The 60948-nt window shown below is 38.5% G+C and overlaps 3 protein-coding genes across 7 annotated transcripts; 1 reads left to right on the top strand and 2 right to left on the bottom strand.

Moving 5' to 3' along the window:
- Positions 1-2752: 2752 nt before the first annotated feature.
- Positions 2753-13840, bottom strand: LOC114362865 (farnesyl diphosphate synthase 2-like). The gene is made up of 8 exons (XM_028318429.1): positions 13673-13840; positions 10844-10985; positions 8417-8557; positions 7742-7945; positions 6851-7072; positions 6164-6499; positions 5590-5730; positions 2753-4050 (listed from the first exon to the last, which is right to left on the bottom strand). The coding sequence occupies exons 1-8, from the start codon at positions 13714-13716 to the stop codon at positions 3706-3708; spliced, it is 1575 nt and encodes a 524-aa protein (XP_028174230.1). The 5' UTR covers positions 13717-13840; the 3' UTR covers positions 2753-3705.
- A 904-nt stretch (positions 13841-14744) lies between these two features.
- Positions 14745-53033, top strand: LOC114362870 (angiogenic factor with G patch and FHA domains 1). Of its 3 annotated transcripts, none has more exons than XM_028318435.1 (11): positions 14745-15064; positions 15229-15537; positions 15697-15855; positions 16170-16220; positions 16305-16644; positions 17188-17354; positions 18323-18451; positions 18676-18781; positions 18978-19185; positions 29047-29146; positions 52611-53033. In XM_028318435.1, exons 1-11 carry the CDS (start codon positions 14882-14884, stop codon positions 52785-52787), a joined length of 1929 nt encoding a protein of 642 aa, XP_028174236.1. In that variant the 5' UTR covers positions 14745-14881; the 3' UTR covers positions 52788-53033. The 3 variants fall into 3 exon arrangements, with proteins under 3 accessions (XP_028174236.1, XP_028174235.1, XP_028174237.1); XM_028318434.1 differs by having other exon boundaries at positions 16305-16650; XM_028318436.1 differs by lacking the exon at positions 16305-16644 and having other exon boundaries at positions 16170-16248.
- On the bottom strand, positions 19460-27854 carry LOC114362872 (alpha-amylase 2-like). 3 transcript variants are annotated; one of them, XM_028318440.1, is made up of 9 exons: positions 27835-27854; positions 27476-27649; positions 23004-23155; positions 22419-22599; positions 22151-22266; positions 20812-21319; positions 20383-20583; positions 19754-19915; positions 19460-19542 (listed from the first exon to the last, which is right to left on the bottom strand). In XM_028318440.1, exons 1-9 carry the CDS (start codon positions 27835-27837, stop codon positions 19531-19533), a joined length of 1509 nt encoding a protein of 502 aa, XP_028174241.1. In that variant the 5' UTR covers positions 27838-27854; the 3' UTR covers positions 19460-19530. The 3 variants fall into 3 exon arrangements, with proteins under 3 accessions (XP_028174241.1, XP_028174239.1, XP_028174238.1); XM_028318438.1 differs by lacking the exon at positions 27476-27649 and adding an exon at positions 25372-25545 and having other exon boundaries at positions 27835-27843; XM_028318437.1 differs by lacking the exons at positions 27476-27649; positions 27835-27854 and adding exons at positions 25372-25545; positions 25727-25769.
- Positions 53034-60948: the final 7915 nt, after the last annotated feature.

Raw genomic sequence — 60948 nt, 5'->3', positions numbered from 1 at the left:
TAGGCCAGTGCCTAGGGGCCCACTATGACCAGGGGCCCAGCACTCCCGATTAAAAAATGAAAAAAAAAAAGTCAACGATTATTTTTATGCAACAAAACTCAAACTCTAAACTTCGTCTTATTTTGGTTTACACATTCAATCGTCATATTTCGATATTGTGAAACCTAAATCATTTTCGTAACGTTGGCATTACTGCTTTGGTTTACATGACAGGTGGACAGTCGACGCAATTCTGAGGCTAAAAAGCCTCACTGCGGTGGCTAGGGAGAGGGGTGAGGGTGTGTCATTCGATATAGCCAACGCTTTCAATACCATCCCTCATTCCAACATGGAATCCACCACTCTAGGCACTTCAACATCACAGAGTGCCTCAGTACTTTCGAGCGCTGATGGCCGATTACTTACGGGACGGCAAGACTTAGAGACGGCAAGCTCAAACGGCGCGGCGTAGCCAGCGGGGTTCCGCAGGGTTCGGTGCTCGGTCCACTCTTGTGGAACCTTGGCTACAACTGGCTCTTCCGGGGCGTCCTTCTCGCGGGCATGAGTGTCATATGCTATGCGGATGACGCTCTGGTCACTGCCCGGGGGAAGACATTTGGGGCCGAAGCACGGCTGGCGTCGGCGGGCGGCACATTAGTCGCTCGCAGAATACGACAACTCGGCCTGAAAGTCGCGCTGGAGAAAACTTAGGCCCTCTTCTTTCCAGGGCCTCGCCAGCGCGCCCCTCCCGACGCCCACATTGTGGTTGAGGACGTTAGGATCGACGTCAAAGGCCAGATGAAATATCTGGGCCTCACGCTTGACGGGAGGTAGCATTTTAGCCCGCACTTCAGCGGGCTAGCGCTACGCCTCCTCAAGGCAGCCGGCGCACTAAGTTGGCTCCTCCCGAATTTGGGAGGGTCACAACACAAACGAGGTGTCGTCGACTTTATGCCGGCGTTCTGAGGAGCATGGCGCTGTATGGCGCCCCAATCTGGGCGGACGCACTCCACAAGAGGGAGAATGCTGCCCTTCTGCGCAGGCCCCAGCGGGCAATAGCGCAGAGGGTCACAAAGACCTACCGCACGGTAGGGCACGCTGCGGCGGCGTGTCTCCTCGCTGGTACTCCTCCTTGGGAGCTAGAAGTTGGGATCTTGTCTGTCATCTATCACTGGATGGCAGACCAGAAGGCGCGTGGAATGCGCCCGGCCCCGTAGCGGCGCGGTGCCGTCAGGCTGGAAGAGCACGAGATCATGATCGAGAAGACATGACCTGTTCTGGACCAATGGTTGGAACGATCGCACGGGTTCCTCACGTTCTGTCTGGCGCAGGTGCTGACCGGGCATGGCTACCTGCATAGAATTGGGCAAGTGGAATCCCCGCTGTGCCACAAATGCGGCGTGGCGGATGACACGGTGCAGCACACCCTCGCGGTTTGCACAGGCTGGGAGGAGCAGCGCCGTGTCCTCACTGCGGTCGAGGGCCAGGATCTTACGCTTCCGAGCCTGGTCCACGCCATGCTGGGAAGTGAAGGTTGCTGGAAGGCGGTCGCCTCCTTTTGCGAAGAGGCGGTTGTACGACCGTTCTACTCTGCCCCCAGGTGGCGGTCAGGAGGCCGGAGGTGCGGGGGCACCCTTGTCACCTCCGTCTGACGGGAACGGCTTGGCGTTTCGGGCCATTCCCGTCGGACCCCCACAAAGGGGGCGTGTAGGGACCGCCGTGTAGGCGAGCTGTCGCCGGTGGTATCGCGGAAGTCTAAGGCTACGGCCGGATACTCGCGACACCCCCACTTGGGCGATCACGGAACGCCGCGGAGGTACTTTTAGTGGTTTTTCAGCGTCCATGCTGTCTCTTTTTGGTAAATAGTAGGTACTGGATTAACGATTAACGGACTTAGGATAATTTAACGGAAGTTAACGAGTCCGTTAACATTTTTTAAAGTTAACTTAAAAGTTAATCCGTTAATAGAAATGTTAACTTCGTTAATTAACGATTAACGGATTAACGAGTTAATGCCCAGCTATGGGNTCTACATTATACTCATTTAGAGTTTTGCATTTATAGATCTTTTTAGCGTTATTGATATACATTGATATAAAGTTGTTATCATTTTGTCTTTCCTTGAGTTCTGTCATATAATGTACTTAAATATAATGTCCACAGAAAACCGTACCATTTTCATCGTTTTACAAAACGAGTCCATCATTATAATTTGCGGTATTTTTGTTTAAAACACATTTCATTAAAAACGCACATTACATAATTTATGTAATTAATGAGCTTTTTATTTTTAAATAAATAAATGGTCTAGTGAAATCGAACAGTTTTATTAATACATTAAAATCCCCCTTTTGTTTTCATTTTATTAAGTTAAGTGTCACCTAATAAAAAAACATTTGTGTAAAATTACAATTTCATATCGATACCACAGATTATTATTATTAACCACTAAGTTACCATTACCTATTGGCACCACCGATGAGTTAGTCCTATCACCTGCCAGTGGCGCCACTGATTTTGATTGGTTTGGTAAAAACATAGCTGGGCACCGTTAATCAAATAGTTAACTTCGTTAATCGTTAAACCGTTAATAAAAAAATTAACTTCGTTAAACGTTAAAACGTTATATTTCGCAAGATTTAACGCAAGTTAACGTTAATCGTTAATCCGTTAACACTAAGGCTTGNTAAAAACCACCACCACCATCTGTGTGGCTTGTTTAGAAACCTGTCCTTTATTTTTAGTCTACCCGCATATCTTGAATCATCTGGAACAGGTCTAGTATTAGTACCGGTGGCAGTAGTTTATTTTATCGGTTGCAGCACGTTCTTCATCATGATAGAGCTGAAGTAACGTAAGTTGCTCGTATAGAGTGCGCACGCGGCATGCGCTGGCTACGTCAGCGAGGTAATTATTAATCTACCCGCATCACTTGAATCATTTGGAACAGTTTTAGCTATGGTTCTAGTATTACGGGCGGCAATTTGTTATCACTAGGCAGCGCTTTTATGCGGTCGAGAATTCTGTTAATCATAGCGCGTTCTTCGTCACGGTAGAGCTCCGGTAACTTAATTTCCTCGTATAGCGTGCGCACGCGGCGTTCGCTAGCGGCGTCGGCGAAAACTTAATTATTAATCTACTCGCATATCTTGAATCATTTGGAACATTTCTAGTATCAGCATTGGAGGCAATTTGTTATCGTTGGGTAACGCTTTAATGCGGTCGAGAATTCTGTTGGTCATAACGCGTTCTTCATCCCGATAGAGCTCCGGTAACCTAAGCTCCTCGTATAGCGTGCGCACGCGGCGTTGGCGAAAACGTAATTTTTAATCTACTCGCATATCTTGAATCATTTGGAACATTTCTAGTATCAGCACTGGTGACAATTTGTTATCGTTGGGTAACGCTTTAATGCGGTCGAGAATTCTGTTGGTCATAGCGCGTTCTTCGACACGGTAGAGCTCCGGTAATCTAAGCTCCTCGTATAGCGTGCGCACGCGGCATGCGCTGGCTACGTCAGCGATCTACCCGTATCTCTTGAATCATTTGGAACAGTTCTAGCTATGGTTCTAGTATTAGTACGGGCGGCAATTTGTTATCACTAGGCAGCGCTTTTATGCGGTCGATAATTTTGTTAGTCATAGCGCGTTCTTCGTCACGGTAGAGCTCTGGTTACCTAAGCTCCTCGTTGAGCGTGCACACGCGGCGTTGGCGAAAACGTAATTTTTAATCTACTCGCATATCTTGAATCATTTGGAACATTTCTAGTATCAGCATTGGAGGCAATTTGTTATCGTAGGGTAACGCTTTAATGCGGGCGAGAATTCTGTTAGTCATAGCGCGTTCTTCGTCACGGTAGAGCTCCGGTAACCTAAGCTCCTCGTATAGCGTGCGCACGCGGCATTCGCTGGCGGCGTCAGCGCGGCCGTAGCACGCCTCGAGCTGCGCGCGCGCCGCGTCCCCGCCGCGCGCCAGCGCCTGCACCGCCAGCCACGTGCACTTGCCCTCCTGGATGTCCGTGCCCGACTTACCATTTTCTTTTTCATCCCCGAAGCAATCGATGTAATCGTTCTGCGAAAGAAGATAAAGGTGAAAGAAATAGCCAGTTTCTCTGTGGTAAAACATTTCTGCCTGATCACACATTCCATCAGGGGAGAAGCATGTCAAGAGCTTTCTTCTTGCGTTTAAAAAAACTGTGTTGTTGTTTGCGCCGTAGCGTTGTCATGCTGTCGTCATGCTGTGTGTCGTCAGTCTGTTACTCTGTACTACTTGTCATGCTGTCGTCACGATGATGACACAGAGGTAGGGCCTCAAACGTTCCTCAAAGATGATATTTTCCTGTTCGTGGTTTGTGGTCAGCAAATCAGGGCAAACTTGTTTCTATGTAAGCATTGTTTAAAATAAATATTTCAAGTGACTTTTCCTCTCACCTGCATAGATAAAAGTAATCCCATTTCTTCAAAAATTTCTTCCACGCTGTCAAAGACATTCTTGTCTGCTTTGTTAGCCAACAATAAGCTAGTGTAGATCGGTAGTTTAAATGTGTAGTAACATCTCCTGTAGATTGAATACCTGTTGAATTGCTGTATTGTAAATTGGCTGAAATCGTTTGGAGACGGGTCATACTGGCCAAAACACAAATGTCTGAGAGTCTGAAAAAACAATTGCAAGTAAATAAAACCCTTCAATATTAACAACTACCCGATGGAACTCACTGCGCACCTTGCTGGAATGCGAATCTCCTTCGCACTTACCCGAACGGGGCGAACGCGGGGAGGTAAGTACCTAGTTACCTACCTCCTCGCGTTCGCGTATAGATAAATTAAATTATGTATGACTATTGACTAGAGCGTCTATGTGGCATAGACGTCTATGGTTCACGGCCATCGGATACGCAGTTAACTCGAACGGGTTGTGATCTCAATTGTTTAATTTTTTGTTACCTACCTCATTGAACGTGTTTAACATGTCAGGATAACAGCTTCTGTCGCCAAAGTTTTCTTTCAACATATCGAAGATTATGGTTAGTATGAGCAGCGAGTCATTGATGGCCAAATCGCCAACGTCGGGTAAACGGTACCAGCAGAGGGCACCTCGCCGAGTCGTGGATTTGTCAGCCATATCGTCCAGGATTAACAAACTTGTCTGAAACTGAAAACAGTATCTACTAGCGTGTGGTCTATGAGAAATGTCTAATAATTTAAACTTCTTTTTGTGTTGTATAGTTTAGGTAGGCTTTAACCAGTAGTTCCTGAGATTAGCGCGTTCAAAAAAACAAACAATTTACTGTAGACTTAGATTAATTATTTTAAGCCTATAGCATGACATAGGTAGCCATCAGATGCAGACAACAATAGCAGTTGTCCTTAATTACAATACAATGATGAAGTATTACGTTAATAATTTCCTTATTAGTAAGATATCATTAGCTTACAATTTCGTAGTCGACTTGAGCTGAATCGGCTTAAAACGGAAAATCCGTTACACGTGAAGTTATTCCGTTGTTTTGACTTGTTTTGCTCAAATCCTAGTTGCCGGTTATATGTATAACCGACTTTTTGGGATGGGTCCAGAAAAGTTTGTTTTGTTGTGTTTACCAGTGTCGCTTACCAGTTCCACACACCAGCCCAGAATGCGCGCTAACCTCATGGTCTCGTCGGTGATTTTGTCCGGACTCTCCAACCTTTGGTAGGCGCGCACCGTCATTAGACCGCGGGCTTTGCTGCCACCGGCTGAATTGTACTCTATCATCTGGAGCAAATGTCACAGCACAATGGAGAAGTTTAGTGACGTTGAAAACATTAGATTTCACCGAATGGGATTAAAATATAGACCAAAACTAAAAAGCCGGTGAAGTTATTTTTGAATTCCATCAAGAAATGGCTGGCAAATTAATTGTTTAAATTACCTACATATTTTCAAGTGGAACTTATACATAGGCGGTGCCGTGACGTCAGGCCACCTGTTCAAGTTTCATTGTGATTGAAACTGCAGTGTCAAATTATTCCATTGAGATTCAATTACGATTCAATTGAGCCATTTGTAAATTAGCGGACTTGGGGTCCTGGGGTGATTGCCTGTTTGTAGGTACTCCAAATGAATGGCGTGAAGTCACCGTTCAAATGGCGCGACCGTCGCATCGGTCGGTACCTACTTATCATTTGTTTTNGTAATATTAATCTACTCGCATATCTTGAATCATTTGGAACATTTCTAGTATCAGCATTGGAGGCAATTTGTTATCGTTTGGTAACGCTTTAATGCGGTCGAGAATTCTGTTGGTCATAGCGCGTTCTTCATCCCGATAGAGCTCCGGTAACCTAAGCTCCTCGTAGAGCGTGCGCACGCGGCATTCGCTGGCGGCGTCGGAGCGGCCGTAGCACGCCTCGAGCTGCGCGCGCGCCGCGTCTCCGCCGCGCGCCAGCGCCTGCACCGCCAGCCACGTGCACTTGCCCTCCTGGATGTCTGTGCCTGCCTTACCTTCTACTTTTTCATCCCCGAAGCAATCGTTGTAATCGTTCTGCGAAAGAAGATAAATGTGAAAGATATAGCCAGTTTCTCTGTGGTAAAACATTTCTGCCTGATCACACATTCCATCAGGGGAGAAGCATGTCAAGAGTTGTTGCGTTTAAAAAAACTGTGTTGTTGTTTGCGCCGTAGCGTTGTCGTCATCATGCTGTGTGTCGTCAGTCTGTTACTCTGTACCTACTTGTCATGCTGTCGTCACGATGATGACACAGAGGTAGGGCCTCAAACGTTCCTCAAAGGTGGTATTTTCCTGTTCGTGGTTTGTGGTCAGCAAATCAGGGCAAACTTGCTTCTATGTAAGCATTGTTTAAATAAAATAAATATTTTAAGTGACTTCTCTCACCTGCATAGATAAAAGTAATCCCATTTCTTCAAAAATTTCTTCCACGGTGTTAAAGACATTCTTGTCTGCTTTGTTAGCCAACAATAAGCTAATGTAGATCGGTAGTTTAAATGTGTAGTAACTTCTCCTGTCAATTGAATACCTGTTGAATTGCTCTATTGTAAATTGGCTGAAATCTTTTGGAGGCGGGTCATACTGGCCAAAACACAAATGTCTGAGAGTCTGAAAAAACAATTGCAAGTAAGTAAAGTCCTTAAATATTAACAACTAAGTACCCGATGGAACTGACTGCGCACCCCGCTGGAATATAGAAAATTTTACACAAAGAAAACATTCTTTTATTTTTGAAAAGAAATAGAACTGCATTCAAAGGTTTTCGATTTTTTTTTCGAAAATTTACTACCATACGAGGACCATAACATTTTCTGAAACATATGATATTAATTAAAATAATTTAAGATTTCATGGTTTTCATTATTTCATTTCCTTTCATTTGATTTATCAAGTATGTTAGAGAGATTTCATTCTTATACTTAACACTAACCATCGATGTAATAAAAAATACAGGGTGTAATTTTTAACAGATTTTAGTTGGTTCGATTCCCGGGTGTGTCAAGCAAATTTTTGGAAATCTTTGAATGCAGTTCTATTTCTTTTCAAAAATAAAGGAATGTTTTCTTTGGGTAAAATGTTCTGTCTACAGTATTAAGAGAACTTTCCCTCGAGATGGCATTACAACATTCCACCTTGTACTTAGATAAATTAATATGTATGAGTAGATAACTATGTAATAGAGCGCCGACGTGGCGCTATGGTTCACGGCCATCAGGTACCTACGCAGTAAACTCGACCGGGTTGTGATCTCAATTGTTTAATTTTTTTGTTACCTACCTCATTGAACGTGTATAAGATGTCAGGATAACAGCTTCTGTCGCCAAAGTTTTCTTTCAACATGTCGAAGATTATGGTTAGTATGAGCAGCGAGTCATTGATGGCCAAATCGCCAACGTCGGGTAAACGGAACCAGCAGACTGCACCTCGCCGGGTCGTGGATTTGTCAGCCATATCGTCCAGGATTAACAAACTTGTCTGAAACTGAAAACAGTATCTATTAGCGTGTGGTCTATGAGAAATGTCTAATAATTTAAACTTCTTTTTGTGTTGTATAGTTTAGGTAGGCTTTAACCAGTAGTTCCTGAGATTAGCGCGTTCAAAAAAACAATCAATTTACTGTAGACTTAGATTAATTATTTTAAGCCTATAGCATGACATAGGTAGCCATCAGTTGCAGACAACAATAGCAGTTGTCCTTAATTACAATACAATGATGAAGTATTACGTTAATAATTTCCTTATTAGTAAGATATCATTAGCTTACAATTTCGTAGTCGACTTGAGCTGAATCGCCTTAAAACGGAAAATCCGTTACATGTGAAGTTATTCCGTTGTGAGGCCGGCATTTTGACTTGTTTTGCTCAAGTCCTAGTTGCCGGTTATATGTTTATATAACCGACTTTTTGGGATGGGTCCAGAAAAGTTTGTTTTGTGTTTACCAGTGTCGCTTACCAGTTCCACACACCAGCCCAGAATGCGCGCTAACCGCATGGTCTCGTCGGTGATTTTGTCCGGACTCTCCAGCCTTTGGTAGGCGCGCACCGTCATAAGACCGCGGGCTTTGCTGCCACCGGCTGAATTGTACTCCATCATCTGGTAATAAATGTCACACCACAATGGAGAAGTTTCGTGATGTTGAAAACATTAGATTTCACTGAATGGGACTAAAATATAGACCAAAACTAAAACATAGGCGGTGCCGTGACGTCAGGCCACCTGTTCAAGTTTCAATCACAATGCAGTGTCAAATTATTCCATTGAAATTCAATTACGATTCAATTGAGCCATTTGTAAATTAGCGGACTTGGGGTCCTGGGGTGATTGCCTGTTTGTAGGTACTCCAAATGAATGGCGTGAAGTCACCGTTCAAATGGCGCGACCGTCGCATCGGTCGGTACCTACTTATCATTTGTTTTAACAGATCAAACTTAAACTTTTCCCTGGGGGTTTATGATCAAAGCACCACACTGGCTGGAGTTTGAGTAGGTACCTAAAATTACTAAAATACATAAAAGAAATACCAAATCGAAACGGCACGATTTAGGCGCTCTTATCATCAGGAAGCGATTACTACCTACTACATAGTATTACGATTACGATGTCGTATGAGGATTATACATAGGATACCGGGCAACATGGAAAGCATTGGGGGAGGCCTATGTTCAGCAGTGGACGAGATGATGATGATGATGAGGATTAACGGGCTTGTCGTAAACCGTCTTATTCGCATTCCATTATGAATGAAAAAAAAATTAAAAATGCTTTCATTCGCATTGTAGTCCAGTCAATAAAGCATTATAGATGGAAAACTGTAGAACACAATTTCTGACTACAGGACTTTATTTAGACTAGTTAGGAGGTGAACATAGCAAAAGTCCCCGCCCTTAGCCCTTGAGCCGACGGGGAGAGGGGGGTTTAAAGGTGCCACTTTTCGGTTTTTCGCTTAATCCTCGGAAACTATGCGTCCTAGTGACATGACTACTTTGAACCAAAAAAAGCATATTCAATTTGCTACAGATGAGATACTCAACTTTTTTGATAAATTGTATAGTTTTCGCGGCATCTGCTCTAGAAGGTCTGTAATATTGGAAATTTTATTTTTGTCTTACATGTTCCCATCAGGAGAAAATCGACTAAATCAACATTGAGCAATCATTCTAGACATGCGAGAGCATGTTAAGCCTAGTCCCAGCGAGGGGACTACACCGTGCGTATATTTAGACGAATCACTTTGAGCCACTTTTGAATCCTCATCACTCAAAAACTACTGTGCATTAACACTTCAAATTTGGCTCATGTGTTGAGACTTGCAAGATATACATCAGTTTCAAATTTCATAAATATGCCTCAAACGGTTCTTTAGATATTGACGTCCAAAAATCTACATGTCTGACCTATAGACCAAATTCTAACCACTTCCAGATGACCTCGAAGGTTCAAATTTGGCATCCAGAAAGGTAGTTATGTAAATACAAAGGAACAAATAAAAAACCAGTAAATTTTAACATTTCACATGTGATAGATAGATAGTAGTGCTCTAAATATCGATTTTTGAACGTCAATACCTAAATAACCGTTTGAGGTATATTTATGAAATTTGAAGCTGATGTACATCTTGCAAGTCTCAATACATGAGCCAAATTTGAAGTGTTAATGCACAGTAGTTTTTGAATGATGAGGAGTCAAAAGTGGCTCTAATTGGTTCGTCTAAATATACGCACGGTGCAGTCCCCTCCATGGAACTAGGCTTAACATGCTCCCGCATGTCTATAGTGTTTGCTCAATGTTGATTTAGTCGATTTTCTCCTGAAAGGAACATGTAAGACAACAATAAAATTTCCAATTTTACAGACCTTCTAGAGCAGATGCCGCAAAAACTATACAAGATATAGAAAAACTTGACGGTCTCACCTGTAGCAAATTGAATAAGCTTTTTTTGGTTCATAGTAGTCATGTCACTAGGACGCATAGTTTCCGAGGATTAAGCGAAAAACCGAAAAGTGGTACCTTTAAACCCCCCTCTCCCCGCCGGCTCAAGGGCTAAGGGCGGGGACTTTTGCTATGTTCACCTCCTAACTAGGCTAAATAAAGTCCCGAGGTCAGAAATTGTGTTCCAAGGATTTCTCTCTACACCGTCGTTAAGGCATTCATTGACTGGACTATTGAACGTCCTTGCTTTTTATCACTTCATACCTATAGATGACCCACGCTGAACTGTTCCACCAAACTCAATGACAGGGGGGCGCTACCATCGTTCAACTATATGGTTTCCAACATGGCAAAAATCGGAACCAGCGATCCGGTATTGACGGTGGCGCCCCACTGTCAATGTCATCGATAGGACAGTCCCATTGGAACTATACTTATGTACCTATTTACCTTTTTGACTCGACTGGCGATGTCAGGCACACGTGCAAACTTGTTCACCATGGCAGCTACAATTTCTGGGAAAAGCGCTAAGAATTTAGCCTTTTCCTCGTTTTCATCAAAAGAAACATTATTGATGTTTTTGTTGGAGTTTCTGTAAAGATAGGTTACGAACTGATGAATGCATGTTTCATTCATGAATTTATTTATTATTAGTGTAGCAACTAGTTATCTACTTGCCTAATATTTTTTTGGTAATTACGTTATTATTCTGCGCGTAAATACTAGTTGACGTGGTTAAAAGTACCTACTTAATCTATACAAATGCAAAACTTTTTTTTGCACCTCTAGGTAAATTATGTAGTCTGTCGAGGAACACTATTATGTGGTCGCGATTCTTCATCAGTGAGGGACCGAATAAGAAGAAGAAGGTAAATACTTAATAAACTGGTACATTTGAAACTTGAGAATAATAGGTAATAAAACATGACAAATGGGGAAAAGGGTTCCGTTTTTAGGGTTCCGTAGTCCTGACAAGGAACCCTTATAGTTTCGATACGTCTGTCTGTCCGAGGTTTTGCTTGGAAACTATTGGCACTATAGAGAGCTGTAATTTTGTGGAGGTAGTTATGTAGGTATGACAAAACGGTAAAATAAAATGTAAAGTGGGGATGAATTTTTTTTTCATCTTCTACCCCATCGTGTGGGGTACCGTTGGATAGATCTTTTAAAATGGTTTTGCGATTTCTCAGACTATTTTTCCATTAGGGATCTGTTTGCAAATTATTAAAGTTTAAAGTGCCAATTATTGTTCGAATTGGGCTCCCCCCCCCCTGAAAATTAAACTGTTGGCCTGAAAAATCTGGAAAAATTCGTGATAATACTGCTTTTCATTAACTTTCAAGGAAAACTAGTTATAACGGTTAAGATACATCAGTTAGTTTAAGCACAGAATAATAATAAGTAACTACGGTTTAAGGCTGAGTTGCACCACCTAACTTTGACCGTTACTATAACGATAACCGGTGTTTTTTGTATGGATTTTGACAGATTTTTGACGTTTGTCAAAGTTAAAGTAAGATGGTGCAACCCAGCCTACGAGGTGCTAAGAGTAAGGCGGTTATCACACTGCGCCGCGCTCCGCCGCGGAGCGCGGGGCGACAGATTTAATAATTGAATGCAAGTAGGTACCTCAGTTTGTATAGAAAACACGCGCGGCACTTCACACTGATAACGCGTCCGCGCGCATGATTTTTTATATGAAAATCACGCGCTCCGCGGAGGAGCACGGCGCAGTGTGATAACCGCCTAAGGCCTCAGCCTCGAGTTTAGCGGGCAGCGGGGCGGGAGCGGAGGCGGCGCGGGAGCGGCAGGATCTTATGCGTAAAATCAAATAGACCGGTTCTCGAAAACAGCGGCGCGGGAGCGGGCAACGAGCGGGCAGCGCTCTCCTTCTTTTGCCCACAATAAATCGAGCGTTAGGATTAAATTTGAATTGAAACAAAATTGTCGCCGTTATTCAGACATTTCGTTTGCGAATAAAAACAAATATCTCGACAACACAACCCCGAACACAACACTTCGCCGCTAAAGCGCCGCGCGAGCTGCCCGCTTGTTTCGAGAACGGGTCTTCGTTGCCCGCCCCGCTCCCGCGCCGCCCCCGCTCCCGCGCCGCTGCCCGCTAAATTCGAGGCTGAGGCCTTAGTATAGGCCTCGGTTTTTTCGAGAACCGGTCTATTTGATTTTACGCATAAGATCCTGCCGCTACCGCTGCCGCCCCGCTGCACCGTCATTTGACTCATGCATGAAACAATTTCTTAAACAGTAAAAATTCCTTAGAAGAAAGTATATGAAAAGTGACTTTAGATGAAGTAATTGCTTGCTTCTGAAATATATTGTGGTAACGACGGACAACTACGGAACCACTTGTTTTCCATCTGGCTACGGAACCCTAAAAATCGACTAAGTGTGTAATCGGACTCGCGCACGAAGGGTCCAGACACTTTTATTATTGTATGGAAACCTCGCTTCAAATTTATTTTATTTTAATTTAATTTCAACAATATTCTGTGAATATTTTATGTCAAGCCTCTAACTTGTTGAATGGGAGCCCCCCTCGCCTATTTATTTTAACCAGGTATTCTGTTTTTAGTTTTTGTTGTTAAAGCAGCAACAGAAATACATATATCATTCTGTGAATATTTCAACTTTCTAGCTATCACGGTTCATGAGATGCAGCCTGGTGACAGAAAGAAAGCGAAGTCTTAGACTATTAGGCGCAGACCACCGATGTTTAGTTGGCCCGTTGGCCGATAGGGCCCGATTTTAATTTGTATGAAGAATCGGCCAAATGAAATCGGTGTAATGTGCGTCCGTCCATACATGCCCATACTGATTAACCTATCCAAGCCCAACTAAACTATCGGCCGACGAAAAATCGACGGTCTGCGCCTAGGCTTAGTAATAGGGCTCCGTTTTTACCCTTTGGGTCACGGAACCCTAAAAAGCCAGGTTAGGGCTTGGATCTTTTATTTTAAAAATTAAATAAAGCTTACAGCTGCTGATCAGTAACTCGGTAGTTTTAAATTTTTGCAGATTTTTTAGTTTAGTAGAACCTAGGACTTATCGTCTCGTAAAACAAAAATTTCTATTGAGCTACGTTAGTACATAATGTGTAGTAAAAACCATTAAATATGATTTCACTACTTATTTTTCAACAGATTAAAGTAAAANTAAAAACCATGATTTCACTACTTATTTTTCAACAGATTAAAGTAATATTAAATATATTTCATCGAATTTTTAATAAAATATAGAGGAATAAATCTAGTAAAAACTTACTTCAACTTCCTTTTCAATTCAATATCCTCAACAACTGACTCCATTTGAAGAATAGATGCAATTAATTTTTAAATGTCTCTTATATCGATTCTGGTTGTTTATTGGTATTTATTACTTGTTCTATTTTTTTGTCTTCTAGGGCACGTCTTTTTGAAAGAATGTCTGTTATGAACTGAACAGACAATGGCGATTGCTTTAGCTTTTATAAGTTCGACGATGGATTCCATGTAGCAATCTGCGTCATTGTATTGAATATTAACTTACTGAGTAAGTTACGTCACACAGCACTGCTCCACATTACATAGACCGGTAAGTAGGTACCTAACCGTTCTCCTACTAGATAGATATTTTAAGGAAATTATTTGTATTTTGGATAGTATAGGTACGTAATATTTAAGCAAGAACTTCTATACTTTTAATAGGTATTATAAAGAGGAAAGATTTGTATTTTTGTTTTTGTTGCCGCCCCGTTACTACAACTGCAATAATTTACCCAGTTAGCAATTAATTGATAGCGATTGAGTATAGCAATTATGTAAAGAAAACAATAATCCAATTTAACGTGACCAAGTAGTAATTTACCTCACATTAGTTTTCTGTGCAAAAACAAACTTAAAATAGATGACTTTTCTCTAGCTAGACTACTTAGTATACCTACCTTATTGACCCAGAGTAATAATGAATACTAAAAGGAATGAATAGAGCCTTTGAAAAATTTCAGTCATAGATCGTTGTTTTGTGGTTTATTTATTGTCCTGAAGCAGTGATAGGGTTCATACCGGGATTGGGACATGTGCTTTTTTAAAAATCTACTTGCAAAGATAAATTAATGAGTTTTAAGTGCTTTTTTTTGTTTTTTAGTATTATTGAGTTTTCTTGCACTTTTAATTAGCATTAGCTAAATAAAAGAAAAATAGTGAAAATTAGGCTGTATAGAGCAAACCCATAAGCCGTTTTAAACAAACTAAAAAAATTATAGATATTAATTTGACACTGACAGTGACTGTGACAGTGACAGTCTGTTGTTGACAGAACAGAACAGCTGATTTGGGTTTCCTATGTATTACTTTTCTCTATGGATTTGGGAACCATTTTGGGAACTGGGAAGCAAATAAGCAAAAAAGTGGATAGTTCTTTGAATTTAGTTGAAATAAGTATTAATTTATTACCCTTTTTGTGTTATTGTTCGTCAAATAAAAGCTATTAAAAATGACTAGTGAAGCAGAAAAAGTTCTACCTCATGTAAAAAAGAACAATCAAATGAATTTGAAAAATCTCCGCGTATCTTTGAGGTATAGGCCGAAACTTGTAAAACTTATCTTAAAAATGAGGCATTGCATCAGGAAAAAGAACCTCTTACTTATGAAATTAAAGGAACGATTAAAGGTTTTGGTAAGTTAATAAACATAACCTCTAAATCTAATTGGCTAGCATTATTTTGGCAGTATTTTTTTAGATCAAGTAGGCAATGACTATTTTAGACTATTTTAGGGAACATGTAATAATAATAGTGAATTATACTTATGGATTTATTTTTACATTATATGGTTTTGCAGGATAAAGCATCTCTGCAGAAAACAGATTCATATTGCCAAACTGAGAGTGAATCTTTGAGTTCCACTATAGATACCAATACAGTAGGTTCGAAATCGAACGATTCATTCAAATCTTTACTTAAGACAGAAGAGTCTTCTGACGTAAAAGAAGAGTCCGGTTGGGATGTAAACAAAGATGGAGAGAAAGCTATGAGTATAGCTGATCAAGTGAAGGAGATTGCCCAAAGTGCATTGCAGCAGTCGGGAATGGTTTACGTTGAGTCTGCGGGCATGTACTATGACTATAAGACTGGTTACTATTATAATTCTGTAAGTGGTTTGTCAATAAACTGGAAGTTAATAAGAGTTGTCTAACTGTTTGGCCAAATATTACAGTTGTTAAATATTTTTACAACTTGTCATAAATATCAGACATATTAAGACATTATGACATTGATAACAGGGATGAATTTGAATGTAATGTTCCAGGAATTGGGTCTGTACTATCATACAGACACAGGGTGCTACTACTATTACTGTGAAGAGAAGAAAAACTTTGTATTCCACTCATACCCCGACCGCAGTGCTGTGGCAGCAAATGCTGCTTTACTTGCTCATGAAAAAAGGAAAGCTAAAAAGCATAAAAAGGTACCAGTTTTTAGTTAATACTGATGTATGAAATGTTTACTGATTAATTAATTAATGATGAGATCTGATGATTATATCAATCTCTGGTTAAACTAGGCAATTCAAATTTCATATGTTTTTTCCCAATGAGGATGTTCGCGATTGAAAAATCCGCCAGATACCGCCGTCTACGTATTGCCATCTGGCGGATTTTTCAATCGCGAAAACCCTCATTGGCAAAAAGTAATAGCAGAGTTTATTTTAAATAAGCTTAAAGTTAAACTAAGCTAAAGCAAGTAAATATTATTAAAAGTACTTTTTCAATCTTTTTTCAGGATTGGAAGAAAGAAGATGACATTGATAACCTGACGAAAAACTTAGCTCAGGTTTCACTTCGAGTCACAACCGCCTTAGGTAAATGAAATGCCCAAGTTGCCACCCAATACCAAAGTGAATATTATATATTTCAGGGCAGAGAAGACGATGCAAGCCAGCAAGAAAGTCAGCCCAAAAGACGGAAGACAGACAAGAAGAAGAAACGCAAAAGCAAAGAATCTGCTGCTGTCAAAAAACAGTTAGAAAACGATGAAAAGCAGAAGACAGATGCTAGTGAAGAAAATAAAGAAAAAGTAGACGAGATATTTGAAGCAAAAAATAAAGAAAAAGACGAAAACACAGATACTAAGGATACAAAGGCTGAAAAATCAGATGAAGATCTAGAAGATGGAGAATGCAGTGAATCAGGCAGTGATGGATCAGACACTGAAGAGAGCTCGGCACGAAGTACTTCAACTGCCAGTGATGATGACGATGACGGTAAATGAAATGTAATGTAAAAAGAAGGGGTGTTAATTGCTGTAATATCTGCGCTTTTTATAGTTAGGGCCTGCGCTAAAACGCGTGGCCGTTCGAGTCCGCGCGAGTTTGAGCGGAGGCCCTTATGGATCAAATGTATTTTATATTCAACTCATGTTAAAACCTATAGCATAAATAACGTTTTAAATAAGTTTGTGTCTAGCCTGTTGGGATATTTTAAGATTCAACATTTTTATTGTTCCAAAAATACGCGTAAATGGCATAGAAGAATTTTCTCTAATAATTTTTATTGACGGGATTGCTACCATGTACGCATGTACTTACCATGTCAATAATAATTATTATGTTAGTGACCATGAAAGTTTAAAACAATATAATTGTCTCTAACTTGTGCATTAATAATAAATTATACATCCACACTATATCAATCAAAAAACTGTGGCATCCAATGGTAGGTGTTATTTTGCAACAAAAGTGTAGTGTAATGTACTGTCTGTACACAGTACACAATGTATAACTAAGTAATATCTATTCCAGACGCAGTAGCGAAGCACCATCCGCCGTGCATGCGGGTGATCGTCAAGGAGACGAGTCTAGCCAAGCTGAAGGTGGGCAGTCTGTACCTCGTGACCAAAGATGGCGGCACCGTCGGCCGCGAGGGTGACCACCACGCTATAGTTTTGAGAGACGCCAACGTGTCTAGAGTACGTTTAGTTGTGTCATTTTTGTGTTAAAATCAAAATTTTCTTTATTTGTTTAGACTAATTAAATTAGTTCTTGCAAATCGTTAAATGCTCTTTAGAAATTACAGGTAGTAAGTAATGTTATTAAGTAAATGAGCAGTGTTGCCACCTCGGATTTTATTAAAGCGCTATCAAAAACAAAATTCAGCCAGATTTCAGAAACAAAGACTAGAAAAAAACCACCAAATTACGCCAAATTAATGAAAACATACCACCAGGAGCCTTAAAAAAGTGCGAGTTCTGATGGTAAACCCACCAAGGTGGCAACACTGTAATGAGGTGGGCTATCTTGTACCTCTAATACCTCGTGACCAAAGATGGCGGCACCGTCGGCCGCGAGGGTGACCACCACGCTATAGTGTTGAAAGACGCTAACGTGTCCAGGGTACGAAAGTGTTGGTACTTTATAAAGGGTTGTAATGAGGGCTACCATATTTGCGCTTACCAGTTGGCGCCACCGTAGAGTCATTCGTTGGCACCACCGTAGAGTCATTCGTTGGCACAATGGCGTCAACTGGTGAGAGCTCAAGTTGTAGGAGAACTCTCACATTTCCTTTAATTAGGTTGGCGCTACTGTTGAATAAGGTCCACCAAGTGAGAGCAAATGTGGGACATTTAATTAGAATAAGTTAATTATACTGCCCTGTTAAAATATACGAGAGCGAGTGAATTAATTATAATAATCAGAGCTGACTGTGCGAATTTATATGTAGTAGTTGTCTGTCTGGTAACCTTACCACCTACAATATTTTTTTTAATTTGATGCTAGATAGCACTTTATCAAAGCATACATAAAATATTTATGAATATTATTCAACTTATCCTTAGTCCATATTACTTTCTACAAGCTCTTGGATCAAGAGACAACGTCGTGTAAGTAAGTGCTAGACAATGACTTTTCAAACTATAATAATTATTTAATATTTCAGAATCACTTGGACATCAGATACGATTTGGCAAGCAGGACTTATATGGCCATGGACTTGGGTTCCAAGAATGGCACCATACTAAACGGCATGCGCATGAGTGAAAGCCAAGTTGTCAGCAAACCTATAGAGGTAAGACTTATAATTCCATCCCTCTCACGCAAAACGGTATTCTAGCATCAGCGACAGTGCCAGATATATCCAAAACTACGTAAACTTTGCTGTTTTTTTGTTTTTTATAAGTAAAAGATACAGGACAAGAGCTTCCTCGTTGTGGATAAAAAAAAAGGTTTGAGTGTATTAGAAGTTATGATATTATTATTTGTGTTTACTAATCACCGTACAATATGTTACAGATAATTCATGGCAGTATCCTACAGCTAGGTGAAACCAAATTGCTATGTCACATACATCCAGGGAAGGACACGTGTGGACACTGTGAACCAGGCCTTTTGTTGGAAAGTAAGATATTTTTATAAAAAATACTAAATTAGAATCAGCCCTTACTTACCTGGTAGTAACAAAATTTTTGCTATCATATTTTGAACTTTATTGAGATTAATGTAAGGTTAATAAAAATATTTTTCTCTAAACCAGTTCAAAAATTGAATATTTTTAGTGTTTCCAAAATATTAAAGTGAACTCTTATACTCCTCAGCTGAAGAAAAAGAAAAGAAAGCTGCCTACACTCGAACGTGTAGCGTGCAGAAACAGCACCAACTAGAGTTGGCTCGCCTCAAGAACAAATACGCGCCTCAACCGAAGGCGATCGAAGAGACCGCGTATAACGACCGGGCGCAGGCGAGGCGAACTAAAGTCGGGTCTTCGCACCACGCTGAGAAGACTCAGTCTGCTGATATTGACTCGTGAGTAACCGTCATATTTAGGTTCAATCTGACTAAAGAACTCAGGTCCTCAACCGAAAAAAATCGAGGAAACTATAGGTATAACGACCAGGCAGAGGCCAGGCGAAATACTGTTGGGTCTTTGTACCACGCCGAGATGACTCAGTAAGTACCTAGTATCTTTTGAGATATTGTTGATATTATCCGCCTCAACCTAAAGTAATCAATGAGACCGCCTATACCGACCGTGATTAAATAATTTCAGGGATTTGATCCGTAAATAAAATTAGGTTAATCGGTTGCAAATGTGTTTATTTAGCGGGATCATTGGTTGGTTATTTTTGTCATACAAATTCGTTGAGCATTTTATAACCGGCTCTGAAACAAAAGAAAAAAATGTTTGTTGAATAAAACGTTGATAATATTAAGATGCCGTGTAAAGCTGCGTTTCGTCGCCTCGGTAAATGAAGCGATTCTATTGGTTCTTTACAAACACATCCCTCGCTACGCACTCTCGCATATCTGGTGGAAACGCACCCTAAAAGATAGATAAAAGTGTAAACTGTAATTTTCCTATCTCGCGTCTCACCTCGGGACCAATATGTATAGCTAGCATCATGTCAAAGTCGTTAGCTCCCACTTGTATCTGTGCGCGGCCGTTCCCGTCAACCGTAACAGTTCTCCCGCGGCACGACGAGCCGTCCTTGTCGCCTGATATCACGTCGCAGTACTGGCCTGCGGGAAGACATGTCTGGAACAAAACGATTAACGATCATAGTTGACAGCCCCAATACGAACTGCCAAAATCTACTTCCCCCTGAAAAATATATCCTCCGTGGTTGAGGGTTCCGGGTGAAGCTCGCTTCCACCTTCGGCCTGATCATCACTTCACCATCAGGTGAGATACATGCCAAGAGCTTCCTCGTTATAAAAAAAATCATAGCAAAAGAAGGCTATGTTTTTCGCCATTTCAACTGACTATTTTTTTAATGCAACTAAAATCTAAAATTTTGTAGTTCAAACTAGCCAGAAAAACAATCAACTATCCCCCTTATTACTTGTTTTGCTTTATGTCAGACAGATAGCATAATCTTGATAGAAAGGTCTCAATTGAAATCTTAATCACCGACTAAAGTGATTGCGATAGAAGTTGAACGTAGATAAAACTGCTTGTTGGTACATTCAACTCTACACTACTCATATTTTGAAGTTCCGTACCTGTAGGCTCTGGTTAAGGTCCCAGCTGTCATTGTTGAAAGCGATAAACGCGTTGCCCCCACGGCAGAATGCGATCTGGTTGCTACCGTTGTCCCACCAGTCGTTGACGCCAGTGCTACCAGCAGCGTTCCTGAATCCCACCATGGCATAGACCTGCCTCCAGCGGTGCTGGCAAACCCAGCCATTGCCGCACGTATTATCCTAGAAACATTTAACAAAGCTGTATTTTTGAACAACTTTAGATAGGTATTCAGATAAGTGCGTAGGTGAGATCACAAATCTGAAAACAATAACAGATATAATCGCAATGCATTTTATCAATTAAGCACTTTAAATTGATCCGATACCATCAAAATAACAATTACATGCTTAAGATTTGACATGAGATTAGTATTCGTTGGGTAGCATAGATAACAATAGGAAAATTACCGAATTGATCGCTGGTGAAATGATATTGCCTTCCCTGTCCATTGGGGGGCCAACTTCGGAATCCCAGAAGTCGAAACTGCTCATGATCTGCGGTTCTCCGTACGGGTGGGCTAGTAGAAAAGCCATGGCTGCCCTGTAGGGTTTTCCCTGTTTGTAAGTTAGGACTCCACCACCGCCTCCGTGCCCTCTCTCATTGTCGTGGTTATCGATGAAGGTAAAGGAGTCGCTATGGGCTAATAACCCCCATTGAGGCCCCCAGGAAGACAGCCATCTCAGCTGGTTATTTCCTCTGAAAGCGTTGCTCAGTTCCATTCCCACTTTGAACTCTGTCACTGCTCCAATGGGAGTGTATTCATCTCGGCTGATAGCTTCGCCTCCGTAGTCGATAACTTCTTGATAAATGTATGGACGTGCATTTTCAGGGAACCCGTGATCTGTGTTCAGATTCTTTAAACGATTGTAGATGATTTCAAGGTCTTGTGGCCACATGTGTTTAGCTGCATCGATTCTGTTGAAACAATTTTTAACATCATGTATAGCCTGACCAGGAACATAAAAACCCTGGCATAGAGGCGCTTCAATTGCATTTGATAGTGCAACACTGGGTACAGTCGTACCTGTATTAAATTAATAGGCTAACTTTATGTATCAGGATTCAGGATTATAGGCTTATTTAATATTTTCATAAATTAACAAAAACGTATTATATTATAGGTAAACTGGTTTAAATAAATTAAATGAAACCATCAATCGAGCAAGTAGGATTTTATTATTATTCATCAATAATCAAATTCTGAACTTGAATATTCAACTACAATGTCTGCTCATGAACGCTTCAAGCTCGGTACTTCTTTCCCAATTCCATAAAATTCAATACTTACAAAGTGACAAAAACTTTAAAATAGGTAGTTGAAACAAACCACAGCTAATTTTCATAGTTGACTGTACTATACGATAAACATGTCAGTCAATTTGACAACCTTTGTCGGAAACATTATTCAATGAAAATATTGTCCGAACCCTTAGTATTTCTCTTCGACAAATACTTTAACACATTGTGAACCACTTTTCTTTCACGACTATAAAAAGATTTTAGCAATTTATTCACAAAATCAATTGCGCACATTTAAAATAAAGTTTGTTTACACTATGACAGCAATAAACTGACATGCAAGGTGACATTATAATGAAGTTTTCAGTTACTGTTGCCATTAAAAGAAATTAGTACCATTAGTTTTCCGCAACATGGCGAGGGTTTTTATGTTCCTGGTCAGGCTATATTAATATTTAAATGGGGACTAATTTATAATTATGTGAAAAGGTAATTTTTTATGCTCACCTAAATCCAGCGACACCATAGTCGATCAGCTCGTTCATAAAGTCTACTATCATGTTGCGCACGTGTTCGTCTGCTTGATTCAAGTCCTTTAAGCCGACCAGCTCACAGTTGCGGACCTGAAAGTTTATGTTATTTAGGAACTTTTCCCAAAAAGTATAGTGAAAAAAAAAAATATTTTGCTTGTGCCTTCTCTTCTGCCAGTCTCTCTAACTAGGCCTTAGTTCACATGCATTTATTCCGCCCAAAAAAGGCTTGTTTTTCTACTCACTCTCCAAGCATTGTTGACGTAATCCATGCCGTCGATGACGCAATGCGGCCAGTTGAAATGCTCGCTCCTGAAGGGCACCGCAGGGTAGTCCCACTCCCTGAAGACGGCTGTGCTGCCGGCCGTGCCTACGTTCTCTGGAGGCTCGCCTGTCATGTGGTTGATTACTGCGTCCACGTAGATTCTGTGGGAGGCAATCTTTATATTTTACTACTTGATTAAAGATTTGAGAGTTGGACCTTCAAAATCAAACTAGTCACAGCGGCCCTGTAGTCGGTATATCTTTACATTTCACGTCTGGACCTTTGATCTTCCGAATTAGTGACCAGTTGATATTATATAGGCTGGTTCCTACCAGGGCTTTTTACATTCATTGCAGTAGGTTCTTGTTATGTGCCAAGATCTAATAAACCTCACCTGACTCCAGCTGCGGACCAACCCAGTGAACTGCCTTTTGTTTCCCTTTATGTTGTGAACAGTTGATACTAAGATACAAAGACCCTAATGGAGTGGCCATTATGGTATTTTGTACGTCCATCCCTTGGCAAGCGTTATTGTAATGTGGAGATAAAACCCAATAAATCTCACCTGACTCCAGCTGTATTGCACCTGCGGACCATATCTGCAAACTGCGTCTCGTCTCCCGAGCGTGTGACCAGCTTATACGACATGGGTTGGTAGCGCTCCCACCAGGGTCGGTTGTAAGTCCATAGAATCACATTCTCATTGGGTGGCGAGATCTGTGCAAGTTTTTTGAAAATAATATTAGTAATTTGTGAAATAGAAATCCTCTTGATCCCTGGTATTAAGCTAAATATGCTTGTATTACAAGTGGGTTCACCACAAAAGTCTAGACCAGTGGTTCCCAAAGTTGTCTGGACTACGACTCATCTAATACAAGTTCCCAAACTCGGGACCCACCTGTAGGTTTAACCGTAACCAATATACCTAAATAAAGGACTCGGTTCGGTAGAATGTTGTGTCGTTTTACAGGCAGGGCCCACTCAATGTTCGCTCGCGATCCATAGTTTGGGAAACCCTGGTCTAGTCTAGACTCTAGGAGGCTGCGGGGTTCGAACCAGTGTTCTTCGGACCTCAAGTCGCGCAGTTCGAGACTTTCAGCGTTTGGCTATTGTCGCATAAAATTTTCAGAGAGAGACCAAACAATACCCAGGTGTTGTAAGAGATCGTGACAGTTCGGTATATTTTGTTGTATCATCGTAATAATCTAATCACATAACTAATTATTTTGATAAATATCATTTGTCCACACTCCAACATTTAATAGTATGCTTCGGGGAATTTCTCATTAATCCCAACTTAATATTATAGGGGAGAGTTCGGTATATTGTACCGCCGGGTAAATTGTACCACCCTCATATTTCGTAAAGTATTTATTGAATGTTTGTAATTGCAACACTCAGCGATACACAACTAAAATCAATTAATATCGGCCATGTGGTTATTGCCGTGACAACAAACACGTGTGTTTTATTTTGAAAAGTATTTTTTCATTGTTTTCAAGTAACTTTTGACAATACATGTTTAGTTTGTAATTTTGTTAAATTTAATCACAGGGTGTTTCTAATATATTATTTAGAAGCGTAAATTAGTGTGGATTACAATTATTTGAAACATTTTTCGGTATTTATAAGCTATATTTTTTACCGATTTTTTAAAAGCACTATCACCTAGTCGGCTAAATTGTACCACATCAAGTTGTATAGAACTTTACCAAAGGATTTCGATTGTTTTTTTTTGTAAATCATATTTTGAAGTTATAATAGCGTAGTTATGTTTGACTTACAATAAATGAAAGCAAAAGACTGGCAAAGTAGATTAGGTACAAGTGTGCGTTACGATAAGTGGAATTAAAAAACTTGTACTCAAAATCGTGATAACGTGTAAAACAATATCGATTGTCTATGTTATTAACTACTGGTCCTTTTCGTTTCCTAATTTGTTAAGAATGTATCGTATAATATTTTGCCATAGTTATTTTATAGGCTTGAAATATATTGAAAACCAATTTAGTAACCCTGTGGTACAAATTATCGAACCGGTTGGCTAAATTGGACCGAAGCTCTGGGCTCGTATTTTGTTGATTTGTGCTAAATATACAACAATCATGTTAATTAATACTTATGAAATAGTAAGTTGAATAATTTACCTTTTATTATATAGCATGGACATTAGCAAAAACAAAAGAAAACTATGTGTAAAATGGGATTGAAAAAAACTGGTCCAAATTAGCGGACTCTCCCTTAAATGCGAAAGTAACTCTGTCTGTCTGTCTTACGCTTTCCCGCTTAAACCTCGCAACCGATTTTGATGACATTTGGCATAGAGATAGTTTGAGTCCCGGGAAAGAACATAGGATAGTTTTTATCCCGGTTTTTGAAACAGGGACGCGCGCGATAAAGTTTTTCTGTGACAGACAAAATTCCACGCGGGCGAAGCCGCGGGCGGAAAGCTAGTAAATCTATAATTAATGTGATATCCTTGATGGATAGCGGATCAGTCTACCAGACTGGCTTGATCAATCATTTAACTACAAAATTATTTTAGCCAGCGTAAAAATTTTCACGACTATCTTGTAAAATCTTCAAGAATAACAGAATATTCGTGGAGTAAATTGATTAGCAATGTTTTCTTGTTTAATATTGGTTTGGTAGCGTATTCGAGATTTTTTGATTCATTCTTTATGTTCTCCTTAGTGATGATTAGTTTAAGGCTGGGTTGCACCATCTAACTTCAACAAACGTCCAAAAATCTGTCAAACTCCATACAAAAAGCACCTTTTATCGTCATAGTTACCGTCAAAGTTAGGTGGTGCAACTCAGCCTGAGTATCTAATGCGTTAACCCTTCAAGTAGCAGCGAATCGAGACAGTAAATACAAATTGTTACCGCGGTCTCATGCGACCACTTAGGGTTTCCAAGAGTAATTTTGTTACCTGAATACCAGCATATCCACTGGGTCCTAAGAACCGCTCGCACTCTGCAGCGATGTCGTCCCACTTCCACTCGAACAGGTGGACGTTCACCGACCTCCCTGGTACATAGTGAGGGTCCTTGTAAGCCGCACTGACAGCGGCCAGCACCACCAGCCCTAGGAGTGTTAGTTTACCCTGGAATTTATTTATTTACAACTTTATTGCACATATAACTAGGTAGAATGTCATTTGGCAGGCCGAATGAAAATTAGAGGAGAAAAATTTGTATCATGCACGAGTCCGAATCCTTCATCAAACTTTAAACAGATACACATGTACGTTCTAATGAATAAATGTACTACTATACTATACTAACCATCGCGCCTATAGCACTCACACTATACTGATACGTTTACGATTTACAATTACATACGAATAAGGGATCCGTTACACAATCTTTTGATAAATACTAAATGTTTTTATCTACATTGATCTGAATCAGATATGTAGGTGGCGTGAAGAATATTTCATTCTGATTGATTTGTTTTACGTCATTGGAGATCTAACATTTAACTTACACTTGTTTAATGCCATCTTGATTATACTACTGCCTGCCTACCTAGACAATATAACATTCCTGACATTGAAATTCTAGCGATATTGGAATCACTTCGCCTCGACTTTTTTGTACTCTCATAGAACTACTTCGCGCCATGAAGCGATTGTGCGATTGAATCTTTCACGATTGTTACTTGGTATAGTATAAATCGATATCCCCTTTGCAGTTTTATTTGCTGTTACTCACCTATCTAAATATAAGATACAACAACGATTGTCTCAGAACATACGATAACCAGATTTCACCTGATAAATGGGTTTGTAGTTGTTCCTGATTTCTATNAGTTTTTTAAAAAAAGAATATTAGGGATTACTAATGTTTGGCCAAAAAACGTTTCCCAAATTATCACATCGCAAACAACGTTTCGCAAACTTTCATTTGGCAAATTTTCATTTGGCAAAACAACTTATTGCAAATGTTTAATTCGCAAATGTCGTTTTTGGCATATTATTGTTTACCAAATTATTGTTTGGCAAAGTATGTTTTGCCAAATGTTTCATTTGGCAAAAATATTTCACGATAAACAATTTACAAAATAATTTGATTGATGCATAGAATTGAATACAAATAACCTTGTAGTTATTATTTTGTTTCGTGGGTAGTTAATATAATTTTTTTTCTATACTAATTTTCATATTTCATTCTTTTTATCGTAATTTCCAAATGATTCATCATCAACAATAAAGGTGATTCTAGCGCTCGGCGGCCGCTGCCGCGGCACGCTTCGCTCGCCTTCGCGCGTTAATGGTCACTGTTCTAACCTAACCTAACCTACTATTTTCTGCAATACCTACTTTCTGCAATCTCTTTGTTTTACATAAAATTCTTGTGAAAACCATGATGTGCCTATGCTTTGATTTGTGGGTAACGGTGGGTAAGTATGTGAAGTGTCAATTTGACGAAACGAATTATTTGGAATATAATATTTGGCAAAATAAAACATTTGCTATATAAAAATTTGCCAAGTAAAATTTGGCCAAATGATAATTTGACCAAATGAATTAGTTGCGAAAAGAGCTGTTGCTAAAAGTTCAATTGGGAAATGACATTTTGGCGATAAGTTGTTTGCGAAGTGAAATTTGGCGAAAAGTAATTTGGCCAAACGGAAGGATACCGAATATTAGTAATTCGTGAAATACTAAGTTAATATGCTTGTGTTTAGGAGTGGGCTCACCACAGTAGTCTAGAGGCTGCGGGGTTCGAACCAGCGTTCTTCGGCTATTGTCGCTTTAAATTTTCAGAGAGTGACCAAACATTACCCAGGTGTTGTAAGAGATCATGGCAGTATATTTAATATACTGCCATGAATAGGCGCAGACCACCGATTTTTAGTTGGCCGATAGTTGTGCCCGATTTTAATTTGTATGAAGAATCCGCCAAATCAAATCGGTGTAATATGCGTACTTCTATACATGCCCATAATGATTAACTGCCCGACTAAATTATCGGCCGACGATAAATCGATGGTTTTCTGCGCCTAGGCTTAGGGTTCCAAGCGTTCGTTACCTGAATACCAGCGTATCCCCTGGGTCCCAGGAACCGCTCGCACTCTGCAGCGATGTCGTCCCACTTCCACTCGAACAGGTGGACATTCACCGACCTCCCTGGTACATAGTGAGGGTCCTTGTAAGCTGCGCTGACGGCAGCCAACACCGCCAGCCCTAGGAGTGTTAGTTTACCCTGGAATTGGTTTATTTACCACTTTATTGCACATATAACTAGGTATAATGTCATTTGGCAGGCCAAATGGAAATTAGAGTAGGAAAATTTGTATCATGTGCATGCACGAGTCCGAATCCTTCCTCAAACTTTAAACAGAGGCACATGTACGTTCATTAATAAATCTACTACTATACTATACTAACCATCGCGCCTATAGCACTCGCACTATGCTGATACGTTTACGTTTTACAATTATATACGAATAAGGGATCAGTTACACAATCTTTTGATAAATACTAAATGTTTTTATCTACATTGATCTGAATCAGATATGTAGGTGGCGTGAAGAATATTTCATGCTGATTTATTTGTTTTACGTCATATTGGAGATCAAACGTTTAACTTACGTTTGTTTAATGCCATCTTGATGATACTACTGCCTCCCCTAGACAAAATAACAGTCCTGACTTGAAAACTTGAAAAAAAAAAATCGCTGCGAAGTGATTTCAGAATCGCCAGATAGAATTCTGGCGATTCTGAAATCACTTCGCATCGATTTTTTTTTTACACTCTCATAGAACTATTTCGCGCCATGAAACGATTGTGCAATTGAATCTTTCGATTGTTACTTGGTATATTACACAATACGATAACCAGATTTCACCTGATAAGGGGCCATCCATAAAGTACGTNGATGGTATTGTTTGTTCACACATACAATGTCACTATTTTGTTGCAATTTCTTACAAAACTTGCGCGCAAAAAGCAAATCTAGTAGGTATGTAAATCATCAAACTTCTAATGCTCGTAACTCAGTTCAGACTGAGTTTAGAGGTATACATGTCATAGTAAGTTTGGTTTATTACACTATTTTGTATCTAAAAAACATGATTTGGTCGATGGCCGCGCGAAAAAAAAAAGACGCCAATTTCCGGCATTGTCTTTTGCCTATGAAAATATATCCCATTAAAACACAATTATTATGATAAATTATTTTATTTCCATAGTATGCGTAATAAATAACTAAAAAGTCCTAAAATTATTATTGATTTCCCATATTTCAGGTAATTTTCCCACGTAAATAACTGAGAACACTGGTCTTTGACGTATTATTTTTTCGAGTGAATGACGTTTGATTTCAATCAATTTCAATATTTTAATGTCGGGAAATAAGTGATTGGTTTATTATTTTGCCTGTGAAATGTGATTCCTTAAATTTTGTTTGTTCGAACAGAACGGTTTTTACACAATTTCATCACACAAGACATGTCGTATTNATGGATGACCCCTAAATGGGTTTGTAGTTGTTCCTGATTTCTATCACCTAATAGGAATTTACCTAAACCTTTGGCATTATAAAAATTATAAAGTAATTTCAATATTTTATACTTACTCAGTTTATTTTTGTTCTGCAGGTTTATTACTCCAGAAAACAAGGGTTTCAAGCTGCTGGAGAAAATGGGCTGGTCAAAGGGCGAGGGCCTCGGCAAGGACAACCAGGGAGACACCGAACCTGTGAGTATCTTGCTTGTTTGTTGCCATTTGTATCTCATCATTATCTTCAGGACCTCAGATCATAGAAGGGAATAGATATGAAACGGGGGCGTGGCGCGTGTCTTCGCGATATGCCCAGAAACGAACATCGCCCACGAGGCCAGGTTAGTCGTTAGTCCATTCTATGATCTGAGCTTCAGGACCCACCTTAAGGTCTGATGATATTATTATAAATGTATGATATAATAGTAGTATTATACATTTCAGTTATTTTCCTTTAGCAGTCATCGGAGGCACAAAGTTTTATAAAATAGTTATAGACTAGTCTTCCTAAAAACAAAAAAAATGTGTACTAAATGTAGGTATCAAAATTTCAAAATGTGTATGTGTAATATGTACTCTAATTTCTGATCATAATTACCTAGTTACTAACTCCTGACAGAAATTAATGGCAAATTCTTCAGCTCAACAATTTCATACCAATTAGTTAGGTGGCATTTCTGCGCTGTCGCTCTTTCATAAAATTGAATGATTTATTGTTTCCTGTAGCTCCTTATCCGTCCATCCTATAAGCATTCTTTACGACTTTAAGTAGCTCATTTCCACTAACTAGTTATACAATACATAAGAAACGCTCTATTATTATTTACTGGATGTACTAGTTAACTAGTGTGGCCGTTATTTTTTTTATTACACATTTATGAATGCAAATGTCGCTTTATGTTTTACTTTATCTGTAACAATAAAGAATTATTTCTCCATAGACGTTATTACATGTTATTTATGTCAGATTGACCCTGAAGCCTCTATTGATTAAAAGTAGACACCAAAGTAACTAGTAATTATGTTAAAAATTTACTCTAAACTGGAGAAATGAATTTTGGCGTGTGCTGCGAGTAGGTATACAAAAAATATTTTAAGGAGTTGCTCGTCATTTTTTCGTACCTTTATCTAAGTTTTATGTATATTTCTCTTAAATACTCTTACCAAACTCTCTAAAAAATTTTAAGTTTGCTTTTTTATCCAAATGAATATACTTCGTCGTAATTACCTACTACATTTTGGTTCCTTTTCCCCCTTTTAATGGTTAAGGTGTCTTATGATTTCGTTTGTCTTTTTTCCTCAAAGTCAAAGCTAATGTTAACATTTTATTTATGGACAATATAAAGTCGTCAATCACTTTGAAGAAACATAATGAATTGTATCTCCATTTGGGCTGGACGTGACTACCTAATTAGTTCACAAGATCGTGTTGTCGTATCGTAAACCCAAAATCGTTGATATATTGAATCGTCAAAAAATGAGTATCTGATTCGCACAAAATAACTGCAGGGGTGTCGAATATATTTGTTATCAATCCTATAGGCAGTTGTGATTGTATCTGGGATTCTGGGCTTGTGTTTTGAATTGGACTTACTAGACTCAATTCAAACCCAAGCATAACCTGTGATTTGCTAAATTTTAATCGTCAGGCAATTCACAGACTTAAATCTACGCTCGACTTTGAATCGACCTCTGAGTATTGATTAGAAGCACGAGCCATAAACGATAGAATAGTCTCTAAAACATTTGAGCACTTTAATAATTTTAAAAAGGAACATTATCTGCGAATTTTATTCCATTATGATTACGATTGACGCGAAAGCGTGTCCAACCTTTCAAGGAAAGTCATCGCTGTACGTACAGGTTTTATTCTCCATTGCGCGGACCCTAAATGTGTTTTTATACTTTTTAGCAATAACAGGCTGTCTGTAGGTCAGGCGGGCGTGGGCCTACCTGGCCATTTAAAACAATTTACCCGTTTTTTATAGCGTCCCGTTTCACATTAGGCCCAGTCGAGTGATGGCATGCCATTAGCTGTTCAGACGGCGACTTTTAGGGCGGTTTTACGTTAGGCGATGCGAGCATTATGTTTAATGCGTCTGGTTCGCTGTCAGTGTTACAACATGCTGTAATGGCACCGTCATGATTTAGGCGGGAGGAATTAACGCGCCACTTATGATATTCAAGACAAATGCTTTACGTTTTGGCCTTAGTTCGACATTGACGATTGGATATTTCATTAAACGAAATGACCCAAATCTAAATAGTAAATACTATCAAGTCGTCATTGTATATCTGCCTACTGCTTGATATAGAAAGATAATGATGTTAGACCAGAAAAATCATGTCAGACCATTAGTTAGATATCCCTAATACTAACTAGTCCGTCACAGTTAGATATATTTGGCGACATGCATGGTTATAGAGTTGTAGTGGTAAGAACGAGAGATGAGAATTATCCCTTCTCAGCTTAGAAGTTCATTTAAATTAATTCACATCCCAACAACATTTCCAATGTCGTGAAACAAAAACTTAACAATGATCGGTCATTCATTTTGTTTTATTAATGCGTTTTTAAAGCAAACAGACGGGCTATTTTGCATGCATGAGTCACACACCTTTGTTTTTCAGGGATTCGGGTATTTGCTGGCCCGCGCTATCAATCATGCCGAGAGCCGGGTTAGGCTCCGCGCTCACTAGGATGGTTGGCCTTCGCGATTTTGAAAACGTATCCTAACTTACTTATTAATTAATGAAAATGGTATACCTACTTTGAAAAGTATGGATAAAAATATTTGGGGGATTGGCTAACACATAGCTTTTTTCTAGTCGCATCGGTATCACAGACAACATAATACTTCTGATAGTCTAGTAACGCTAGTCGAGTTCAAATGCTTTATTATGGGCTTTTCTCAGGGAAAGCGTCACTAAAATCTTAAGCTAAGTAATTTTATTTATTTTAATACCTTCTACCTATAGGTAAATGCCCTGAAAAGAGCATGCCTGCAAGCATGAAATAAAGCATGCCCTACACTACCACTTCAGGACAACATACAAGGTAGTACTGAAAAGAAGTGGTGAAAGGAACTCAGTATTTCAAGCCTAGGACCTAGGAGTACATTTTCATTTATTTGAAAGGGGACATTGTTTAAAATAAAAAAAGCCAAGTTGGTTCAATACTAGGCAATACACCAGCCTTGAGGTTTGACCATGTTTTCAGTGTTTGAACTGAACCTAATTAGACATACGTTTTTGGCTGCCCAGTGAGCGCAGCCCCGTAATAAGAACGTTTGCATTCCCTTCCAGTTTGCGCAAACATCGAATCCGATATGTTCCTGCATTAACTTTGTATTTGCATTAGAAACGTTAACTGATATGTTGTCTTTGGTACATTATTGCCTCATTTCTCCATTTGGATCGATTTTTACTTGTTGTCGTCGGCATAAATAGCCGACTACTTTGTAGAAAGCAGTGCATGTTTGTTGGGATTATGGCTAGCTGTCACAGTCGCTGAGAATATCTAGAACTTGGCTACTTTGTAAACAGTGAGGACAGACTCGATTAATAATACATGCTCACTTAATCTGGACTAGCCTGTTTAGTTTAGTGCTATCTTTACTAAGGAAGTAATTGATATGTACAGCGATGCGAACGAATTATCAAGCTAAACACTATGGCATCTCTTCTACTTGTAATAGAAGTTATTTTGCTACAAACATTTTAAGTCTGATTTGCTCTCTACTGTAATAGATTTTCTCGTTCTCTCTTAACATTTGCATCCACGAATAAAAATCCCGAATAAGAAACATTTTAACAACTGTTTGAGATTATAAAAGTTAAAAATAACGAAAGATCGGGCCATAACATTTTTCTCTCAGTGTTGCCATTGCCATAAAGGCAAATTCGCAGAGGTCCCTAATAATTTGGGAGATACAACACAATGTAAGATTTTATTATCAATGTTGCAGCAATTAAAACACAATTGAGTGTATCGTTAACGAAAATATAAAACTGCTATAAACGAGAACCTTACTTTACTGGCGGCTTGGATGAGTATTTTATTGGGAAAAGTGTCTTTTCGGCATCAGAAAAACTTTTTTTTTACTTAGTAATCACGCCAAATATTTATGCATTTTTCCCAAAGACCCTTTGTACTGTTATGTGCAATAAAACTTTAATTATTAGCCTCTGCCCGCAGATAATGCTTTTCTAAAGTATAAGTATTTTTCTTTCACTGGTACTGGCCGAAATCTTGAAAGTTTTTAAAAGGTGAGTCTGTCTTACTCCCAACGATCTCCCAACAATGTTTCTTTGTAAAATAAAATTGACTTTTATTTCTCAAAGAAATACGCAATTTCACCTCAGGCCTAACCAGTCACAACACAAATAGTTCGCATGATGGCACTGACAGAATCATGAACAGTTTCCCGTTATAGGTTGCGATGTAATTTAGTCATTTATCGTGCGTCCGCGCCCTCGGCCCTGCAACAAACTTGCAAGTGACTATGTTTTGCACTTCATATATTACAGCCCAACCAGCGCGCACGCATGGACATTCCGCTACAGAAATATATTACACAAATAACCATCTTAAATCGATGGAAGAGAATCTATTTTTATTTGGGAAAAGTTATCCTTTGATGTTAATTCGTCAATTGTAAATAAGCTGAATTTGATGGTCAGTTGGATATTGACGGAGTCGAAACGTGGAACATGACAGTATAACTGGTAAAGCAACTGCACGTCACTAAGCGAGCTGTAGAAAAGCAATCCGTAATGGGAACTCACGGCGAAAACCAAACTTAAGGGTAGTCCAAAAATACGGCAAGCTAAATTGCATTGGTGGGTTATAATGATCTGTCGCAAATGATGCAATGAAAAGTGGAGAGTAAACGGGGCTTCGCCACCAAGCCTTGGCAGACGCAATATGTAGACAGACGATGACCGACGACTTCAAGAACGTACTCTTTAGCGCTGCCATTACCTGAAAAGATAAATATTGTCATAAATAAATTATAGTTCAAAGAAACCGCAATATTCGGATCGGACTATACATGCATTAAACTTCATTAACATGATAAACGTTATCGTACGCAATTTGTGCTTAATAATATGAAGCTAATTGATTTTAAATCGTTTTATGCGTCATTTAAAGTTGACGTTTCAAGTTTCAAGACTTGAGAGCGCAATTTTAATAATGAGGATCGTAGTCAGTATGACAAATTGGCTATAAACCTACTTTATGATGCCACGGTACTTCGTTTAGTTGTAAAGTACGTGATTGCGTTTTTTATCATGTTAAAATTGACACTGATGTAACAATTTTAATCTAGCAAAGGGTGATTAATTCTTATAAATACTTCCGTTTCGTGGGAAGCTAGTGATTACCCAGAGCGTATTCTATAATTTTTTTTATTGTTTCATAGATGACATTTTACTTACAATTCGATTTCAATACATACGTATTAATTAGCCTGAAATAGACTAAGCTCATCCTCTATTGTTGTCGATAACTTCGAAATTGTGGAGAATGAAGTGATTTTTTGGGAATTTCCACAATTAATTCTTTTATAAGGTATGTAAATTATGTTTACAGAGAGGTTACAACTGCATACAATAATCATATATCGCTTAAATAACCGACATAATTCAGAAACTCTGATGTCCCCTGCAGGGCCTGGTTTTAAAGACTTATGACAGCTCTGCTCAATTTTGTACAAAAGAATGATGCCGTTGATGCTCCACTGATGCGAATTTTATGGTAATCGGGTCTACGAGATCTTCATCATCAGTGATGTAGTCGGTATAATATAATAATAATTGGATACTGTCTCGAATTTTTATTTTCAGACATATGTTTCCTTACTAACATCAACCATGTCACAAATTCATTTAAGTCCGTAATTTCCAATTAACTAATGAGGCAATTTGCTTAAATTTTTAAATTAAAGCGGAGCTGCCGTTAAAGGAACCTTAGCCATAATTTAAAACTCTTACCGAAATTGTTTCTCAATTTGATTAAATGATATCGGACGGCAAGTAAAGCTACAATGTTGCACCGACGCGGCGAATAATATTCCGCGGACATATGAAAAGTGAGCGCGGACTGAGCAATTTTATTTTGCAAATAAGGACAGCCCACGCTCTCACTGACAATACATTTTTTTGGGAGTCCAGAACCCTAAAAATAAAGTCTTTTTGTTTTTGTCGAAACGTCTCTTGACCGATCGGAAAGGCATAAAAATCAGAACGAAAAGATTGGTTAATAATGTGCATGGTTTACTGTCGACTCACTTATGCGTGACAAGTAAAATTTTGGCCCAGACATAAAACATTGTCGAGTTCAAACAAAGTCACTTTTTTCAAAGCTGTTTTCGCTAACCATGGTTAGACTCTAATTGTTCGCTTCACTGCATTGGTCGTCTGGCATTTAAAAACGTACAAGCTATAAATGAAATCAGTAACATAAACTATCACCTAAACGATTACCTATTCAAACTTCGATTCAACACCTAGCATTTATACCATTAACAGTACCCTCATTTGTTTTAAAGTCAAATTAACATCAGATGTAGAGTTGCTGATCACGATTTCAATAACCATTATCATTTGAAGAGTTATAATTATACAGATCCGCGTCGAAAATTATATACGAGCCGTGAAAATCTATATATATAAAAATGAAACCCGTTTCGCGTTGTCACGGCATCACGTGTGAACGGCTGAACCGATTTCGATAATTCTTTTTTTAAAATGTTTGTGGAAGTCCAAGGATGGTTCTTACGGAAAAAAATATTAAGAAAATCTCTACGCTAAGGCGGTACGAAGTTCGCCGGGTCAGCTAGTATTAAATGTAAACGAATCTCACGGACTGCTGGATGCGCGAGCGCCTGACGCGTGCTAGCGGAGACAGACAAGTCTGGATAAGGCCCGGAGCACAAGAGAAGTACGTTTAAACGTTAAAACTGTGCGTGTGACGTTTAAAGCCAATTTTACCAATCGAATTCATCTTATGCGTACTTCCAGGATTTCATTGGTGGTATGTAAAACAAGAACAGGAACTGGAAACAAAAAAAATGTAGAGAATTTGGTCTTCAAAACGAATCAGCCAAAAACAAGAAGTTCAATATCCTATGATCGAATTTCCTGAATCTCTAACAGCTACAAAAAAATGTTAAGTTTGTTTTCTGCAACTTTACCTATATCCTTACATACATATCCCATCGATATCCCTGATCTATGTCTCAATTTGCTCCCAAAGCCAACATAATTGCGGGTCATAATATACAGCCACAAAAGACATTTTGCCTCTTACATGGCATTCTGACAAAAACCACTGTCCAACCGCAGACAGTATTGTTAAAACGTTACCGTGAGCTCTAAGGCTTACTGCATAATAACGCGGGAACCCTTGCAACATTGTTGCAGGACACGACGAATGTGGCGTATTACAATTATTACAAATCGCCCGTCCACCCACCGCAGTTTAATGTGCTGGTTTGATCGTGACTGAAGACTTAAACCGCCATTCCTACGTGCCCTAATGCTTTAAATGGATTATCTAGATTCTAGATAATGCTAAGCACCCAGTATGGTGGAGCTCTGGGATTTGGTTTTGACGTTACTCGAGGTATTGTTGATCTCACTTTATGACAGTAATAACACTGCACCTCTTAAACATGAGAGTTTAGCTCCCGCATTAAGTATCTTGTACGGCTGATATTCATGATTTTCTTTCTTTATGAAATTTGGTGATTTGAAGATATCACCAACACCAATTATAGCTTTCTTAAATCCGTAAGAGCTGTCTACGGCACATCAGACTATCATTTTAGTTGCAAAATAGCCCCTATCACATAACATAGTACATAAGATGTTACAGTAATAAAGCTGACGTGCCGCCTAAGCAATGCCTTTGCCAATGATCAAAGTCACCAAACACGCGACAAGTTGGCGAGCCGTGCAATAGTTATTTAAGACAACACATATTTATTCCAAAATCACCGCTATTATAGATCCATAAGAAATCACAGTGATTAGATAGAGTTTAGCTGGAGTCTAGCTAAACTCTCAACATTCAGCGTTTTTCAACCTTTTTATGACACGACCCCCCTGGTATGAAAAAATATTTGGCGACCCCCCGACCGTTCGCTTTTTTTTTCAAGCATTTTATAATGTTACAAAGACCGTTGTAGGGACCGAATACTTCAATTCATACAACATGTTTGCATTTGTCAAATAATTAGATTTCGGATATTATAACTTTAATGATCTTTTTTAATGAGGTAGTTTTTACGACCTCTCGCGACCCCCCTATAGAGGCGTCGCGACCCACAGGTTGAAAAACACTGAGCTAGACAACTAACGTCGGCCCCCCACTAGGTGGGGGCGTGTTGGGTCCCGCCGTGTAGGGCGGGACGTCCGCGGAAGGCGCCTTGGTCGTTTCTAGTACCCAAGGCGCCGACCACTATGCGGCAGAGGGAACACCCCAGGTTTTTAGTGGGTTCGAGCCCCACATAACCTGCCGTCCCCCGGCGGTAGGTATGGATAGGCCATTTTCCTGGGTAAAAAAAAAAAGACAACTAACGTGCCGTCTGTACAAAAATGCCTTCGCCAATAACCAAACATGCGACAAGTGGTTCAAAGTGTGGCATGTACAGACAGACGTAAGACATAGCTTGACCTGTCGCCTGCACTAAGCAATGCCTCCGCCAATGACCAAAGTCACCAAACACGCGACAAGTTGGCGAGCCGTGGAATAGGTAATTAAATATTCGAGTGCAGCGTGCAGCCGGCGCGCAATTTGCATTGTGTCTGGCCACATCGGCCTCGGGTAGTGTTGCCATGATGGAGAAGGATGCACGGATAAGTGGGACCTTAGTTTGTTTGTAAAGTCTTTTCGAAGTATGCAGGTGGAGTTCCGCAATAGGATTGACCAAGAGAGAGATCATCAGTATTTATCAGGAAGACCGGAAATGAAAAATATTGATAATTTATCATGAAGAAAAAATATTTGATTGTTATTTAATAATACTGCCCGAATTTTCTGAGATACTTACTTGGCAATTGCCAATGTAATGCTTTCAGCAGTAAAAGCGTCTTAAAGCTCTAATCGAACTAAGCTTAAGCGAATTTCTAATAAAATTTTACTTAGTATGCTCAGTGAAATACTGATATTGAATTAATTAATATCTGCTTCAATCGGGTATTTGACTTGTTTCCTACGGACATTTTATTTAAATGTTTAAACAGAAACCCAATTTGCATTCTGTCTGGCCGTTTAACATCAGCTGCTCGTGGTATTGCCACAGTCGAACCCGGGTGTTGAGCCTTCGATCCATTCGCATCAATGTCTTGTAACACACAACATTACGGCGTAGTAATTATATGTGCGAGTGCAGCGTGCAGCCGGCTTGCATTGTGTCTGGCATCGCCGGCCGGTAGGGTGACCACCCGTGACTGATATTGAGGTACAAAAGGATCTACTAAATCTTTGTTCTTCGTTTCAGCCAAATGACGTCCACTACTGGACAAAAGCCTCCCCCAAAAATTTCCCCAACGACCGGTCCTGCGCGATCTTACATACTAGTAGTTTATCAATTTTTTGTATTATTTCCTGCGATTTAGTAAGCTTGTAGCTCAATTAAAAGTATATTTTATTTACACGGTGCATCTCTCTTCATTGTTGTTTGTCATAAAGCTATCGTCCTCATATGTTAAGCACAAATAATGCACTTACCAATTGCAACTAGGTCAGATCACGTGATTGCCCTTAAAATAATAAACTGCAATTAATGGCAACCCTGGCGCTATGCACATTCGAGCGTCTACTTCATATTAATTAATCGCAGCCTATTTCGCGTCGCTACCCCGCTAGTTGCCACTTGCGACCGCCGCGGTTCAATTATTATGTCAAGTGACAGTTGATACATTTTTCAACAACTATTTTAAAATTGTATTTTTAATGAGGAAGCTTGAGGAAGTAAGTAACGCTGCGTATTTTGCGACATGTGAATTGTCGTGCGATGTGTTGTCAATTAAGGTATAAAAAAACATGATGTCTCTGTACTGATTTCATGCTCCACATGATAAGAAAAACACATGACAAAAAGAAAAGTTTAATATAACAGTTGATCACTGGGTTATACATAAGTTTTCTCAGGTGTTATAATTTTTCAGAAAAGCTTTGAATTGCAGAGGAAGCAGAATAAACATGTTTCAATTTCCTCTGAGAAAATACTCACATTTCGTTGCCTCGAAAATAAGTAAATAAAAACTAGAGAAAAATATTCAAATACTTAGCATACAGAAGCGATCTTGACCCGTTCGCATGCAATAAGGAGGCGGATGCAACAAACTTATGCGCCAGCGAACTAGAAAGTCCCCAGACTTTACTCGGAACCATCTGAATTGCAATCGTGGTGCGTCAATTATGCGATCAGCGTGCTCTGCTACAAAGTATGGCACCTGGCCCACGTATCTCCACCGTTTTACGGATTTATTCATACTAACTAATACTTTGAATTGAAATGTGTGTTTGTTTGGTTGTAAAACGAGAAAACGAAGTTTTGAACTGTCAAAGCGGTTTTATCTCATAGCAAAACTAAGCCATGACTTCTACGCGTTTCATTTCAGCGGGAAAAAATAAGCTTTCAGGGCTACAAAAAATTATGTGTTATTTCAGAGAAGTCATGCCTTGAAATTATTAGTTAATGGTGTATAATAAGTACTCATTGTCACGGCCNTCACGACGATATAAGTTCTCACTTACCGAATCATATTCGTGTAGAGTCGGGGGTATTCATTAGCAAGGCTATAAAGCCCGCGTACCTACGCTAGTGCGTTCGCCTTAACCTTTTATTCGACGGGCGTAAAACCGAAACATTATCATTTCCAATTATCAATTTACTGCCAATGTATTTTAAGTTTTTAAATGCAAACTACTGGTAGGATCTCATTTTGTCGCCTCTTAACACTCCTGAGTGCGAACGCGACCATCGCGCGAGCCTGAAACGGGCTGGTCGTAGGAACGTGCCACTTAGCTGGAAAATTTACGGTTGCCTTTATCGAGTCAATTGCACAGTTAAATATGTAAATACAGAGCGTAAATGGACAATCGCTTCGATTCGGATTTATCTAGTCAGGGTTCAGTATTTCAAGATTGTAATGAAACCCGGTGGGGATTACATTAAACTTATTATCTTAATATGCAGTCCGATGGCTGGATTCCTGACCCCATACACGCACTTATATTGGGGTCAGATTAAAAATATTCCTGGACTCAAGGACAATACGTTAGGCTTACGAACCTCTTTCAGAGCGTTGATCTCTGCCCAATCAAGGCTGTTTTGATCGTGCTCTACCTTTGGTGGTCTATATTTGTATGCAATACACTCCGTCGTCTAGTCTAGTCGGTAGCAACAATGTGTCAATTTACTTCGTGTCTGTATTCAATCAGGTGCAGAACTAGTGAAGTGTGCAGACAGAGACAGCTAATACTTACATTGTCTGTGCGTGTAATGCACGTCTAGTGCTTGTCAGTGCGTGTACTGCAGACAGCACGCGCTGCGATTCGTATGCAGATTCGCTGCTAATGTTACAGACTTGTCCTAACAACCGTTGCTCGCACCCCGATTAGTTGCTCCGGCCGATATATTTACATGTAATTATAACAGTGCCTATGATGAGCAGTTGACATCATTAACCAATAATTTCAAGACAAGTTCTTTTAATAGTTCTCCTTCTGGCTCAGTAGAGTAACACCTGTATCTAGCCCTGAAAACCAAGAAATAAATAAATTGAAATTGAATTGGCAGTCTAATGACGTCATAGTCGTTTTTGCCGGAGAGTCGCGTTTTGACAGCTCATTAAAAGTACCGCTGTCAATTGATCAACATGTCACTATTCTATTTCCTACTGAACCACGACATGGAGTCAGCGAGCTACAATGTTTAGTGTCTGAAGACATGTTTTTGAAAATTCGCATAAGGATTTCTTTATTGTCTGACTGTACCCGTCTCTTTCGCTCATGCAAGTATCTTTAATAAGCAAGAGAGATGGATAGAACATGTCATAATTGTTTTGCAGCGTGAGGCGTCAGACTGCACGCGCGCCACTATTCGTATGCAGATGCGGCGCCGCCGAATGTTCTGTCTTGTCGTATCAGAGGTTGTCCCGTTGTTGATTGTTGTAATATTCCATGTAGTAAAACCTCGATGCGTGGGACGATCTCTGTCTGCATATGTATGAAAGATTGTAACAAGGCATTACTGTCGACGGTTTTATTTTAAAATATTTCTGCTTTACAGAATCAGAAATGCTGCGATTGCTCTTGTACTATTATTACTACTGATTCTTATAAATACATGAAATCGTCTTTACTTGCAAGAACCTAATACCTACTTTTAATTTGTGTTTTATGAATTTCTTGTGTATGTAATTCGTCCATTTGCGATCATCGCATCCGTATATGCTTATTTAAAAGATTTATTTGTTTGTGGTGTATTTGCACGTAAAATACCCATTCGAAACCAGGGCCATCATTAAAGTAAAACGGCGTTCATGACTAATTAACAGCAATAACTTGAAAAGAGCCGTAGTCAACACATCCATCAATAAATTATACATGAAACAGATGAATGTAATTCTAGGGAACAATTCGGGAAAGTTGTCCGTCAAGTAAACGCAGCCGTGTCAATTTGCCGCAATTACGAGTTCCCAGTAGCAGATGGAAACGATGTCAAATTGTTTACAAGCCCGCCAACAATTCTACGTATGCGCTTGCGCCTAGGCATTATGGTTTTTAACGCGGTAAACATCTGGCGCCTGAAGAATGTCTTTCACATTTAAAAGAACTGCGCGAAGGACTTTCCGATTCCTTGTAGGATGCTCTCTTCTAGGGTGTTTCGTTTAAAAAATAAGATGATGAGATAGGTACCTATTTGGCGTTATGCTTTTGTGAAAGAGTATGTTCTAAGATTTTCCGATCACAGGCTACGAAATAAAAATATTTTGTGACAAGCTGAAATCCACGCGGGAGAACCCACTGGCCGCGGCTGATTCAGAAGTCGTTTTTGCATAATTTTTGAAAATTAAGTACTATCAGAAGGACTCCGAAAATTGTTATCCACAAACCGCATTAACACTCTAGACCCAGGAAATTAAAATCAGATTGCAACATTTAAAGTGCTCTTACGTGTACTTTTTACTGCGAAATAATGCTATCTCGTGTGCATATCTCAGTGACATGTCATTTGTATGTCCATTTGATTTATGTGCGAAGGTTTGACGAGCCGAGTGGCTGCTATCTTAATGTTCCATCGGGCAGTAATGTGTGAGGAATTGACCCCTCTTTCCTTTGTTATTATAGTCCGTTTAGGTAAAACAGTAAATAACCACTGCCCTGATGTACGTGGAATTACTTGGATATGCACAGTGGGCGAAGGACAGACTGACTGTAGATAGATGTTTTCGATAGTTGCGCTGTAGATTGTCAAAATAAAATATGGAGATATTCAAAAAATTATTCAATTATTCAAAGATTAGTATACCTAAAGATTGAATTCGCCTAAACTAAACGCTAGTAAATTAGCGCACGCGCTTACGAATTTCAAGTACCTAAAACTGCAATAAAACTTACTTCTTACTAATATTATAAATGCGAAAGTTTGTGTGGATGTCTGGATGTTTGTTACTCTTTCACGTAAAAACTACTGAACGGATTTTGATGAAACTACAGTATTATTGTTTATAACCCAGAATAACATATAGGCTATAATTTATGACGATCTGTGACCAACTAAATTTCACGCGGGTGAAGCCGCGGGCAAAAGCTAGTCCACCATATTTTACTTATTTATTAAATGCCACAGATTTTCCTCAAGTGATCTACCTGTAGCCGTAGGAAAACCTACAACGTGATTCATGTTAATGTTCAAGGAAATGATTTCTACATTTCTAGAAGTCCCGACTTTGTATTCGCGTTTCGTGCTACTGCTATAACTTTTGTCGATACGAATAAAGTATACAAAATATGGTTGCTGGTTGCTCTAGAATTCTCTTCACAGACTACACAATGTCTATTCAAGGCTTCAGTTACCGTCAGATACTAAGGGAGCTGATAACAAAGATATGCTCCATTAAGTGAATAACGTATTCTTGCCGTGTCTAATTTATACTGCGGTCGGTATTTTAAATCTCTATCTAGGGCTCTACTATCAACTCGGACGATTAATGAGATATGCATCGCGTACAAAACGTGTATGGTCATTTACTATGTGAAAAAACTGTCAAGAGTATTGAGCATAATATAATTCAAAATTACCCTTTTATAAAACTACCCAAGTAACATTTTACTCCATTTAAGAGTTCAATAGTCGTTCACATGTACTCCACAAGCTGTGTATGTCAGCTGTATACGAGCTGTATAGCTTGCTATAATGCTTTTATAGAACCAGTTTGGGCACAAATTAGACAGCCTTAAGTTCACTATGGCTGTACATTAGCAGTATAATAGCATTATAATAGCAGTTTAAGTAGTAACATCGTACTTAAGGCTGACTTACGGCACTATATGGGACGCAGTGTGAACCATACAACGTACGTGAGGACAATAAAGAGTAACAAGTGGCTAAATGCACAGCTTTCAAAGTTATAAAGTCCGACAAAAGTACTCCAATGCTACCTAAAGTTCACGTGTGTCTTAAATTATTTCCACATTTTAATATTAGTTTGGTATTTGTACGTGAGTGCCAAGAGGGAAACAACTCGGGCGGATAATCATTTATGCAAATAATAACACGGGTTTTAAATACTTAATAATGTTAATGCCATTGGGAATGCAACTTTATCGTGAAATGTATACATATTTACAGCTAAAATATTTACGCGCCTCTGTAAAAACGCGATATTCATTTTAAAATATTTAAAACTGGCTGAGAGGAAATCTACAATTTTCAGTTTTTGATATTGGATTGGCATTATAATTATATTACGGTAATTAATTATAACATGAAACCAAAACTCAATCGCTCTATCTGCGAATTTTGTGATAAATCTGCATTAATTTTGGAGATTTATTTGGTAAATATTTTAGGTTATGTAGAACAAAATGGTGGAAATGAAATACGGCTATGTGAACTGTTATAACTCCAATTTAATGCGGTGAGCGTATATTAGGTTCACATGTGTTCTGTTAGAATGCTGTTATCTATATGAAGTTCCACATTTGTACCACTACAGCGCTAATGTCTATAAATTTATTCTAATGTGAACTTATGTACAGCTTTAAGATGTACCTAGTTCAGGTCAATTGTGTATCTTTAATTCTTTCAAATACTGAAATTTTAGAGATCCGCAATAAAAACTATTAATGTCCGTTAAATCGCCTAGCCCAGGTACTAATAGTCAAGTATGAATACCTAAAGCATCAGACGGTAGTGTTCCCGGTTTAAATTCGTTTATTATGCTTGACAATTTATTCAAAGCGGAATGAGGAATACGATTTTCAATATCCCATGTTCTTATTTTTTTTGCGAAAGGTTAAATAATTGTCCAAATCAGAATGGTATATTCACTATCACTAGAACTGCAATCATCACACTCTGATATCTGTATATTTTGAAGGGAAATTTCAGGTTCAGGCATAATATTTTCCTCTGCATCATGTACAGAACCACCATGAACAACTAAATACAGGCTTGGGGAAATGTGTAATAGAATATCACATTCATGTTCAGCTTAAAGCAAATAAGAGTAGTACTTGTGGACAAATAAACTGCTATTGATGTTAATGGACAACACATAAAATATAGTCCTTTTAACAGCCTACAGTGTACATGCGAACCATTGAAACACTTTTGTACAGATAGTAAAAAAAGGTTATTTTAATTATCACAAACAAGTCCTACTACAGCTACTAGCTGTATAACAGTCTAAAACAAGTAAACATAACAGCCTTTGGCTTTATAAATGACCACGTGTGTTCTATTAAAATGCTAGCTCTATAACATCGTACAAGTAGGCCGTTAAACAGCGGTTACCGTATGTCTACCCTCCTATAATGCTCTTAGTCAGATGGCTGACTAAAGGATAGTTGTTAGAGTATTATAACACCAACAATCGTATAAAAGTATAACTCTACACTAGTCTACACTCCTATAAGTCCCTTAGACAGGTATAGGTGTAATTAATTGCAATAATACAGCTTATACATCACGAGTGAACTGTACTAATGCTTTAAGTACACATTGGAACTAAATGTGAACTCTTAAATGGAGTAAAATGCTACTTGGGTAACTTGTTGTCCCATGAAACCAATTTTACCAATTCAGGCAACTTTTGTACAAAGTACATAATGTGTATAGAAGTGTGAAATACTTATAAAGATAATTTTTTATCAGTGGGATTTTTTCATGAATATTTGAATAACTTTTACTTGGAGGCTGATAAAAGCAATGATAAAAGCAAGAACAAAAATATTGTTTCATACAAATATCAGTTAACCCTCTCGCACGTAATATGGTGTGATTAAATCTGCAGTACCTATTTGACAAGCGAGAAATCCTATTAAATACGTTGAACATTTGAACGTGATATTTGCGGTGTGCTATTTGCTAACCCTCTACATAAAGCATCGAAGATATGCTATCCTTCATAAGTTTTTAACGTTATTGCTTTGTATTAAGGTAAAAAAACTGTTGAATTTGCTATGCCTATTACAGGGCTTAAACATTGTAAGTAACTTTAATAACACACTGCGCATCGGCATTGTTGTAAACACCGATGGACCTTTATAAACGGAACACATAGCTTTACCTTTTTCCTACGCTTTATGTTTCTTAGATTAATTGGTTGATTACGTGAAACAAGAACACGGAATATGTTAAGAACGTTTTAACTATGTTGATAAGCTTGTTCTCTTATTTTGCATGCGGTTTCATGAAGCTGTCAGTGCAAGCGCGATGAGCTATCTAAACTGCATCGGGCGATGCGCCGGCGCTGGAGTTACGACCTGCATTCAACAACTATAATTGTCTTTAATGTCCATATTAAGATAGGCCTTAAGATTGTTGCGAAACCCCATAAAATATATTTNATACGCCACGCTTGAGTAGAAGTTTTACTCAAATGTGACTTCTCTAAGGTAAACTGCGGGGTCTGATGATGGAGCTGGAATGTGGCCATAAGAATAGGCTAGTTTCTTAAAAAAAGACTTTTGGTCCGTCAATTTTACATTATCAAAAAATATTGGACACAGGATATTTTTATTTGTCAATTAAACAAGTAATTACGAAGATATGATGCGATGAAATTCCGCGTGACGACACAAATCGCCACATTTTTAAGCTTGCCTTGACGTCATGTGCCTCATCTTCTGAACTTTGGTGCGTTTCATCTCTTTAAATTTTCATAAGTTTAAAAATGTGAAAAATACATTTAGAGTTTGTTTTTGGAAAGTTCACCGACGGACTAATTCAAACTCTTGCTACTTTCTTGCTTTATCCACGAAACATCCCTATTCTTCGAAATTATTACGATCTACAAACGGAAAATCTCTGCTACCTACTACGCCGCAGTAAATTCCCCATCATAAATAAAAAGATTTTTTTTAAAACAAGCTCTTGTATGCTAATAATTTTGGTTTCATGACATACATGCTCCTAAAATTCATCACCTTATAAGAGGATTTCAGTTTTTATCAGCGCAACTTTTTAATAATATAGGTACGTTTCATGGTTTGGTAANCCGAATTCTCCAAAATCTTCAAACGACGAACTTTTGGAACGCTGCCACGAAATACCGATCTTTCAGCAGAATAAATGCTGCAAGTGGAACTGGATCGGCCACACTCTCCGAAGGGACTCCGATCACATCCCCAAGTAGGTTTTAGATTGGAACCCCCAGGGAAAATGCAAACGTGGTCGCGTCAAAAAAACATAGCGGCGCACTGTTAAGACTTGGAGCGAGATCGAACACGAAGCTCAAGACCGAATGCCGAATGTCGGCCGTTTGGTGTAGTGGTTCAGAACGGACTACTATGCCGAGAGGTCCCGGGTTCGATTCCCGGCCGGGCTGAAATTGAAATGATGAATTTTAATTTCTGTGACGGGTCTGGGTGTGACTATCTATATATATAAAAGAAAGTCGTGTTAGTTACTTCGCTTATAACTCAAGAACGGCTGAACCGATTTAGCTGAAAATTGTCAGGGAGGTAGTTTAGAGCCAGGAGAAGGACATAGGATACTTTTTATCCCGTTCGAAATTAAAAAAAAAGTCTGCTTATTTATTGCCATTAAGGCGGAACAAAGTCCGCCGGGTCAGCTAGTGTATAATATTTATGTATTTAAAAAAAAAGTATATAAGTAGTATATCTGTTAAGCTAGCACCCATAACACAAGCATTAAGTTGCTTACTTTGGGGCTAGCTGGCGCTTTGTGAAATTGTCTAAAAAAAATGCGATGGAGGACTGTTGTGGACGCCTTCTGTCCCATATAGGAGACAAAGGACATTGAGTCACTAATATTATATGTATAATGTACATGAATGTTTTTTACTCTTTTACGCAACAACTACTTAACAGATTTTGTTGAAACTTTATAATATTGTCGTTTATACATCAAAATAACAAATGGCTAGTTATAATAACATTTATTTTACCATAACTTAAAAAAAACCTTAGAAAATAAAATATTTTGTTTTATTTTTGATTACTCTGACTCCCAACTTTGATTACCCCGACCATGAAAATTTTGATGTCGCTTAACTTTTTATTTCTGCTTGCTACAGATGGGCCAATATTAAAAATATGCTCGTAATAATGTCTATTTTGAAATGTTTTACCTAAACTTTCTCTAAATTCAAAAATAAAAAAGGTCGGGGTAATCAACAAAATAATCCAGATCCGGAGAATGACCGGACAACTGCAGTCCACACGGGAGAAACCGGGCAGTCAGTAACTGATTCAACAGTCAGTTTTGCATAATTTTTGGAGCAATTAGGTACCTATCAAAAGGACTCCGAAAATTGTTATCCACAAACCGCATTAACACTCTAGACCCAGGAAATTAAAATCTGATTGCAACATTTAAAGTGCTCTTACGTGTACTTTTTACTGCGAAATAATGCTATCTCGTGTGCATATCTCAGTGACATGTCATTTGTATGTCCGTTTGATTTATGTGCGAAGGTTTGACGAGCCGAGTGGCCGCTATCTTAATGTTCCATCGGGCAGTAATGTGTAAGGAATTGACCCCTCTTTCCTTTGTTATAGTCCGTTTAGGTAAAACAGTAAATAACCACTGCCCTGATGTACGTGCAATTACTTGGATATTCACAGTGGGCGAAGGACTGACTGACTGTAGATAGATGTTTTCGATAGTTGAGAAGTAGATTGTCAAAATATGGAGACATTCAAAAATTTATTCAATTATTCAAAGATTAGTATACCTAAAGATTGGATTCGCCTAAACTAAACGCTAGTAACGTAGTATTTATGACGATCTGGTGAAGGTCGCGGGAAGAGCCTGGATGCGGGCAGCGCAGGACCGTTCATTGTGGAAAACCTTGGGGGAGGCCTTTGTCCAGCAGTGGACGTCATTTGGCTGAAAACGAAACGCTAGTAAATTAGCGCACGCGCTTACGAATTTCAAGTACCTAAAACTGCAAATAAAACTTACTTCTTACTAATATTATAAATGCGAAAGTTTGTGAAGATGTCTGGATGTTTATTACTCTTTCACGAAAAAACTACTGAACGGATTTTGATGAAAGTAGAGTATTATTGTTTATAACCCAGAATAACATATAGGCTATAATTTATGACGATCTGTGACCAACTAAATTTCACGCGGGTGAAACCGCGGGCAAAAGCTAGTCCACCATATTTTACTTATTTATTAAATGCCACAGATTTTCCTCAAGTGATCTACCTGTAGCCGTAGGAAAACCTACAACGTGATTCATGTTAATATTCAAGGAAATGATTTCTACATTTCTAGAAGTCCCGACTTTGTATTCGCGTTTCGTGCTACTGCTATAACTTTTGTCGATACGAATAAAGTATACAAAATATGGTTGCTGGTTGCTCTAGAATTCTCTTCACAGACTACACAATGTCTATTCAAGGCTTCAGTTACCGTCAGATACTAAGAGAGCTGATAACAAAGATATGCTCCATTAAGTGAATAACGTATTCTTGCCGTGTCTAATTTATACTGCGGTCGGTATTTTAAATCTCTATCTAGGGCTCTACTATCAACTCAGGCGATTAAAGATCTGAGATATTCATCGCAACTCAGCATTTAAGGTCACTTATTATGTGAAAAAACTGTTAAGTGTATTGAACATAGAAAGTTTAAATCCTCCAAGTAATATGATGTTTGCAGTTAAAACTGCACCTCCAAAAAATTTTCATGTTTGACAAAGTTATTGAAGGATAAATCTTTTTAATATTTGTAGGTTGAGCGAACATTTGTGTGATGTGAATTTTGCTAACCCTTTAGCGTCGAAAATATGCTATCCTTCATAAGTTTTTAACGTTATTGCTTTGTATTAAGGTAAAAAAAAACTATTGAACTTGCTATGCCTATTAAAGGGCTTAAACATTGTAAGTAACTTTAATAACACACTGCGCATCGGCATTGTTGTAAACACCGATGGACCTTTATAAACGGAACACATGGTTTTACCTTTTTCCTACGCTTTATGTTTCTTAGATTAATTGGTTGATTACGTGAAACAAGAACACGGAATATGTTAAGAACGTTTTAACTATGTTGATAAGCTTGTTCTCTTATTTTGCATGCGGTTTCATGAAGCTGTCAGTGCAAGCGCGATGAGCTATCTAAACTGCATCGGGCGATGCGCCGGCGCTGGAGTTACGACCTGCATTCAACAACTATAATTGTCTTTAATGTCCATATTAAGATAGGCCTTAAGATTGTTGCGAAACCCCTCAAAATATATTCATCGTCTGGGAATTTTTAAATTATTTCGCTGTAGTGCTTCAACTGAATCATACGCAATTGTTTCTATATCCTAGGAAAGATTCCGATTGTTAAAATTTTTAATCGCATCCGCTAACAAGAGATATTTACAAAATTCGGTGAATTTTAACTCGTTTGGGTCATAAATGTTACTTTTTAAAGTCTAATGCACATAACTTGACATAGTTATGATTCCACAACGCAGAAATCTGCCCGTTAGACTCTGAAATAACGACTTTTATACAGGCTTCATTAAAAGGTACCAAAAACGGCGCCCAAAGTATTTTAATAAGCCGCCTTCATGCGTTAGAGGAAACATTAGGATTTCGCTGCAAATAATAAAAACACTATAAAGATAATATTGTCACACCTAATAAGCAAACGTTCAAAAGATAACAGATTAAAATAAAGTCTCTATATCTAAGAGTTTTCAGAAATGTAATGGGAATTTGAAAATAAACTTCTAAACCCTAAAAATATAAAATTTCCGTGAAAATTCGTGTAATATCCCTTTGAAGTTATATGTACCTACTATACGTTTTGTTATTTCTGGTGGTAATCTCAGTTAGATATGACGTATTCTCAATGAAAACAAAAATAATCTGATAAATCTATCAATCAAAATCAATCGCTCATCATCCTTTACGCTCCACGCTAACTCCAGCCAGATTTCGGTCATTAATATGTTCTATGCATTGTGTAACATCCCACAAACATACCATAGCAGTGTAGGTGGCATTGAGGGTGCCTTACAAGGAGTTGTTATGACCCGTGCTGTTGGCCCCTCGGCAGGAAATCTGGGCTTCCGGTGCCTAGGATAATAACCCCGGCTAGACTTAGACAATGAATCCGTAATGTAGGCCTGTCTGTCGTCATGACGGGTGCGTAGTAGCAACTCGTTTATGGTCCAACGAACACGGCTTTTAGTGTTCCGTACGACTTTTGAAAAAACGGAACCCTTAAATAAATAACTTTAAAAAAAAGCCTTAAATTAATTCCTTATATTCTGTTCTAATTCATTACTTTCTACTAAAAGCATAAACTTGAGTTACGAACTTTATTAACATAAAATCTAGATAAATTATCATTTTGAGGAGCAAATTCATATTCGTTATTAGTTATGTAAGCCCTTTTCAGGGCACTTATACAATACGCGTCTCTCAAAATTAAGTATAACTTGCCCAACCGTCAATTCACAAATACATCTTTCCTTTGATAGTTGCTTATAAAAATGTAATGTAATGGAATCATTTGCACGTCGATCTAACTCGCACTTCACTTGTTTTTTATTGTCTACGGGTTGATGAGTTCATAGAAAACCATTTTCCATTTCGTTTCATAGAAATATCAATCATAGACTTCTTGCTAGTCTTGTTAAAATAATTGATGGGCAAATTGTAGTCGATCGCGTCTATTACAGAGAATAATTTATGTAAGTCCACTTTTAATGGCAAAAAATACGTATGGAGAGGTATGATAGAAAATGGTTAGCCTTTTACGAAGTTATTTACTTATTGTAGTTAGTGTAGTTTATGTTCGGGGTGTGGTAAATAATCTTGTTATACAAATAAATAAGTAAAATTGAATGTCAAATGTCATGATTTGAGAATAAATAAATTGTTCTACTTAATCTCGAAAAACGGCTGGATCGATTTTGACGGGGCATTCACTGACATTTTATATGAAGTATCTCTAGGTCATTTGTTATAGAAAATATAACTAGGGTTACGCCCAAAAAGTAATGACGCATGATGGTTCGAATTTCACACGGGCAGAAGTTTTAAAATATTAAACATATAAAACACTTAAACTTGCGTAAGATCTTTATTATTTTAATTGTTTTGTAACATAAAATTGTCAAATACAAAATGTGTAAATGTGTATTGTCAGAATCAACGGCTTTAAACGTCAGCTGCCGCGGTGCCCAAATAATGTGAACATCACGGAAAAACGTTTTGCGTGTATTAGCACCTCCGCAGACAAAAGTTGAACTTGCGCGCCTTGCACGTGAGAAATTCCTCAACAAATATAATAAATAAAAATATCTTTGTATTAAAATACCGTTTATTATTGTTTGTATAAATAACACCTTTTTATGTGAATGTGGCTTTTGAAAGTGTACGAAACTATTTTAATGCGCACAAATTAAGATAATTTTTCTTATTAAAATACCAGCTTATTTAATGCTCTTGTTGCTGACCAAAAGTCATTACAACTATGGCACTACAATACAAATAAGAATACTTTTATCATAAAGTTATACTTATCCTTATCTGTTTTAATTGTATGAGCAGAACTAATATGTTAACGAACAGTAAAATAAAATTGAAAACTTTTTCAGACTAAGCACCACTTCCATATGACTGAAAACTATTTTAATTTTAATTTGGTCTGTCTAGCCTGTTTTTGATTTACATTTTTGACTTAATAAAACAAACGTCCAGCATTACCTATGTAATGTAAATATCAATAATTTCCATTTCTAAGTCAATACTTTCAAGTTTCGTTCTTTATTGCATGTTTAAATGTGATTAAGTTTCTTCCGCCAGTTCTCAGCACCAGCCCATATGTTGTCCCGAAATGATGGTAGGGAAAACTATACTTGGGAAGTGTATAAGAGCCCTGGAAAGGGCCTGAGTACTAAATAAAAGCTTTGACTTTGACTATGCTTGTTTCAGATCCCCTTAGTCAGCAACGAAGGTACAGCGGGCCTGGGGGCCACCGTAGCACCAGCACCCAAAGTGACCGGCACCCTTGGACCCGCCACCATGAGGCTCGCCAACAAGACCAAGATGCTGAGACCACCCGCCAAGGCCTTCCAGAACGATGATGATGATGACGACCTAGAAGAATAATACTGTGTTACAAACGTTACCCACTGTGTTACTGTTAACTGCCATTTAACAATGAGTTATTAGCTAATTTTCAAACGTTAAAATGTGAAGTTTGAGTAGATATTACTATGCTAGCGATCAATTCCAATGATTTTATGTAAATACTAGTTCATATTGTTAATATTTTTTAGTTTTTACCTTATGTATTTAACTAGCTTTAACAAATGTTATTTTAAACTTCAAAGTCAGTAAAACAATTAAGGAAAAGAACAATTTGGCATTAACTTATTTTTAATCTAATCTCTCTGATATTTTGATAATAGGGTAAGCAATTAGAATTATTCAGAAATGATTCTAAAAACTTCTCGAAAGGCCACCAAACACTACATTCTAAAAACAGTGTCGCGAAATGACACTGCGCCGTTTCCCAGAAGGAGCCAAATGCAGGGGTGCGGTGCGCCCGCGCCGCCCGCCAATTTGTCCATCAGGGGTGTCACAAGCAACAATGTAACTAAACAGTTGATGTGCCAGACACTCGCTAATGCTACCCGATTGACTTCAGTGCCTGCCAATTACAACGTCTAATTTGACAGCTTACAAAGGAAAACGCCACTTAAGTGTACGAATTTAAAAGATATTGCTGAAGTGAAAGAATATCGTAAGGAAACCAAAGCACTGGTTTATTGAGTGTGTGACGGAGAAGACAATGGCAAAACCACTTAAAGTAGAAATTGCCATGACGTTCGTTATGTGTTGCAGACAGGTTACAGGGTCGTGAACTCGCGATAGTTTCATGAATGGACTAAATCCATCCACTTAATTTTAATAGAAGAACGTAGAATAAATTTGACTTTTGGGGTCATTATGACATGATCGGCACTGTCCATGTGATAAATCTTTTGATAGCCTGAATTGCCTACGATAATAGACTTTTAAATATAAAAGAAGAAGGATATAAGTTTGATTCGGACTTGGTGAATTCCAAAGCATTTTTTTTTCCGTTGTGCTAACCTGCCTTCATTCAAAACTGACTCATATTATTTTAGACTTCATAATTTTTTGAGATGTCATCACAATTCCTTGAATCAATTAGGGCGAAGGTGCTCTGCAGGTAGCGGTTTGTTAGCATTGTCACACGTTCTGTCAGACGGAAAGCCAAACCTTCAGGTACAGTCGGCCACAATAGAATACCTATAGTTAATAATAGTGACTATACAGAGCAACTGCTATCTAATACAGGTGCGCGTAGCACGAACTGAAATATGGGATCGGGTAAAACTCGTTCCATAAACTTAAGGGTTCCTTTACTTTCATGTAAGTATTTTATTCACTTGTCACATTAATTAAAACAAAAGTTCCACTAAAATACCAATTAAGTTCTTTAGTTATTTCCTAAGCCTTCAGTATCAGCCCTAATTATCGCGTAAAAACCACGGCTGCAATCGCAAATCTGGAGGAAATGCAAATGCGACCGCTCCATTTGTCGGCGGGAAATAGCAAAACAAATAACACACATTACGCGGCCGCAGCCGCATGATAGTGCAAGAACAGTGGTACAGTCAGCAATAAAATTCAATTATATTCAATAGTACCTACTACCTGTATGAGAACCTATGAGAGCTTTTAGCCCATAATTTATACGAAAAACATCAAGTAGGTATAGGGCTCAATTCGATGGATCTTTCTGGGAGGTACCCAATATTTTAATGATGATGATATATACCTACTATACAGGTAAAGTAGGTAAATCGTATCTACTTAAATAACTACCTACTTACTTTAGATTCTCACGATATAAAAAATAATTGAATAGATTAGTAAAGAAAAAGTCTAACCAAGAACTGGGTTGCCGACACATTAATGACTAGTTAAGCCATTAATTAATTTTCTATTGTCAGGTAACTTAACCTCGGACACCGAGCCCACAGCAAGGTAGGGGTTGGGTTGCCCGCTCTTTTGTTTTTTACTACTAATACGCTGAAAATTGTGTGCGGGTTGGGTTGTAGTACAGGGGTACTACATGGTAAAATAAATCTCTTCGGCGAAATCAGGATAATTTAGATCGAACTTCACTTGGTAAGTTCGTTTGATCATTCAACTATGATAGACTTTTAAATATAAAAGTTTGATTCGGACTTGGTGAATTCCAAAGCATTTATTAAGTTTTTCCGTTGTGCTAACTAACCTGCCTTCATTCAAAACTGACTCATATTTAGACTTCAAAAATTTTTGAGATGTCATCACAATTCCTTGAATCAATTAGGGCGAAGGTGCTCTGCAGGCAGCGGTTGTCGTCACACGTCGTTCTGTCAGACGGAAATTTGCCAAACCTTCAGGTACAGTCGGCCACAATATAACATAGTGACTATAAAGAGCGACTGCGCTGTGTAATGCAGGTGCGTGCACTAAAATGTGGGATCGGGTAAAACTCTGTCTCTTTTACTTTCATGTGTTTCATTCACTTGTCACATTAATTAAACTAAAAGTTCCACTAAAATACCAATTACGTTCTTAAGTTATTCCCTCCTAAACCCTCAGTATCAGCCCCAATTATCGCATAATATTAAAAACCACGGCTGCAATCGCAAATCTGGAGGAAATGCAAATGCGACCGCTCCATTTGTCGGCGGGAAATAGCAAAACAAATAACACACATTACGCGGCCGCAGCCGCTTGATACCTAGTGCAGGAACAGTGGTACAGTCAGCAATAAAATTCTATTATATTCAAACCTACTACCTATATGAGAACCTATGAGAGCTTTTACCCCATAATTTATACAAAAAACATCGAGTAGATATACCAGGGCTCAATTCGATGGACGGGTCTTTCTGGTATCCAATATTTTAATGCTGACTGTATATCTGTTACTGTAAAAGCTCGAACTATGGTTAATCTTAAGATTTAAGTGTAAGTCTTAAGATTTACCGATATGAGTTGGTATATGTAAGTATTTCTGAAAATACGACAATTTTTTCGAGCTTTTACCATTCGAATTCAGTACCTCTAGTAGGAAAAACTTTCGAGTTCGTTTCGTTGCGTATTCAAAGTGTCATCGAAAAATTTTGTATGAAAAATTAAACAGCGCCCCCTATATTATAGCCGCCCTAGGGGGCGCTGTTTAATTTTTCATACAAAATTTTTCGATGACACTTTGAATACGCAACGAAACGAACTCGAAAGTTTTTCCTACTAGAGGTACAGTATATGCTAGGTTTTACCTCTGTCAGCTGGTAGATGTTGGTTTTAGGAATAAAACAATGAGTAATTCTTAATTACTTACTTTCATCAACTATTAGACAAAACAGGTAGGTACATAGTATTATAAAGGTATTATATGATAGTAATAAGTACAAATTATTACCAACTCATTTAAATTATTTGCAATCATTTCTTTTTCTTGTGTTTTGGTGTTCACAATTTTACTGTTTCCTTTTTTTATTCCTTTTGACTCATTACCAACGATGTTGTTTTCGTAAAAGTTTACAGAATTTTAATTAGTAAGATTACAACAAAAATGATAATACCATGGAGTCCATGGTATTATCATTTTTTTTATTTCGTCCATGGCATGGACGAAATGTGAAGTGGAAAAAATCAGAATTATTATAACCCAGCATTGATAGTAGCGCATACCTGTAAATATCATATCTAGCCTATCTAGGACATTTGAAATTTTGTACTGCATGCATCCTACTAATATTATAAACGCGAAAGTTTGTGTAGATGTTTGTTACTCTTTCAAGCAAAAACTACTCAACTGATTTTGATGAAACTTTACAGTATTATTGTTTATAACCCAGAATAACATAATAGGCTATAATTTATGGCGATCTGTGACAAATTAAATTTCACGCGGGTGAAGCCGCGGGCAAAAGCTAGTATTTTATATGACATGATCTTACGTTGCTAAAGAAAAAACAAGGCAGTGACATCATGGTTTGTTTAATTGTATTAAAATGAAAGTGATGCCGTGGTCTTTCTTTTTAGTTCTTATATTGTTCGTACATTTAAACAATATAACTAAAAAGGCTGCGCTCGTGTAATGCGTAGATAAGACCGACTGTTACCTGTCAAAAATGCTTGTTGTTTTTCAACATTTACCGTGCCATTAATGTAAATCCTAAGATTTACCAAAGAAATGGTGGTAAGAGTTCGAATCGCAAACCTTTTGGGACATTTACCATTAGGAATTGGTAGATCTTAGGTTTTACTGGAATATCTTAGGATTTACTGCAATTCGAGCTTTTACAGTAACATATCCACTATACAGGTAAAGTAGGTAAATCGTATCTAAATAACTTTAGGTTCTCATGATAAAAAAATATTGAATAGGTTAGTAAAGAAAAAGTCTAACCAAGAACTAGGTTGCCAACACATTAATGACTTGTTAAGACATTAATTAATTTTCTATTGTCAGGTAACTTAACATGTTTATGTCCACTCATTAATGCAGTTCAAAAATACTTAACTTTCAAAACTTCATGGCAAGTTTTAAAGTTTAAACCGTCACCGTTAATTTCCCCGTAAGCATAGCATTTCACATAATCTGTTTGGCCAATAAGAAAAAGCTAAGTGCTAATCGTCAGGCGACCGATCGCCAGACGTCGCGTGCGCGCAGCCTGCCCATTACCGGTGGCGGAAACGACGCTTTCTAGCCATGTGAAAAAAACTAAAGTCGACACATCAGCCTATAATCTTATTATTTTTGTAGAAAAATAACACCTATTGCAAGAGTTTAAGATGCCAGTGTTGAGTATGATGTGCTGGAGGTTTGCTTGCGTTAAAATTCGGGGTGAAGCTGTAATTAGTGTGGTGAAAAATGTGATTGTGGGACACATCTGATTTCTCATTAAAAAACCCAAAACTCATGTTATTTTTGCAAGTAAGCTTTTAAAGAGCACTTTCACACGACCCTACCAATGCTTCTGATCGAATTAATGTATGTAGGACCTGTTCATGGCACTTATATACCTACCTAATCGTCCCAAAAATAACTAGCACTTCTACTTCTTCGGGAAAACATATCGGCTATAAGTAGGAGAAGTAGCGCGAAAGAAACTCGTCTATCTAGCTCTATAATGAGAATTATACTATTACAGAATTCATTTAAGTTCTCCCATTAAGTTCGATCTAAAAGAGCACTCTTACACATCCCAAACTACCTAGGTACATATAGGTGATTATATTTTTTACATTAACCTTACCACTGACTGTGCCACTGATTTGATTCTATAATGCGGGCCAGTCCTGACTGAGAAGCACAAGAAACTACCTAATTACTACGTTATTGCCAGCCTTTAACTAGTTTAACATTTAAATAAGTGGGTAGGTATTGCGAGTCTCTATCCGGGATGTAGAGCCACCCGGACATGACACGTAATTGCATTATTAAGATCTCGTTAGGTTAACTCAAATTGAAAAAATACGTTCGTCATAGCGATGACTAATTTAAAACCAGCTAAAACATTTATTCGTCCATACCAATTAAATAAAAATGTTGGGTATATCGGTAAAAAATGGATCACGCATAAAACGCATAGTTTACGATCACTTCGGATTTTGTCGATATCGAATCGGACGGCACTCATTAATTCGCGCAAACAAAAACAATCTGGATGCAAAAAGATACTAAATTCCTTTAAAAAGCGAGCCAAGTACATACGAGTTACATTGAAATGTGCTGTGATGTGACTATAGTATAGTAATGGGTTCGTTTTTATGAGTTGCATTTTTGTGTTTCATGAATAGAAGATACACCAGGAGCAAAAACATCGACTCTAACGTTTACCTATTTTTTTTTATGTAGAGGTTTTATGATTAGCCTAATTGCCATAAGGGTTAATCTTTACCCTTATGGCCTTATAAGCCTCCGCATAAGTAGTAAAAGAAAAAGATAACAATAAAATACCTGACATGACATTTAGTACGTTTTATTTATCAACTGAAATTTATTTTATTTACCACCTGAAATATCTGGTGATGAAAGAATCGCCCCCAAGTTCAATTCAATAATTCAACGAAACACTTTACACATTTCGCAATAAAAAGTTGCCTACCTCAACCCGTTTTACTGACCCTTGGCAACAAAATTTCAGTAGACGCACCCCGGCTTACCCCGGGAGCAGGGAGGGAAAGGTCAGGGTGACCTCGCCGCCAGGTGGCGCCCAGCATTAGTTATGCGTCGCGGCTCCGTCTGCCGCGCTTCCTGCCGCCCACCCCACGCTGCCCGTGCTCCGAAACTAGCGGACTTCATTCTCTTAAATTGCTAATTAACTGGATCAATGTATAAGTACGAGTAAGTATTGTAGAGCAAATTCTTACGCCCGTATTCACAAAAATTACTATGAGGTCTCACAGTGCGCGTGGACGCACAGGGTGACACATGAACCAATCACAGAGCTTTATTCAACGCTGTGCATTCGATTTGCTGCTTCACTTGAGAAAGCATCGTTTGTGAATACGGACGTTAGATAGGTAAGTAGCATTTCGTCGTCTATTTTCGGTTTAGACACTCCTACATCTCTGGTATCATCATCTGGTAAAGGTCGCGGGAAGAACCTGGATGCGGGCAGCGCAGGACCGTTCATTGTGGAAAACCTTAGAGGAGGCCTTGGTCCAGCACGTGGACGTCATTTGGCTGAAACGAACGAACGAACTCCTACATCCTTCTTCTTTGCAAGACAGCTATCCTCAAGGTCTTCATTGCTCAATTCAACCTGTAAATCCTGGCTCTATAAGTCTACAAGATTTGCAATGGTGAGGAAGAGAGGTCGATACAATCAAGCATCTCCAGAAGTCATGGACTAGATGGAAAAGTATTACCTTTGTAAACAAATCTTGTAAGTATTATTTGCAGTCAATAGAGACATTACGTTTCATATTTTAATTAAAAAAATCAAATTCATCTTGAACTACCGACTTGTCGACTCTATCTAGTGTGTAACCACTAAGCTAAAGAGAGTTGGTAGTCTAGTGAAATACTGTATTAAACTAAGCTGCATATAATATTATTTTCCTAAGAAAAAAAAATACAAATAATGTACACATAAAGTATAGAATAATAATAACCAAAGACTTATCTGCCCAAAATCGCTAAAGAAATCATTACCGAACAATAACTTTATGTTCGTAGTTCAATTTGTCGTTACCGTGTTCAGCTGACCTCAAATCATAATTTGGAATCGTTTGGTCCTTTTAGCCGGACCTTTTTAGCCCCTCCACCAAAACCGCGAAATTCTTAAAAACTTAAATTCGAAATTCGCTACACTTCGATGTGGTATTAGTTGTCCTTTTTGCCGGGACTTTACCAGCTTATTCCATTTATATGAATCAAGAAACAGGCACTCATTGAATCTTACTTTAAATTCATTAATATTTCTTCGCGGATTAGAATGCATTAAATATGTCATAAGTAAGTACAAAAACCTGCCTTAATTCAAATTAAAAAAATATTTTCTTAGGCTAAGTTGCACCAACTTTTAACCGTAACTATAAAGATAACCGGTGTTTTTTGTATGGAGTTTTGACGTTTGTTAAATTTAAAGTAAGATGGTGCAACCCAGCCTTAAACTGTGCAATACTTATTTGGATAAACATTATACCTAATATTTAACGGTTTGCTAACCAGTTATTACAGACTACTGGTTAGTATATACGATAACATAGAATAAGCTGCCCGAAGCATACCACAGTAAAACCATTACACGTAAGCTCCTGAAAAAGACGTGCATTAACGCCCGTATTCACAAACATTACTATGAGGTCTTACAGTGCGCGTGGACGCACAGGGTGACACACGAAGCAATCACAGGGCTATTCAACGCTGTGCGTTCGATTTGCTGCTTCACTTAAGCAAGCATCGTTTGTGAATACGGGCTTAAGAATCACGTCGCGTACAAGTAATCGTCGGTTATGGGAACAATTTCAACGTGTTTAGCTGCACTTGCTTGTCCTATAGCTTAGTATGCAGCGCGGAGAGCTTACACTTGTTTTTATGGTCTGTCTGAATGAATGACATCATCGACCAGCTCATTCATTGGATCGCGTAGCGAGGGAGGGGTGACAAACAGTCTCAATGTCTAGACGCTTTTCTTGTAAACGCCGATCAACAAGAAACTTTTTCTACTTGCTAATATTTAATTCATCTTAAATGCAAATGATTATTGCCTTTATGAGTTTG

Source organism: Ostrinia furnacalis, unplaced genomic scaffold (assembly GCF_004193835.3).
Source record: "Ostrinia furnacalis isolate ACB-3 unplaced genomic scaffold, ASM419383v2 OfSCF6844, whole genome shotgun sequence".
Classification (NCBI taxonomy): domain Eukaryota; kingdom Metazoa; phylum Arthropoda; class Insecta; order Lepidoptera; family Crambidae; genus Ostrinia; species Ostrinia furnacalis.
The sequence above is the reverse complement of the archived record's forward strand: the minus strand, read 5'-3'. Positions and strand labels throughout refer to the sequence as shown.

What these genes read in the sequence shown, in the direction of transcription:
- LOC114362865 (XM_028318429.1), bottom strand. Translation starts at nt 13,716, where the DNA reads ATGGAGTCAGTTGTTGAGGATATTGAATTGAAAAGGAAGTTGAA. An exon ending in TCGCCAGTCGAGTCAAAAAG is followed by an intron (nt 8,558 to 10,843) that starts GTAAATAGGTAC and finishes ATTTATTACCAG; the next exon opens with ATGATGGAGTACAATTCAGC. An exon ending in TGGGCTGGTGTGTGGAACTG is followed by an intron (nt 4,051 to 5,589) that starts GTAAGCGACACT and finishes CTTCTTTCGCAG; the next exon opens with AACGATTACATCGATTGCTT.
- LOC114362870 (XM_028318434.1), top strand. Translation starts at nt 14,882, where the DNA reads ATGACTAGTGAAGCAGAAAAAGTTCTACCTCATGTAAAAAAGAACAAT. An exon ending in TGACGAAAAACTTAGCTCAG is followed by an intron (nt 16,221 to 16,304) that starts GTTTCACTTCGA and finishes TATATATTTCAG; the next exon opens with GGCAGAGAAGACGATGCAAG. An exon ending in ACCAGGGAGACACCGAACCT is followed by an intron (nt 29,147 to 52,610) that starts GTGAGTATCTTG and finishes TGCTTGTTTCAG; the next exon opens with ATCCCCTTAGTCAGCAACGA.
- LOC114362872 (XM_028318440.1), bottom strand. An exon ending in TTTCACCAGCGATCAATTCG is followed by an intron (nt 20,584 to 20,811) that starts GTAATTTTCCTA and finishes AAATGTTTCTAG; the next exon opens with GATAATACGTGCGGCAATGG. An exon ending in ACCTTAACCAGAGCCTACAG is followed by an intron (nt 19,916 to 20,382) that starts GTACGGAACTTC and finishes GTTTTGTTCCAG; the next exon opens with ACATGTCTTCCCGCAGGCCA.